Here is a 59,805-nt window from a genome sequence, read left to right on the forward strand (position 1 = left end):
GCTAACTTCAATTTAAACTTTCATCATAAAATAGACCCCCTCTTTTCTCCATTTACTGTAGAAGATGCCTGATGTGTCTTCTACTTAGATAGTCCTAGTCGTCAATTGGTATCCAAGTCAATCTCTTCCCAAAACCAAAGCTTAATGCAGAATGCTACCCCAAGGTTGTCATTAATGCAAGAAACTGAACTGGGTGTTCTAGTGTTGTGCAGTTTGAAAACTGTTGCAGTCTTCACTTTCCAGAAACATCAGCTGAATCATGGGCAATGAGGATTAAACAGCTGAAGAGCTGTGTATTAAACAAACAAATGATCTGCGTACTAAACAGCTCAAGAGCCACCATATGCAGTACCTAGAGATAAATGTTCTTTTCAGGCCAGAAAGCTGACAGGAGGTTAGGCAAAGATTGAGAGCAGCTAATAATGAAAAATGGTTCTTTCTATCTGTTGGTGCAAGGGGTGAGATAATTGGGTTCATGGCTGAGGGCTGAAAAAGGAATAATCATCTGCCAGCACCAAAAGAAATTCTTCTGTTTGGAAAGCTGCCTGTCCACACTCACTCCTTATCTCACCCAAGGTAATGCAAGGAAAATGAACGTTTCTTACAATCAACTTTTTTTCTTTCACAGTAACTGTAAAATATAAGAACCTCATGCCTCAATGGGACTGAACATCCAACAGTGCCCTCTTCCAGGATGGACAAACAATTCCAGGTATGTAGGCATGCTTTGATGGGGGTTAAGTTGCATTCTTACAGATAGCAAAATCTCGGATCTTTCTATCAGGCGCACAATTGTACTAGCAACAAATTTATTTATTATAAATAAAAACCAATAAATATTTCATAACTTACTAATACAGCTTTCTAAAAATATACATCTAATTTTAATATTCTTAGAAGTTAATCCTTAGTTATAAAATTATAGACAAAATGGACAAAATTTTTTTGATAACTTACATTCTGCCCTTTAGAGTCTACATTAATTCGGAGACAGAATAATGCTCAATTAACAGTATCCTGCTAGAGAGATTTTAGCAGTATTTAAACAGAAATAAACTAAAAATAAACATAATAATTTACTACTATTTACCAAATGGCAGTTCTCCACAGAATTAGCTCTGTCCCTATTTAACAGCTAAGTTTTGGCTACTATTACATATAGTCTCGTGAGATCTGAAGGGCCTTTGCAAAGCTTTCCTCAAGATCATCAATTTCCTCATTGGCTTCCAAACCACTGTCACAGGTAATCAAGTTTAAAGTTGGCTCACGTGAGGATAAACCACCTCCATCTTCTTCAGATTTCACACAAGAACCAGACACTGCCCCAGCATCCATCATTTCAGTGAGATCTTCTGAAAAGTCATCTTTGCTTTCTGTCTCCTTTGAACTTTCCCTGAATGTTGGTGATTCACATTTTTCTGGTTCCTTTAATAAGTCCATGGTCCCAAAGAATTCGTCACTTTTTGTAGCTTTTCCTTGTCTCTGCCTTTTACTGATAATTTCAAGCTCTTCCACTGTATCAAACTCTTGCAGATCCAGCAAGTCCAAGGCTTCCCAGCCTGTGTGGATGTGTTCTGCTTCACTGCCTGGGCTGCAGCCAAGGTCTGCTTTCAGTACATCCAACAAATGGCGCATTTTGCTCTAAGGGGTGAAGAAACAAAGGAGTGACACTCCTCCAGCCCCAAGGTGCCTGTCTTCACAGAACTTGGGGTTTAACTCTGACAGAAAGAAAGGGAGGCTGCGGGCAATAACTGACTGAATTATACAGCAAGTGTCTCCAAACTGATTTGATTATTGTCCCTTTTTGTGACTCTGCCTGTGACTCTTGATCTACTGTGATCTGTGAATCTGCAAGTCCCATTTATGGAGAGATGCTTGCCACTGAGGATTCTGGTTGTCTTTACTGGTGAATACACCAGTGCATGGTCGAAGCCACTGTACTTTGGAAACAGGACTCAAGTTTTTACAAGGGCATGTAGTGATAGGACAAGGTAGATTTAGATTAGATATAAGCAGGAAATTTTTCACTGTGAGGGTGGCGAGGCACTGAAATAGGTTGCCCAGAGAAGTTATGGCTGCCCTATTTCTGGAAGTATTCCTATTTCAAGGCCAGGTTTGACAAGACTTTGAGCAGCTCGGTTTAATAGAAGATGTCCTTGCCCATGGTAGGGGGTTGGAAGTAGATGATCTTTAAGATCACTTCCAACCCAAACCATTCTATGATTCTATAAAGACATATGCAAAGAGGGAAAGTATTAAAGGGGCAGCACCTACCTCATCCAACCGGTTCTTATTTTCTTCTATAAGACACTCAAACAGTTTTTCCAGAATTCTACAAACGAACAATGAAATTATTCCACAGGAAGAAAAACAACTCTTATCTACATAAATTAATGACCTTAGTTTTTAATTTTAATTTCTTAGCTGAACAGGAACACTAAGATTGTTTCAATTATGCCTGTGTCCTGGGTTCAGCAGTAGCAGTCATTTTTTTCTCATTCTTAGTAGCTGGTACAGCACTGTGGTTTTGACTTTCAGCCTAGGAACAGCGCTGATAACACTGATGTTTTTAGTTGTTGCCAAGTCATGTTTACTCTGACCAAGGACTTTCTGAGTCTCATGCTCTGCCAGGGAGGAGGAGAAGCTGGGAGGAAGCAGAGATGGGACAGCTGACCCAACTAGCCAAAGAGGTATTCCATACCACAGCATGTCATGCCCAGTATATAAACTGGGGGCAGTTACCCGGAAGGACTGGATCACTGCTCAGGTTGGGCTGGGTATCGGTCAGCGGGTGGTGAGCGGTTGTATCTCATGGTACATGGCAGCAGATCAAAGTAGATGACCCACAGGTCTTTCCTAGTTCCTCTTTCATACATAAAGCAAAGGAGAAAAGGAAACAAAACAAAAGCCAGGGCTGTGTATCTAGATATTCTTAAACACACCTAAATGATTACTAAATGCTGCTTCCTTTTCTTACTGAGTCCGTGTGTTTCTGACCAGCACTACAAGTTTGAAAGCAACTGTAACATACCTGTTAGAAAATAGCCCAAGGCTAAGAACTTCATTTGTTACTTCTTCAATGAAAGCTAAATATAAAAACTCTTCTCTGCAGGGAGAATAGAAAACCCAGTGTTACATGTTTTAAAAATGCTTTAAAATAGAGACACATATTACACGATGTAGTAGGTCCAATCACCTTTATGGGAAATATGATTTATAAGATTGTATTACTTCTTGGCACCAGCTTCTATTTTTCTAAAAGGTAACTGTATCAGGACAAACTTTCATTCAGTTTGAATAATAATAAGAACCCTGTGTAAAATATCAGACTATGAGAAAGGTCACTGTGGTGCTTTGTGTTTACGCTCTTTCTGTTGTGGTATAAATTAGCAGAGATCCTGAGTGAGGAAATCAGCAGATTTTGGAAAATGTTCAGAACTTGCTTTGCACTCACAAAGAAAAGGGTGCTGATCGGGAAGAAAGTGTAAAATTGCAGTCTGATGCTCTAAGTAAAGGCTTCCAAAGAAGGTGCTAGAGAATCTCACTGCACCTGAAAATTACTAGTCCTCCAGTAAGCTCAGGAAAGTACTTATCTGACAGCTGTGTTTCCTTTCAAACAACTCTTTGAGACACAAAATCCTTGTTAGTGAGAGATGTGACTTTTACCTCTTTGAACAAATTTCTATTTTAATGCTTTTTAAAGCCTTGTTGCTGCCAACTGCTCCAAACGCAATACTCCAAAAGTTCAGAATTCAATTAGGAAAGCAACAAAGAAGAAACCCCAGAAGCAAAAATTTCAGTGCTGTTTCTCTTTCACAGTTTCTTTCTAAATATCCCAAAGTATCCACTCAAGCTCTAGCGAATCATCTTCCAGTCTTAATAAGCAGAAAAAAAAAATAGGATGTATCTTACATGACTTTAGTTAGGTAAAATTTGTTATCTAGCCTGAAGACTGTCATTTTGGTTCCCCCTACAGCAAAGGAAGCTACCTATAGGTGATCTTTGATACCTATATTACATCCTTAGAGTTAGGCAAGAACAAAGCCATCCTAAAGCCCAAAGAATAATAATAATAATAACTTAAACCTCTTCTAATTCTCACCAAATTTCAGAGCAGAAATGTAGTAAGAATGCTGTTCAACTTGGTATTTTATTTTGTCAGTATTTGCTTCAGAGATTACAGACCAAAAAAGAACTGGAAACATTTGTAATCCCTGGGCAAGAAGTCTGTCTTTCTTCCAAAGTTACAATTAATTTTCTTCATTTTAGATTCATGTGGAAATTTTAAGGTATTATGTAACAACTCGATCATGTTAATTCCACTGCTGTGAACAACAGTTTATCTGAGTCTTCATTTACTGCATCAGTTTTGAGGAAGAGTTTCCAATTTAGTGCTGCAAACTAGCAGAACAGTTTAAGCATACTTACTCAGCCTCGATGGTCCTCCTTGCAGAAGACTGCTGAGAATACAACGGTGTCTCTCTAATCAGAAAACAGAGGGTGAGAGAGAGACATTCTAAATACCTTTTATATTACCTTCCATCTCATTTTCTTCTGAAGTTATGCTGTGCCATTATCCCGCTTCCTCTTGGGAAAAAAATCCACCAGAATACCCTAAACCCTGCTCCAGTAGCAAAATCCCCTGCTTACATTTATTCCTGAATTACACAGTAGCCTGAAGGATAGTGACTCCAGAGTATTTTAACACCTCGCTAGATGCAGTGCTTTAGTATCTCAAAGCCCTCAGTGTTACATCAGATGCTATAAAGACTTCCATTACCCTAAGAGTGTTTTTTTTTTTTTTTTTTAACTCAGAGTACAGATTTTCCTCAGCTGAAAATGCCTTTGCCTGAAAGGACCAGAGAGCAAACCAGCAAGATGTGCACCATAATTAGGGCAGCAATGAGGAGAATCAGGTGGGAGCCCTTGGGCTCTGGCCTGATTTCCAACACTGTTCTTGTACTCTAGACAGTATTCTGTTACAAAGCTTTACATTATCAGAAAAAGATATGGGAAATGGCTCTTATCTGCAGTTCTTGCAGATCATAAGATTCAAAAGGCCGGATGTCTGGAGACCCTTTTTCCTGAAAGGAAATACCAATTGGAATACAAATCTAATATAGTTAGTAGTACTAGTAGTACCACTGTAAGTAGTGCTGTGTAGTACTAGTAAGTAGTACTGTGTAAGAAATGTACAATCTATAAGCTCAGATGTACAGAACTAACAGCTGTATTAATGTGCCATCGCTCCCGCTCCTGATGAAAATACTCATACATTTCAGAGGTCTCTTTCTTAACTGGCTTCCCGGTGGAACTTTATCATAAGAAAATAATGAATTCTGAAGTTGGGAAAGGCCATTGATACAAAAAATACAAAGCAAAGTCCTGTGAGAAGAGATTTCTAGAGAGAATCCATAGTGAAGGCTTATGGCCTAAGAAGCAGCAGTATAGAAAGCAAATATTAATTCCTGTTCTAAATCAATTACCTGAGAAAGGAGTATGGAAAAGCAGCTATTCTCTCAGGCTCATGCACAGTATATCTTCTATCTTCAGCCTACAACACAGAGATAAAATCTTTACTTAAGTGCAAGCACACAGCAAATTTTACCATTAAAATGAACCTAATAACGCTCTATGATTAAACAGCCCTACAGATTTTATGTGTGTCTTTTTTTTTTAACTTTGTGTAAACTAAGACCTGTGGCAGCTGTAAATGGTCATCAGTTTTGACATCCAAAATTTTAGTGAGGGGCAACAGGACTCATGACACATTTTTCCCTTGACAAGTATGTCAAAGATGAATTCTGTAGAAGCCAGAAGGGGTCGATGGCACCAACACAAGTAAGATTTGGTATGCACAACCAGGATCCAGCAGTCTAAATCACATCGCTGAAGCTGCTTGCACAAAACTGATGGAAAGTAAAATTGCTGACCACTTGACCTACATTCTACATGACAGTACTCTGAGAGGGCTACTGTGAAGCTATGTGACTTACTGTTGTCACTTTTATGATAGCTGTGACAGTTTTGAAATTAAACCAGAAGTTCTTCACAAAACTGAAGTGAAGCCTTCCAACCATTTAACCTTTTCATAATGAGGTCAGAGGCAGACCAATTCAGGTGGTCTCTCTCCTATTTTCAGTAAAGCTATAAATACATATTCTCTGCCACCCCTCCCCTCCAATGAGCAAAGCATAATTATTTTGCCTTATTAAGCTAGAGATACGAAGAGTCTGACCCTGTAGCCTTTATTCAGAAATGAAGTCCACAGTTATTCAAGTATTTCTCTTATATTTGACAGGGCTGTTTTTTCAAGAACTTGTTTGTATAGTGGCTACAAGATAAACCACAAAGTAGAAACCTAACTTCTGATAAAACTCATTCATCCAAATATTAGTACAAATTAAGACAAAGTAACTTCAGATTTGAAGTCTTGAGAAATACTTCAGCTCTTCTGCCCGCTTCCCTTTGCCTCCAAAAGATGCTGCTATTCCATCTCATCTTTAAAATTTAGTAATCTTAAACCACATGCTGAGACAATTTTTGAAAGACCAAAAAACTTAGTTCAAGTGTCACAAACACTGAGCAATTCAAAGCAAAATGATGGATCCAAACATTTCTGTGACTACGACAAACGAATACTAGGAGCTGGTAGAATCTGAAGTGGTGAGATTTTTCATTAAGTCATTCCAAATATATTGACCAAGACACAAGTATCATGGATAACTTGACTGTCTGCTGATTTGGGTGCTTCTTTAAAGGAAGGGACTCCTTGGTTCCAGTTCTTCTGTCAACAATATTTTGGAATATGTTATCCAATGTTAAAATGAAGAAAAATAGTGCAAAAGAGGTACCTCCTTCCAATGAAAAATTATGTACCAATTATCTATGTCCTTAATAGATATTTAAGTGATACTGTAAAAACTGTTTCATTTTTAAATTTCATATACAGTAAGATATTATCTCTTCACATCTGCAGTATTTTTTGTTATCGCTTCCACTTGTTCTTCTGAAACTCTCTCCTTTACAGAACTCATGACACTGAAGAAAAGGAAACTTAAAGCAGTTGTATATTGCTGTTGTAGAGATGAAGTAAACACTCCAAAATGATGGTGAAGGGTGTGTGGTAAGAGTACCCAGATTACTGACAGATGTATTACCTTTGACATGCCCTTCTTCTGCTCAGCCACAACTTCTCTCTTGAACGCTTTGTCTGCAGATGGAAAGCTATAAAATTTAGAGATGTATTAGATTTCCAAGAAGGCTGCTTTCAAAATATGCAGGATGAGAATACCAGTGCCACTGTGGAAATTTCCCATCAATCAGAATGGGACCTAATACCAAAATGCCTGACAGTTTGGAAAATTTCTGTCAGACTTCCACTCATGTAATAAAACCAAGTCACATTTCACTTCGAAGGATGACAACAGTCATAAATAGGTGATCGAAATCCATTATCTGGCTCTATATTTACAGGGGATAGCTGAACTACCCAAAATAATTGTTCAGAATTAAGAATGGAGGTGATCCTATACACTAGAAATGCACCAGGAAAATATATGACCCAGCCAGAAAATCAATAGTTGCAATATGTAACTATTCCATATCACTATTCCAGTCTTACAACATTCCCACTTTGATTTAGGAAAAAGACAGAGTTAGATACGCAGGCACTGATGACACAAAGGGGAGATTTCCCTTTATGAGATAGTACTAACTAAAATAAAACTGTTTAACTTGCTAAGGAGTTCAATGCAAGAGCAGGACATTGATTCAGTATAGAGTATTTCACATAGGACATCTGAAGGCATTTGAATTAAAATATTAAAACGATAATGAAAAGCCACATTTAGGAGTTTAAAAAAAATGTTTGCATGATGTATTAATTAGTGATTTGGAAAGTATGAGACTAGAGGGGCAACAGTGCGGAACTACCCACATGCTTATAAGTGGTTACTTCTTTAGAAGACAGAAAGCACAACTATAGACCAGAGAAAGCAAAGAAAAGAGAGAGTGTAAAGATTAAAGCTAGCAAGTGTGAGATCCTACAGTTAGCATTCAGTGGCACTTTGTATCCAATTCATATAGATGAAACCAGTTGCTCCAGAGAGAGGACAACAAAATATGCCAGTGAAAAAACAGAAACATCAAATTCCATTCTAGCTTTTGCTAAGGCACATCTAGAATAATTTCAGAATAATTATTCTGGGTTTATACAAATGTGAGAGCAAAATGTGTTACTTTTATGAAGATACAATCTTACAATAACAACTAAATTGCAGTTTCAAAATACAGTTTTAATCTCTCTACCTGATCACATCAGTCTGTGTCTGAGCTTCCACATGTTGCTTGCAGTGATTTTCAGTTTTCCTTTTCCTTTGAGCAGAATTATAATACCTGTACCCTGACAGGAAAGATTTAGCATCTGATATTAAGATGTGTGGAGTAAAAGGTTTTCGGCTATGAGTAAAGAATTTAGAGTGGCTGTCTAGAAGATCCCCACTGCGTGCTTTGGGGTTGCTTCCTTGACGCCTCTGGGAACAACTAATGCTCGCAGAACTATCAGAGGAACAACTGCATGAAAGTCCAGAGCGTTTTCTTGGTGTACTTGATGTACTGACACTTGAGTTAGATGTATTCCGAGAACCTTTTCTGGCGTATGTTACTGGACTGGAGCGAGCCAAGCCATGCTCACTGTAAGGAGACAGCGCTTTTGACAGGTATTGTGCCTGCCAAGCACAGGGGAAGAGACCATCTTTGTCTTCTGCTTCCAAGAAACTCTAGAAAAAATGAAAACAAGATTTGATTGCTTTTCAAGTTATCAGCTTTGCTCAAGTTGTTACTCCCAGTTACTACTGTTACCAACATGGTTGTATTTTTCTATGTAAAAACCTGCCACTTTTGTAAAATTACACTGGTTTCAGAGCAGCAATGTGCTCAGTTTGTGAATAGATATACTTGATTTCAGGTGATGGTACACAAATGGTATTACTGCTCTTGCTTCTTATTTGTTTAACACATTAGTTTAAAAATGTACCTCAACTCTCAGAAGCAATTTCATACTTAATGCTTGTGTATGTGGTGGTATGGCTAAGGTAAGATGTAGGCAGTGTGTGGTTCAGACTAAAAGCTACATATATCTGTCCTATGGAAGGTGATGGGGAATTTTCCAAGGCATTCCATTTCAGAAGGGCTGAGCCTTACTAAAAACAGTGTTTTAATGCCAGGGATGAAGAAACAGTTGATAACCTAAAAATCAAACTTGAAAATTAAGTCTCAGAAAGGCTAAAAAATTAATTATTTGAAAAGACCATGCAATTTTTATTGTTTTCTGGGGAAAAAAAAACCACAAAAAAAAAACCCCAAACCCAAACGAAAAAAAAACCAACCAACCACCCAACAAAATTCAAACTTAATGCTTAAAAAGTCAGCATTATCCCTGAAATGTATCATGAGATCATGGCAAAGACAAGACAGACAAGAATACAAATAAATCTAAGTGACATCTTAAGGGTTTGTTGTTTTCCCCTGTCGTGGTTTAAAACCAAACTCCGCACAGCTCATTCACTCACTCCCCCGCCTCGCTCCCCCAACTCCCAGAGAGTTAGGAAGGAGAATCCAAAGAATGTAGCCCCCACGGGTTGAGATAAGCACAGTTTAATGGCTAAGGTATAACATAAATCACTACTGCTACTACTACTACAAATAATAATGATAAAGCCAATAACAAGTGAAGAGAATACAACATCTCACCAGCCACCGACCCATATCTCACCCCATCCTGCCCGACTGAGCACCGACCGATACCTCCTCCATCCCCCCAGAGCTCCAGCCCTTCCAGGTCTCTCCCGGTTACATCCAGGGTATGACGTGCTATGGTATGGAATACCTCTTTGGCTAGCCTGGGTCAGGTGTCCTGTCTCTCCTTCCTCCCGGCCTCCCCTCTTCCCTGGCAGAGCATGAGCTCAGAAAAGGCCTTGGACAAACCAAACATTTGAGCAGTAACTCAAAACATACTTGCTATCAGCAACTGTTCTCAGTCCAAAAGTCAAAACACAGCACTGCACCAGCTACCAAGAAGGAGAAAAAATGATTGCTACTGCTGAACCCACGACATCCCCCTTCCCCCAAATGAGAAAGAACAATTCAACAGAAATTTCATTTCTGTCAAAGACAGAACCTTGAAAAGTTTGCAACTTCAAAGCATAAACACCTGGGCAGGGTATGTGCTCCAGTAAACATGCTGTACATTGTGAGCCGAAATGTTAGGAAGCATCTTAGCAGGACACCTGTTGTATATTCTTTTCCTGCCTAGGACGCAGCCATCCACTGAATATTCTGTCAGTCAGTGACATGTACGTGTGACATTTACAATCTCTGAAGAGAGTCATATATGTAGAATATGTAGAACCAGAAACCCTACAGCAAATGAATTTTTTAATAAACTGACTAATTTCATTAACATGTATAACTATTTACGCAATTCAAGTTCCGCTACACACAACCGTACGATGGAGAAGAGAGAACTTGCATTGTGTGTACTCAAACTACCTAGAAGAACAGCTCCCAGAGACAGTGCTTACACCTAGGTCCTGCAACAGTGAGGGTGACAACCTGATGATTGTGTTATTCCAGAAAAACTCATGTTGTTCTGTGCAATCACTATAAAACAAAGCAAAATAACAGCTAAAATAAAATGACATCTGAGAAAACCCAATTCAAACCCAACAGGTAAAAGATCCAAAATAATTCAGTTGTAACTAGCTAGACTTTTAAAAATAATTATTTTACTTTCCTTACACTCAGGCAGCTTATGTAGCTTCACATCAACATTACCTACATGCTGCAAGTTTTAAGAGAATGTATACAAGTGTTTCCTCAGAAGAAAATTCAATTTCTAAGGGCAGTAGAGGACCAGATTTGTAAGAAATCTGAAGTTTAGGTTCAAAGATAAAACATAGATTAACCTGTTGATGTCTCTCCCTCATCTGAACAAAGAACAGGAAGATAGGAGAGACCTGTACAGGCCATAAAGCTCTGCAGTGAAAACTGGGGGAAAGGGAAAATGATTTCTGTGTTTCACTCATCTCTATTATGCTTCTATCAAACCTTTAAAGACTATTAAGTAGAGGCATTACATTACTGATGCCACTGAAGGAATAGCTCCCCTATAGAAAGCCTGAGAAAGAGTGGATCCAGTATGATATGACTTAAACATATGCAATTATTTATGGCATACAACCCTAACTGCCAGTTGAGAAGATTCACCCAGAAACCCATCCTCATTTTACAATTAATCCATGTTGAAATTATTTTGAGACACTAACACCAAAGCATGGATTTGGTGGATTTCTAGTGGTGCTTCACTGTCTGAGCCCAATATAAACCTCAAGAATGCTTCACTTTTTGAAAACAATCAGATGTCTTAAGATGTGGACTGAAGTTGGATGTGTGATTTTCCCCACCAATGGCATTTCCCACCAGTAGCAATGGACGGAATGTCAATAAATGCAGCAGAATCAACTGTAGAAGAAAGTACCTGGGAGAACTCTGCAAGATTATCACTACTTGTGATACTTCTACAGTCTTCTACTGGGAGAGTTAGGGAGGTGGAAAAACCCCAGACAACCACTGTAACCTACTAATATATAGTACAGGATAGTAATATATAGTATAGTGCATTAACCTATATAATTCATAGTATATCAGGTAAGTACATGCAGATTTTCTATGCTCTTACTGTATAAATGCTGCATTTTCTCATAACACTGCTACTTTTATTGCTTGCAATCTACACTATTCCCTTTTTCCCCATTCAAAACCACTGAATATTTTAAATTAAAATCCAAGATTATGAAAATACATTTTATGGCACATAGTAAATGCAATTTATGGGAATATAAAAAAAAGGCAGATAGTTTACTGTCAAACTTAAGTCACAGATCACACTGCTGTCATACTATATTATTTCCTTCACAATTCCATGCAATATTATCTCCTGCATCAGTAACACCTATCTCTGATAGTCCAGTATCCCAAAATGTCCATAGCTGCTGATACCTAATGCAAAAAAGGTATTTGCTTTTTAGTTTGGGTTTTGTTGGGTTTTTTTTTTTTAGATTTCTTTATTTAGCTGTGCCAAAATAAGCCCTTCTTGATGGGTGTCTCATGTGAGCCAACTTCATGTTACTACTACAGCATAATTAAATGCTGAACTGATAACATGCATAACAATGCCAAACAAATGCCTGTGTTAGCAAAAAGTATAATAAGGCTTGCCAGTGCTAGTCTGCATATGAAGTACTTGCAGCTCAGCACTATAGAAAACAGGTGAGACTGGAAACTTTCTGAATTCACCTATATAGATGTTCTGAAAAGTTAATTCATAGAATCATAGAATCATAGAATAGTTAGGGTTGGAAAGGACCTTAAGATCATCTTGTTCCAACCCCCCTGCCATAGGCAGGGGACACCTCACACTAAACCATGGCACCCAAGGCTCTGTCCAACCTGGCCTTGAACACCGCCAAGGATGGAGCATTCACAACTTCCCTGGGCAACCCATTCCGGTGCCTCACCACCCTTACAGTAAAGAATTTCTTCCTTATATCCAATCTAAACTTCCCCTGTTTAAGGTTTAACCTGTTACCCCTTGTCCTGTCACTACAGTCCCTAATGAATAGTCCCTCCCCAGCATCTTTATAGGCCCCTTCAGCTACTGGAAGGCTGCTATGAGGTCTCCATGCAGCCTTCTCTTCTCCAGGCTGAACAGCCCCAACTTTCTCAGCCTGTCTTCATACGGGAGGTGCTCCAGTCCCCTGATCATCCTTGTGGCCCTCCTCTGGACTTGTTCCAACAGTTCCATGTCCTTTTTATGTGGAGGACACCAGAACTGCACACAATACTCCAAGTGAGGTTTCATGAGAGCAGAGTAGAGGGGCAGGATCACCTCCTTGGACCTGGTGGTCATGCTCCTTTACACAATTTGCTAATTAGTTAAGAATTGAGAAGGGTAAAAGAGAAAATTCACACATACACATGAACAAATAAGATCTGTAATCAGTTTGCATATTGGCATCAACGTATCTATTTTTCCATTCAAAACTATGTTCCTGTCTTTCATGTGTGTGTGGTATACAACTGTATAATGAGGTATTTTCCTACTTCCACCAAATACTGGGATGTTACTAGTAAAGGATGTTGCTGAATGTGCATATGAAGCCTGAAACGAAATCTGTACTAAGTATTCCTGATGAAAAAATCTTTCTTTGGTGCTAAGAAGGTTCTTCTGCTTTCTTTAGTCAGTTACATCTCTCATTCTGACAGGACTAATTCAAGCACAATACATCTTAAGAATTAATATCATAACAGTGTAATAAGTCTTGAAATATAAAGTATGTGAGTAGGCAATTCACATAGCCACACAGGTGTGCTGCATACAAAAGCAGTGAGATTAGAAACAGTTAATGATGTTTCTTAGTCTGTATTTCATACGCACAAGCAGATGGTCATAACTGTCATTCTTAAGAAATCAAAAAAGTCTCAAAGAACAGGCTGACAGGGATCTTGACAGGTCAAGGCAATAGCAACTGTATTTCAAATATGGTTAAAATATGGGTATGGATAATTAAATATGGATATGGATATTCCAGTATGGATAAAAGTTACCTGCTGTGGAGCAGCCTTCTTCCAAATGACTTTTAACATGGGTTACTTTCATTAAAAAATTTCATTAGCAGCCACTGATGCCCATTAATAGGATTATCTGAATATGGGATATGAAATACCAAGTCTTGCTCAAATCAGAGATTGCACTCAGGGCCAGCCCAATCCAGCTTTTCTTGCTTCAGAGAGAAGTCATATGGAGCTTCATACAGTTTGACCTGCTGACTCAGATGAATGTTTAGAAACCCAACTCATCTTTTTTACAGAAAAATAAAAAAATAAAAAACTAGAGATTTCACTAGGATACAGCTTTCAATCCCTGGCAGCAGTCGGAAGGACTACTTAACAGTGGCATTCTATGCATATTTGGTATTTTCCAGACTCTGTCAAGCAGCCTTTTCTGTTGTGGGAAAACTTAACAGTAATTCATTAAGGAAGGAGCATATATAAGTAATTTGATGACAGATAAACTAGTAGATACCCAAAAATGTCCTTATCAATCCTCAAGTCATTCAGCCTAAATAAGCTTAAAAATTACATATTCACAAAGACACACGAAGTTAGCAGCCCTTTCAGAATCTGTATCTATAGTTTATCTTCTTATTTTTATTAGCTTTCACATTTGGTGTCAACCTTCATTATTACACTTCATTGAAAGAAAGGAGCAGAAGAGAAGTACAGCTGTCCTCACCACATCTTATGCTTTCCCTACTTTGCTGTGAGAGACAAATCAGTCCCTTAAGTAATTTATTGCTAGTGATGCCATACAAAGACTGCTCCATTGTGCCATTTGAAAATTAGCCTGCTCCTTAGCTTCTCACTTAAGTCTTCTGCTAAAAGTACAGAAATGCATGACCCAACCTGTGGCTCTAGATGGAATATTTTAATCACTGAGATCAAAATACTCTCATTGATTAAAATCTATGGCTATTTCAAAGAGTCAGTAATGAAATCTAGGTAACCACAACAGAAGCAAGTTTCTCAGTTCATTACATATCATAGCAGATTATCATGTTACAGTAGTTTTACATTTATAACTAGATATAACAGATAAAGAAATCACTCTTCTGATGCATTTAAATCCTTGTACAAAAAAGTCAAATAGCAGGCAAGTCAGCTTCAAGACACATTATAGCTGTTCAGTTTCATACTTGCCTTAGCGTATAATAAAATACACTGACTGTATCACAAATGTTTTAAGAAATGTGTAACATGTATTTATAACTTAGAGGAATTATTTTTACTTCTTTTTTGTTTTACCATGCACAAAGCACAGTCTCACTTGAAAACAGTTTCTGTGCTCGATTGCAGTATTAAAAAATAGGAGATGCAGCTGTGTAAAAAATTAAAAAGATGGAATAAAGGCACCAGACCTATCAGAATGCATTAAGTCAGGTACATCCATCAAAGGAGTTAGCATGTATTAGGCTATAATCTAGACATTGACCTTGTCAGAGTTGCACGGGTTATTATATTTTTACATATATATATGCTTATGTAAGTCATTCAAATTGATATACACTTTAAAAGAGCCACATTTTACTAGACAAGAAATTATGCATTATGAAAGTAATTTAACTTTTGTATTCTTACAGTTAAATGTAACAGTGCAAAGCCAGGAGAACTCTACTTTTTTTCCTTTGTTTACCTTTTTTATACTCCTGAATGTTGTAAGATGCTTACTAAGCACAGGACCACATTCTACTCTGCCATTAACTCCTTGGAAACCAGGCTCACTGCTTCAAGTTTGTGCTGAATCTCATTCCAACCCACAAATATCCTGATTCAACAAGACAATTTTTGGAGCAGTTCCACAGACAGAAGATGTATAATCAGCTTTTTCCTAATGGCAACAGTGACAGCAATCATATGATTACTGTGTGGTGAAACTCCTCTATCATATGCTTTAATAGGCATCCTTAGAATTTGTTTTCCAGCTGTCACCTATATATATATCCTGACGGCTAGAGAAATAACCAAGCTAGTCACACAAAGAAATTAAGGGTGAGTTTTCTGTGCTACCTGGAAATGTTCTCCAGGTCCATGAATATTTAAACAACATATGAAACACCTGCTATTAAAAATCAACAGAGTAAACATCATTCTGCTTTAAGCTGCAATTGCTCCTTTATAGCGATGAACAAGAGAATGTAGGTTATTAGGCTATTTATTTATTATTTGGAAATATATACCACATAACTGGATGAAGTGTCAGCCATAAGAAGTGAACCTATGTAAATAGACAGAAAAGCACTTATTTATTGCTTAAGTACTATTTTTGCTTTCAATAACTGCAATCTGAGCATGCAGTATACTGTTAGATATGAAATGTACTTCCAAAGTAGGACTTAGGATACAGAAAAAAAAATAGAAGGTTCCCAATTCTTCTACTAGAATAGTTAGTGCTAATTGGAGCTCTGCTTTAGGAAATGGTAGAAAGCTCTGGAGTGAGAAAGGACATAAAATTTCAGCTGAGATGAAAGCAAGTGAATTCAAGGCTAACTAAAGCTTGAATTTACCATAAGCACTTCTCCAGACACCTGACATCTTTGTCAGAAGGCTGAGACACGCATTTGGTGTTGGCACATGCATTGTCTATTTTCTGCTGCTTGAAATATGCCAGCCCTCCCACTGGAGCTGCTGCACAGCTGTTACTATGGTAGGCAAGCAGACTATGGTATCTACCAAACAATGTATCTACCTTTCCAAAAGGGGATACCAGCAGCCTTCCACTCTCTCTTGAGCTGGTTCGGGAGGCAGTTTTACCCACACTCATTTCCTCTTCACACCTGGCTATCTTCTTTTTCAGTTTCTCTCTTCTTTGCTGGTCAGCAACTTAGGAAAGAGACAAAGTTTGTCAGAACCAAACTCAAAATATTTTTCTTTTTTTGTCCTAAGTGACTTGAAAATATCATAGGTTTCCAATTGCTCAGCAAAGTCAGACTATTGAGATGTAGTCCACCTCCAACACACAGCAATTAAAAACTACCTCTATTCTTAGAATACCAGAGTATGCTGGTAGTTGAAGCTGTACCTTAGCTTCCTTGAAGTATTCTCATCTCAGAACTAATTCACCAGTACACAGGAATTCCAAGATCAGTATTGTAACAGAGTGCTCTGCTCAAAAGTTTGCTCTTTATTTTTTTTAGACAGCACCCCTTTGACTGGTCTCTCACCCAGTTTCTCAACAAAAAAAAAACATGTTTGTTAGTATATTTGACATGCAAGAAATCCTTGCTCACACCATAGAAAAACAGCAAGTAGCCTCCCCAGTACAGAAATCTGTGGCAAAACAAGCAAGTTTATGTCAAGAACATAAAAAAAGAAGGTGAACAGTGTGAATGGACCACTGTCAGATCAAGGGGGAAAGTGTTATTAGTCTACACTACTCTGCAGTCCAAGGCCTTGTTCACAGTGCCCATGCAGCACAGAAGATAAGCTGGTATCTATGCCACCAGGTAAAGAGAGGAGCACAGAATCATAGAAAACTTAGGATTGGAAAAGATGAGTAAATTTTCTGTGTTTGAGTTTGCTATTGAGTTTGATATCTTGCATAATACAGTGCAAAGTTTTTGTATATTGTGAGCACCCAGGTGCCATAGATGAAGTTCACAAAGTTGAAAAATCCAAATAAGGCTGATGAAAACCATTAATAATTTCCTTTCCAAATGGGAAAGAAGAGGGTTTATATAAGCAAGCACACTTCTGAAGTCTGCATACACAATGAAACCTGTTTTAACTGTTGGCTACATTTTTCATTAACTTAACACAGACCCATGTATATGAATGGGCTGATACAGACACAGAGACATAAAGGCCTTTGTGGATTTTTTCTTTGGTTTCGTAACGTATTTATATCATACTCTAGTAGAACCCAATCTGCAAGTGCACTACTAAACGTATGAAAATGTAAGTAACTTTGTGGATTGGTGTGGTACATTCTTCTAGACAGCTGAGAACTACAGCAATCTGAGGACATTTATTCAACCTTTAAAATACATTCATCTCTGTACATTAACCCCACAGACATGTTAATCTCTAGGAATTATTTAAGTATGTGTATTCATTTTATTAAACATTTTCATCCCTTTTTAAACTAGAAATGAATGTTCCAGATGAAAAGTTCTTGCTCTCATTCCTCAGGGAATTGATACGTAAAATACCAAGTAATTTCTTTTACGGCTGCTGGTTTATACAGCATATTCCACTAGAGTACTGACAATATGAAGTTGCCATTATTACTGGAAAAACATTAGCTGAATTAAAATATGCCTTGCAAAAGAAGAAAAAATTATACTGTATCATTAAGTAATTAAAACTCAATATTTTTCTCCCTATGCTAAATTATTATTATATGGCTATTTTAAATTACTATTATTTCTAATTGCATTTGTCTAAAAAGTTACAGACAAGCACTCAAAAATTAGCTACAGGTTAGAAGTTTTATATGTTTGAGATAAATAATTATACACAGTCGGCCAACAGAGCCTGCCTGTGTTTGCACGTGCATGGAAGCTGCAATAACTCAAGTCTTGCCTACTGTTCAGGTAAAATGGTAGGTTGAAACACACCTTGAGTGTTGATTAAATATTTAAGGAACCAATGAATGAGAGCTCTACGAAGCAAAAAAGCAAATCATAAATAAGTATGGGTGACTCATCTTGCAAGCACATGTAGATGCCTGAAACAAAAATTTTCTTTCATTCAATTGTTTAGGTGGAAAGTGGATTTGTGTAAGTCAAGACAAGGTTCATCACTTCACTGCATGTTCTACCAGCATATCACGGCTTAACAGGAGTTTCTGGGTAAAATGCAAAGCAGTGTGAATATTATTGCAAAACTGAGTTCTTGTATTTTGCCCTCTACAGGATAAAGCCTGAGATTTAACACACATGGACTGACTCTGCATTTATCACTGGTGTTCAAAACTATCAAAGCCAACTAGTACAAACTACTAAGTAAACCTCCTCCAGGACTGTATGCTAGCTATGACTCTTCTCAGGTAAAGCATGGCTTGTGCTCATGAGTAAAGGAAGAACAGTAAGTATGCTAGTTAAGGCTATCTTTGGATATCAGAATGACCCATTGGGATTACTGTCACCTCTTGGGGAAATACAGTTTTTGCCTTGCACCAGTCATATAGAGAGCTTAGAACAGCTAATCCATTAAGTGCATTCCAAGAGCTAGAGTCACTCATGCATATTGAAAGGCAAAGCAGGCATATGAAAAACATAAGAGCAGAAAAATCCCAGTGGTGTACCAATCTTGTTGCCAAAATTAGCGAATTTTCAGACTAGATCAGCTGTAAAAGCAAGGAACTGTGAAACCAGCCAAGCAAGAGATAAAGAAATCCTCCTTGAAAAGAGTTAATGCACATGTAAACAGCTGAGTGGAAGTCAGTAAGTTACTTCAGCAAGTAACACAGACAAGGATATAGGTACAGACACAAAAACATGCATGCTGCCTACCTCCCCTTACTTACCACATCCTTTGCTCAATCAGGGACTGAAAAATCAGTCCATTTGACTTTAGCCAGACAGAAAAAGGTATCAAACAAATGGCCTGAACCTTTGAGGCACTAATTACAATACAACTGATAGGAGCTACGGCCACCATATGTAACCACATGTTCTGCAGATGTGAATATATTATATGCAGAAAGAATGAGAGTAGCATTCAGGAAGAAACACACAGTTTTAAAAGGGACATTTTCTGTTAATTGCTTGTTCGCTGCTGAAGATATTTTCTGCTTCAAATCAATCACCTATACAGCTTCTTTAGTTTTCAATGAGGCTAATAAACTAAATTTGACAAGAGTACCCTTGGAGTACTGCCACAGATTAGTGGCAGGTAAACATCAACTACTTTTGTTAACAGATACTTAATGTCTCTGCAACTAGCTTTTTTATACATTGATTCCAAAATGTATCACACTTGTAGAGTTAAATATGGGGAAGGTAAATTCAAGAAAGTTCTTGTGGCAAATAAGGGAAAAACCGCTTGGTTTTTTCCATCTTTCTAAAAAGGAAAAACTAAATGTTTAGGAATAAAAAAATACGGTCTATAGATCCAAATAACGTGGGTCCTTTTTAAAGCCTTATCAGAGACTTTAAGATTAATTATATCTCATTAATTGCTGTGCTCAAAATTACTACAAAGATTTACAGTAAAGAAAAAATATATTAGAATATAAACAAAGCAATGATTTTTATATATCAGATAAATTCAGACTCTGTGAAACTAAATTCCATAAATTACTGCACCCACCCCATGAATCTGTTCTCTTAATTCTGCTGTGAGTGGAAGCACAAAGACTACAAATTTTAGAAATTAAACTGTAGCATTCTCCATAAAGAGCTAGCTATAAAACATGGCTCAATCTGTCACAGCAGTAACACTTTTGCCTAGGCAAACACCCCTTCCGCAAAGAGCACACCACACTTTCAAAGCAGATACAACATTATTATATTTTGCAGTTAGGATACACCCTCTATGGGCTTGATGCTTTTTTCCCTAAGCCTAGGCAGCAGCAGCATTTCTAGACACATATTCAGAGTTATGAAACAAGGTCACAAACCTGGAAGAAATGAAATAATCATACATAGAATCATAAAATCATAGAATACTTAGGGTTGGGAAGGACCTTAAGATCATCTAGTTCCAACCCCCCTGGCATGGGCAGGGACACCTCACACTAAACCATATCACCCAAGGCTTCATCCAACCTGGCCTTGAACACTGCCAGGGATGGAGCATTCACAACCTCCCTGGGCAACCCATTCCAGTACCTCACCACCCTAACAGGAAAGAATTTCTTCCTTACATCCAGTCTAAACCTCTGCTGTTTAAGTTTCAACCCATTACCCCTTCTCCTATCACTACAGTCCCTAATGAAGAGTCCCTCCCCAGCATCCCTGTAGGCCCCCTTCAGATACTGGAAGGCTGCTATGAGGTCTCCACGCAGCCTTCTCCAGGCTGAACAGCCCCAACTTTCTCAGCCTGTCTTCATACCACACTCCTAAGCAGCTTGAAAGCTCTGAGCTTATTTATAAGGACAGTGCAATTCAGAATGCTAGTGGTTGTCCTTTGCTCTGAATTTCCAATCTCTAAATTTATCTTATGTGACATCACAGTACAATTGGCAGATAACATTCAAGTTCTTTAATTTCTGATGTAAGTAATCAATATCAGACAACAAAATACAATAGACTTAGACTGAGTTCAGCTCGCAGAACAATGTATCTCAGAAGAATTGTCCAACACTAAGCATTTCTCCATTGTGTTATTATATCAGCTATTTTTGCAGAAACACACTTCTGGTTATTATTTCCCTTATGAATTCTCTTAAGATAAACAATGCAAACATTAACCTCATTTCTGCTGAGCTTGAAGTGCCTGCATACACAATTAAAAGTGTTCAGTGTACCGGTGATACTACTTCTGTAAGCAAGCTCTTCCTTTTGTAAAAATTTTTACTATCAGCTTCCTAGCGCTATATAAATCTCCCATCATTTAGGCATCTGGGGTGAAATCTCATCAAATGCAAATTGAATTTGCTATTGGGTGTGAAATCTGGGTTCCTTGTAAGTCTAAATCCAAATTTCTTAACAACAGAAACCTTAATTTGCATAACTCTAAGAGACAATTTTGCAGTTCTTCACATGAATTATCAGCAGCACTGCTTCATCAAATCAGTGAGGAATCACCATTATAAAAGCTGACAAAGGATTTATTAAGGGTTTGATTCTACAGCCTTGCTTATATCAAGTAGGAAATGCCTGTATCATGGTATGTACTTCAGGAACGTGATCCTGCTTGGCAAAGCTACTAATGACAAAATCTGGCTATTGTTAAAGCTTGGAAATAAAGCCTAACAGTGAGACATAAATCCTTCAGAGGAATTTCAGGAGAGGCTGGAAGCACAGAATTATCCCAAATCCATCTAATCTGATCCATATATGGGGTCCTCATCCAACAGGTATCTTGTAGATACTTTTGTCAGCCATATATAGCTATTTTATGAGCCTCAGTTATAGAGGAAAATGGTATAAAACCAACACTCCCCAATCCCAGCAGACAGATGGTAAAAGCAGGTAAATCCAATTAAAAATCAGACACACATTTTCAGTAATAATGATTAACTTCTAAAACAACTGCAGAAGGAAATCATGTTTTCTCTCTTTCTTGATCTTTACAGCTCAAGACTGCAGGCCTTTCTTGTCTATGTGATTTACCTATCATATTCAGTATGGTAATTGAGTTCCATATTAGCACAACTGGACTAAATTTTTGGTCTGCTTAATTCATGATGTCAGACTAGTTGATCTACTATCCATTCGCAACTACAGACTATGAAAAATGTGGTTCTGATGTACTGAATACATCTCTAAAATGAATTACCTCCCATAAATAAGAAAGAAAACATTTCTGCAGCAAAACTTTCAAGTACATAACTTCTACAAAAAGAAAGGAAAACTAAGCCAAAAGTACAGGCTCATAAAAATTTTTATACAGTGATTTCCTTGCTCTCAAAAAAAAATCATACTTGATAAATATACTAAAACATCTTCCCAAAGACATACTTGAACTCTGAAAACATACATGTTAGAACAATCTGAGTGTTTGACTTTTAGAACTTTCATCAGTTGCTTATAACTTTAATTTTCAGAAATGCATATGGAAGGACAAGACTCAACAGAAAAATTAAGAATCAAAGATGGGAAAATTTTGTGAAAGGTTCCTGTCAAACAGCAGCTACAACAAAATATGTAAGGCAGCTTTTCATAGATCTTTGCTTTTCATAGCGTAAAGGGTAGACAAATATAATGTAAACTATGTGATCAGATGAAAAAATAAAATTTAAATATATAATCATATAAGAATATATATTTATTTATATTTCTACTTGAGCCTAACCCCCCCAAAAGTAGGAAAACAGCATTACTAATCAGTATGAGTTGTTGGATCTCCCATCCCTCAACCCCTCCTTTCCCTTTCCCCTCTTCCCCCAAGTATTCAAGATCCATAATGCTAAAATAGATTTCTGGTGGGTAACTTCTCAGAATAATTTTTTTGTTTCTTCTCCACCACCTCACCCCCTTCCTCAGTATCAAAGAGACCTGCATTCCCAACCACACTAATCACTGGGTTCAGGTTGTACTATCAATATGCCCTGTGGAAAAACCTCTTAACATATGGGTTGAAAAGTTAGTACTGTTAGAAACCAGGCATGTGTAGCAGCAGCTGTCTTACTTGGCACAGCTTTTGTCAAGTTTTCTGGCACAAATTCCACAACCACAGACTTCTAATGGCTACTGGTATCAATCAACATGCTTGGACTAATTCTGAACATAGAAGTTTCACATTTCCAGAGGTTTCACATTTTAACAACTATTTTAAGTCAGCAAGGCTGATCTAATATACAAGAACATGCTCACTGCTAGTCCAGTGGCATGGCAGCTTGCCTACTTTGCTGCCAGCTAAGATACCAGGAAAAGAACAGTGGAAACTAAATCCACTTTAAGGACAGAATACATTCAGTTGGCCAGGGACACTGCCAACTACAGTATCATGTTTAATTCTTAAACACTAATGACTGATTCATGGCAACAACCCCAAAGGGAAATACCTGCTACTTTAGCAGTGCATGAAGCACATTTTCAGGGGATGTTTAACACTATCTGCAGGAATTCTGATTTGTAACTCTATGCTATTAATAAACCATAGAATTTGAAACTGAAAATTTACCCCCCTTCCCAAATCTCTTTTGAAATAGAGGAGGAACAGAAACCTTATTTGGGATGAAATAAGTAACAAGACAAAGAATACAAAGAGAAAAAAAGTAATAATATGCTTCAGCTGAGCCAATGACAGGTACTGAACTGCTGGGAGAATAAAGCTGTAAACATGTCAGCCCCAGTGACATTAGAGATTCTGCCAATATTCAGCCATACTGATGCTGACACTGTGCCTGTGTAAATCGTGTGTCCCATCTCCAGCCAGAAAACAAAAATCGTTTTGAAAATATTCTAAAAATCCTTTTCCTTTACTTTATTCCTCAATACATTTTCAATATCCTCATTGCCTGAATCATTGGCTGACATTTCCACATAATCCTTTTCCTAAAAGACACAGGAAGAAAAACTATTCTCCAGTGGATCGCCAGAGATGCTACAAATGATACCTTGCACTGAGCTTAACACCTGAACATGTAACACTTGGTTGGCTATTATTACAGTACAGAAATCTGTATTTCTTGATGAGCAATGCATAGAACAGCAGGAAAAAAATCCAACCACTCATTTTAAGTATGAAATAAATTGAGACAATTATCAATTTCATTCTAAACATCTAGATTCTGCAAGAATAGTGCAGATACTAGACAAGGGATGCCTGTGTAGTCTTAAACCTTAAATACCTTGAGACTAATAATAAAGAGTTTGAAAGTAGATGTGCCCCATGGAATTATTCCTTTCCTAACTCTGCACAAATTTCAGCCTGTGTGGCATTCTTATCTGTTTATAAAACTATCTCAGGTCACAAAACATATGAAGAAAGCAGGTCAGAAAAAAGTAAGTTACATGCACATATTTGAGTTTCAATATTAATTGTTAAAGATTCTTATTAAGAAATACATACATACATGAAAATCCTGGACCTGCTGCAGTTGAGACACTTTTGCCATTGATCATCACGAAATAACGATTTCAACTATGGCATCTAAACCCCTTATATTCCACCATCCAAAATTTGCCTTTTAAAACTGGAATTACCATGATAAAAGCTTTCAAGTTCTAATCCTGACAGCTTTTGAATTGGATATCTGGAAAAAATCTTTCAGCTATGCAGATATTGTGACACTGGAACAGGTTATTCAGGCTGCAGAATCTCCATCCCTGGAGGTTTCCAAGACTTGGCTGACTGACCAAGTGCTGGCAGAAGTCTTATCTTGATCAGGAAGCTCAGGGAGGTCTAAATGACCCCTGAAGGCCCTTTACAACCAAAATTTCTGTGATTCCATGAAAGCAGGTATGTGACAGACACCCTATTTCAGTCCCTGAAACATCAGGAGAATTGACAATGCATAGAGACAGAGCTGTTGAAGAGAAATCACTAAACAGGAAATCTATGAACCAGTGTTTCTCATCTCTGTCAGGTACACCCTCTTCTGAAATGGTAAACAGAACCAGTAAGCAACCTGTATAACTTCTAGCTTTGTTTCTGGGGCAAGTGCTAAACTCCAGTGAAATCAGATGTTGAGACATTTCTCTCACTCCTGCAGATAAAAAAAAATGGAAATTTTCTACTGTGAGAAAAAAAAATGGTTTGCAGCACTTTATGTAAATAATTTAAGGTGGAATGTAGTTGGGAACATTTGTCAGTGCTGCAAAGTAAAAACACCACATTGAGAAATATTCTAATAAAAACATATTGTTTATATAAGTTTGCTTTATTACTTTGCTTTCTGTCTTTCACTTGCACTCTCTCTTTTATTAGAGAACATGAAGCACTTTACAAAATAAACCTGAAAACCAGGGCAAATACATAATGATGTCTTGAGAAGCCACTTTTGGGTGGAAAAAATACAACATTATTCACTGCTCTGTTGAACAGATTTTTAAAGATGGCAAATTCAATGTCACTGTATAATTGCACAGTTCTTCTCAGTGCAGAACATCAAGCAAAAATTGTAAGTTAGAACCAAGCTAAATCTACAGATAAAAAGCTCTAACCACACTGGATACTCAGCTCTGGAGACTAAGAGATAAGTTCAATGTTTCCTTCAAATGAATCCTGTGCTTAGACTAAGTTTTTTTCCTTTGTGAACATGAAACATTAAGGGCTGTGACGATTGCATGCATGTTCTAATAAGATAAAACACAGCAGCCTTTTCCAGCCCTGCATGAAAAGACATGAAAGAACAATTTAGTGAGGATTTAGTGTACCAATTTTATCAAACAGATGGTTAAAACAAAAGCAGCAACAAAGGTGAAATATTTCCGTCACACCCTGTATAGGAGATTAATATTCTGTCTGTGACCAGGACAGAGTTACATAGTCAGATATTGGTCTCACTAAAATCAACTGAAAGAGAAGCATTGCGCAAAGCCTTGCTACCTGAAATGGAAATTTCCTCACTTCAGAGTGCACCTGCTAGTGTCATGATAATTATCTGTTAAGGTTAAGGCACTGCTGCTGCCTCCCAAAATGAACTCATTATGCAGGGAAACTCATTCACGTGTGAAACACCCAAGCTATCAGCTCAGAAGCATTTTATCTGTAAAGACAGCAGACTCAAAAATAAATGGGCATTTGTTAGCATTCAGAAAGACCCAATACCTCAAAAGGTACAGAAGAATACTTCATTAGGGAAATGAAGAAAGATTCTAGCGGATGCAGAAAGAAAAGCTACATGAGGTTTTTATTACACAAAACCACAGATGTAAATATTTTTCTTACACCAACCCTGTATTTTTATGTGGGTTTCAAAGCAAATCTTGGTAGAGCTGGGGCATGAGAAAGAAGGCTTCTTCCAGATGACTCTGAAGAACAGGTGACCTGAATTCCTACTGCAATCTGTAGACTCTAGACATCCCTGCAACACTGTTGCTACTTGTACTGCACCTTTTGAAAGCAGAAGGCAAGCCCACACACTGTATTTTTAATCCTGGTGCAGCTTGTTTCCTAAATCAGACTGAAACATAATGTGGAAGTACTGCAAAAGAATTCTGATGAAATTTAGTCTTTTGCTAAAAGGATGACTGATTTCCTGCATAAACTCTAGTTACCCTGATAATTTTACAAAGCAGTATAACTCTGGCTTGCCTGGATTTGAGACTAACAACAAAGAATTCCATCCTCAGAAGGTTTATCTTTCTATCCTAAGATAATAGCTGATTTTTCTCCAGTAATTCAGCAGTTGTAACTAAATACTGCATTAGAGAAAAAGACTGATAGATCACAGAAATATATCTTTGTTATGTTAACAAACAGCTGCTATTTTACCCTTTTGACTAATACACTTCATTTAGTATTCCATAAACCAGTGATTTGAAAGTACTGGTCTATGAAGTAAGGCTACGGCACTGATATTTTCTTAACAATCTTAAGAAATGAGACAACTTGCAGAAAAAGTAACTGCAGTTTAACTCAGGCTCTGGAGCTTGTAACTGCAAAATGGAGCAAGAAGTTTCAGTCCTAGCTCCCAGGAGCCCACATTCCCAAAATTCCTCTTGATCTTGCACTTGTAAGCTCTTTTCTTCAAAGTTCAATCTTACATCACAAGAAAAGAGAAAATGATGACACTCTCCTTCTATGCTCCATTAGCTGCACATGGATCCTGAGCAAAATTTACCATGATCCTAAGCACATGACTGACAGACCAGGTTCATCTCATCAGCATTACATTCACTGCAGTTCTTACAAATACCTGGAGCAGGATGCAAAAAGCTGAAGAAACAAGCAGATATATGGATGCTGTATATTTATATATTTCCAAATTAATATATACTATATACTATATATAAATACATATTTATTAAGGGTTAAATTCTATCGTTACACTTCTATTCCTCTCTTTTGTTCTATTAAGTTAGTTTTACAGAAGCTTTTGCAGAATTAATGTAACACAAATACTTACATTTGATGCTGGACAACCTACTTTTGGGCACTGAACAGTCTACAGCAGCTGAAAATAAGAAAAAACCCAAATGGGAGTGAGTCAAATTTACTTAGTATTTGAGATGGCTAGAAAAAAGTAGCCATTAATCAACACAGAAGAAAGACTAATTTAGTTAGAATGCAGCAATTCTTCTCTATTTTAAAACATGCTATTTACTGTATATTTAAAGTATTAGGTTGATATTAATACAGTCAGAGAATTTTTGAGGTAAGGGTGTTAAAGTAAATTAATATTTGAAGTAAGAATCATCACTTAAAGGAAGATTCCTTACAAATTTTGTGCTGATGGCATTTAATTGCACATTTTCAGTTCAGCATATTATTTCATAATTCAGTATTTCATCAAAAGCAGAATGAAGCAAATACAGCACAAAATGCCCTAAAATTAAGTAGTATCTTTCATAACAAACTTCCAAACTACAAAACTTCAATTTCAATTCTAATTACTAAATTACTAAGTAGCTGCCATATCTCCTTGCTGACATCACTTTGAGTAAGCAACAGAAAGAAAATTACACTTCCTACAGATCAATTCAGTTCCTCTTGATTATGATCTCATTCTGGGAGAATAAGCTAAATCTGTGAGTAGAAGGTTCATTCGTACATGCACATTTTTACCTTTGGCTGAAAGGATTTTGTTATAATGAAACACCATGTGGTCTCTGATCAGGTATTGATTAGTTAGACTTTGAGAGGAGTCGATGCAGAAAGCTGTAAGATTAAATATATTTAAACATTATAAAAGCAGGCACAAGAGTACTAAAATCTTAAACAGTTATTAACTGCAATTCAAAGTCACAAAGTTAAATTACTGTGTGCTTAAATTCTTTGCTCAACTGTAGTAATTTTTTTTTTTTACCAGTTGTCATCATATGAAATAACCCTGTCTGCTTCCCCTCCCCACCCCCAGTCAGACATTAACTCAATAAATAGCTACAGAAGTGGCTGAAATTGGACTATGAAAATATCAGCATGGAAATTTCCTGTTTCTCCATTCTATGCTCTTTCGAAAGAGGTGCCTAAGGTGGCAGTATGGCACAGAAACTAGTCCACGTAAACTACTCACTGTAAAAGAAAATGTTTAACCTCAAAGGTTATTTAATGCAGCAACCATACACATACTCCAGCTAATACAGATGTGACGTTGTTATATATTTGCTTATCTTTCTATTTGTAGCTAGCAATATAGTCAAAGCCAAAATTATTACTCCTCAAACGTATTTTCAGTAATGCTTACTCAATATAAGTACTATTTGACATCACCAATTAAGCTAAATGCAAAAGTTTTAATTATAAAAACATTTTAATCATAAAAATCAAGGAATTCACATAAAAGTAACAAAACCTTCTGATGAAAGCACAAGTTACTTACCATTACTTTTAGTACTTAGTTGTCCTTTAAACGGACTTGCTGGACCACATCTAGGAATGGTAAGAGCTGGGTATTCACTGGCTTTAACAAAGTGTCAAACAAAAAACAAAAGTCAGAAAAAGAACGAACATGTATTTTTACAGACAAAAAAAGTAGAGTCTTTCTCCAAAGAACTCATGAACAGCTGTATTGGTTCTTTTTCATAAAGGAAAAAGAGCTTATCTAAATGTTAAGATATTACTGAAATACAACAGTGTAGTTAAGTAATTTAATCTAACCACCAAGGTACAACAGTAGGGCTTTCACTGGTTCAGGGAGTTAAACATCACTTCAGTCTGAACTTTACATCGGTTGTTCAACTGCACAGAGACATGGCCACAGTTTTTTACCTATGCTATCCTTCAACTTGTTTTAAAGTTCTATTGATCAAGTTTTATCATTATGTCAAATGATTAATGTGAAAAAATATTCTGTATGTAGACAATGAGTGTGGTAAGCATTATACTAAAATGTAAGTTTAATAGATTGAAGTGAATTATGTTCATGTAAAAATTCATCCTATCAATGAGAATATATGACTTAAAAAATCTGATTTGCCATTCAATCTTGGGGCAGTTTGATAGAATGGGAACTCTACAGGCAAGTGCGGATGCTGACAAAACTTAACAAGTTGTTATGAAAAATGACAGAAAGTGAATTAAAAGCTTTGCAACTCCTCAGAAACAACACTGTACTGCCAACTCACACTCACTGTCTGTTATGCAACCTGTGATTTAAAGATCTGCACCTGAACTAATTAAGTAGCTGCAACACATTTAGAACAAATCTGAACAGGAGATATACTATTACTACAAATATTAATGTATATAAAACATTCATTTAAGGAACCCAACACACCCAACATGCAAAGCAAAACAAACAAGGTTTCTTTAACAAATAAACACATACCACATTTACTTAACAACAATTCTAAAACCACAAAACCAATTCCTACAGATTTGTTAATATTATCGAGGCCCACATGGTCTTCCCATTGCCACCCCACTTCTCATCTGTCAGTTCAAATGCCTGCAACTGCCAGCCGTTTCCTAGCACTTGGAGGCATTTACAGCTCTGGGGCAAAAACTCCACTGATGTATGCTTACTGGTCACCTCTAGTTTTCCACTATTCACCAGATGAAGCAGCATACAGGACTACCCAAGATGAGTAGGCATCTCTTCTATGTGGTCTTCAGTTGGGTTGACAAAAGCAGACATAATTACAAACTCACTGGGCATGCTGAAAGCCACGCCACACGTTAAAAGCCCCTCAATCCCACCTGTCATGGCTTCTTATGTCCTCCATGCCCAGCACCTAGGTTTCCAGGGGCTTTTTCCATTTCCAACTGTTTTATAAAGACTGCTGGAGTACTATTGCTCTATTTTAAGTGCATCAGTATGTCACACAAGATAGTTAACATGGTGTCTGACTATTAATTAGTAGATTGTTTTAATATAATTTCCCCAAAAGGCCTTAGTTATATAAAAAGATATACTGTACTAAATTTCAAGTAACTAGAAATAGTTTGGGAAGCAACAAAAAGCATTTAACAAAGTAAGTAAAATGAAAGTCATTAGCATATGCAGAAATTTGCAGAGTATTTTCTTGGGACCCTGTTGTGAAATGACGCTAAATCTGGATCAATAAACTCAATCCTTGTTCTTACAAAGCACAACAAATACCAGGGCAATTTTTAATTAGTATGTGGCCTTTATACAGGCTTCTGTGGCTTTACAGTACTAGAAGCAGTGACTGCAAAAATAGTGCTCCCTCTATTCTTTGCTGTGATGTTGCCTGATCAGCAGTAGGAAAGGGGCATGAAAACATGTAAAAAAAAAGGAAATGCTATTGCGTATTATTTCAACCCTATCCTGCAACTGTTTTATCTTTATACTGTTTTCTTTAAAGCCAAATGATAACATTTCTGCTCATGTGTATCAATTTCAAATGGCTCATTTTGAATTCTCCTTGTGATTCAATTTTTCCTAATTTCTATTTGTGTTTTAAACAGATATGTGTTTATTTTAAATTATTTTAAAAAATATTGAATTTCCAAACATACAGCAAAAATTTATTAGATTTGGAATGACTGTCTCCATAACGACTACAAACCTTTGCCAATAAAGGCTTTCTTTATTGTTTAGGTATTATCTTTCTGTACCATACACTATTACATACAAGTGGTATTCACCATCTAACTGGATATCCACCCTGAAACTCATGAGTTTCTGAAGTTACAATGTGTTTAAAAAATGCAAATCTCTGGGAGGACTTGAATGTTAGATTATAAAATTTCAGCTGACAGATGTTTGTCCCAATGATAAAAAAACCCTCACATATATGCCAGAAATCTAGATTATAGCAGACACCTGAGATAGGAGGGGTTTCAATCACAGTTAAGTATTCCAGTGTTTTCTATATGTCAGAGCTAGGTTGTAATTCCAGAAGGAGACACATATGACACTTAGCTAAATGCTTACAACACCCCCTCTATCTCCTTTTTATGTGAAAGAAGCATAGAAAGGTAAGTGTGGGCATCTTGAAAAAGCAGAGAGATTGTTATAACTACAGCTGATTCTCTTCAGGTAATCTAAATGACTCTGCCCTGAGTTAAAGGTGATCAGAGATGCTGAGAAACCTGTTGCTTTTCCTGTCTCCAGCTGGAGATGCATCTGTTCAGCACTAAAGGAGAAACAGATTTCGCAATGGTCACTCACTTTGCATCACCAGCAGATGGCACACGGATAAACTCCGTCAAACACTAGTCTACTAGTTTTGTCCTTTACAATTAATCTTTATCAGGCTGCTGGTGGGGGGGAGTGATGCAGTGATGGAAGCTGTATTAATTTAGGACTTTGAGCACAGTGAAAGCAGTGTGCATTTTGGTTACTTTGCCTCTTTTTTTCAAAACCATAACTGTGAGAATTTTTTTCAGTGAAAAATTTTCTACCGATTTTGATGGTTCTTAAGTAATAAATTATTTGGGAATAGGAGCACTTGTCCCAACTGGACTCAGCAGAACAGATCGAAGTACACACAGTGCTACAGCAGCTTTTGCAATAATCAGGTTTCCTGATTAAAATGCACACTTTCTATGTCCTAGAATAAAACTTTCAGTCACAAATTGTACGTTTATGCAAATATATTATCAGAACTGGACTGGAAACTCTTCAAGATAATTTAATTTCTTTAAAGAAAACATTCTTTGAGATTTAAGCCTCAGAAACTCAGATGTATAATGGACTCCTATCTTTGATATACTATCCATATAACTATGTGATGTAAGCACAGATTTCCTCAGAGATGTAAGTGGACTGTCCACAATGAATATAAAATCAATATAAAATCATGATTCTCACACTGTGTGAGAGATCTAAAGTACAGAGGGCAAGCAAATTAAGTATTTCTAAAAGTTAATTAGATCTTTTAGTTCCTTATTAATACTGCTGTTTGCTTGTTGTAAGCTTCCCCTGCAAGTCTGTGACACTGCACAACCAAACCCATTCTCTATAATTCTTTCCATCTGTTATCTAAGTTAATAATTATATTATTCCAAAGAGATTTTTAAAGTATTTTGTTTAAATTATTTTTTCATTTAAAATGCATCCTATCTTTATTTCTTACTTCACAGCTGTAAAAATGTGGAAATTGGTGGTTTCTATCGTTACTTTGTTTCCTGGTTGTTAATGGCTATGCAGGATTTATTATTTATTATTTTTCTACAAAACTATTTCCGATTTGAGACATAAGTATGTACTGGAAAGAAGCCCACTCTTTCATTAAAACCTTCTCATAGGAAGGATTTTAAACACAAGTATTAGACTTACTATTTTTGTAACAAACCTGTACTTCAGACATAGCAAATAAAAAATACTGAAAATAAAACAATCAGCCTATCCTTACCCACAAAGATTTGTTACTTAAAAGATAATCCACAAAAAACCACAGAGACCTTAATTAGGATATTAGATATAAGCATGTAAATCCAGCACTGCAAGCCACAAACATCCACTTAATTGTGTAGAGAAGCATGAACACTGCATTTTCCAAAGAGCAGCTCCTAAACCTTAGCTTGGGTTCAAACTCTCAGCCAGACCTCAGGTCTCCCCAGCTGTTCGAGAGGAATACGTTCATCACTGCACCAGGGCATCAACCCTTTTGTGCAAAGGTTTTTTGGTGGCTTCAGGACTCTTGCATTCCTGGTTGCACAGTGACCTCCTCTCAGCTGGAAATACAGGAAGCTCCTGTCTCTAATGGCCAAGAATGGACAGAGATGTGGGGATTTGATCTTCCTGAGGCCGATAAGGACACTCAGCCCACAAGTTCACTCTTCTGACTCTGTACACACTAATAGTACTCTACAGCATTAAAGCTGTACACATGCTGAGGAACAAACTGAAGTGGTTTAAATAATCTCTGTGAAATCCTAAATGACTCAGTAGTGATGGAACTTCTTTCAAACATCTAATTTTACATACCTGAAAAGGTCATAATTAAAAGAATGAAATTAGGACCTTAAATATAAGTTCTTCTCTCTTTGATACTACAGTAAGTTTTAAATCAAAGTAACCATTAACTCTTTATGCTCAGAAATGGTTGTGCATATGAGCTCAACACAAATACACATAGTAAATACTGCTATCTCAGAGTACTTTAAGAGATTAACCTGATCACAAAAATCTATACTGGATTTAAAGTTAATTTGTTTAAATAAGAAACTATTTTATCTATTTTCAACTATTTTTCTATTAACAGGATTATATACTTAAAAAAAAGGGAAAAAAGGAGTAAGACGATGCTCCATTAGTAGTAGTCCTACTACTAAGGCCTTGTCATGGTTTAAACCCTGTCGGCAAGTCAGCCATGCAGTCCACGCTCAGTCCCCCCTCCTTTCATCCCCCTGCTCCCAGAGGGATGGAGAGGAGAATCGAAGAATGCAACTCCCATGGGTTAAGATAAGAACAGTCCAGTAACTAAGGTATACCACAAATCACTACTGCTACCACCAATATAATAATGATAAGGGAAATAACAATGGAAGAGAATACAATAACACCCACTGACTGATACCCAGCCCGACCCAGCAGTGAACTAGTCCTTCTGGGTAACTGCCTCCAGCTTATATACTGAGCATGACATGCTGTGGTATGGAATACCTCTTTGGCTAGTTTGGGTCAGGTGTCCTGTCTCTGCTTCCTCCCGGCTTCCCCTCCTCCCTGGCAGAGCATGAGATTCAGAGTCCTTGGTCAGACTAAACATTTGAGCAGTAACTAAAAACATCAGTGTTATCAGCACTGCTCCTAGGCTGAACGTCAAACCCACAGCGCTGCACCAGCTACTAAGAAGCAGAAAAAATGACTGCTACTGCTGAACCCAGGACAGGCCTGCCTTCCCATCATTGTGGTTTACATCATCCTATCATACCCCCTGAACTCCTTTCAATTTCCCCAGTTTGCTGCCTTTTCCTTACCTGCAGTCATCCTCAACGTCCCCTACTTGCTCAGAAGTGGCTGAAGAGGTGGTATAGGTGTTATAATTGGTCATCTAATTTAAGCTTCTCTGTGATTGCTTATCCTTGGCTGACTAGTTCTTATCCTCTAGTTGCATTATCTGGGAAAGAACACAGAACAGAATGACTCTCTCTCAAAAAATGTGTATAAATTCCTTGAGTTTTCTCCTACACAGCCACTGACATTTGTACCATTAAGAGTCCTACTTCTTAGTCACAAATAGGTGAAGTTGGCTAATAGATGCCAACTATCCAATAATGGAAAGAGGAGAAAGCCAACAGAGAACAGTGACTCACGCACAGAATCCTTCTTTAGGAAAACATGTTGAAACGTGGCATGTTTCCACTGCTTTTCTGCATCACAATCACAAGAGACCTTCAGACTTGCTTTAGATTGAGCTGGTTACTGAATGCTGATAGTATTCCATTTTATTTGAGAATTACAGTGGGGCAAAACTGAGCACTTTGTAGTCACACCTGTATTTTTTTCCAGTTCATGCAAGCAAAACAGAAGCCACTTGGACTCATATCGGTTTCCAGTGATACTAGAACTCCTATCAATTCTGAGAGTATAAAGTCTTAGATGTGAAGCCATCTTTAACAGAATCGCATACAAGATTTGTTAAGTAATGGCTAGATCCATCAGATGAAAAATACAGCCATTATTTTCTAGATTTTCTGAAACAAAACTTGATGAACAAAGCCCCAAAAAACTACGATACCCTAATTTTGAAATAACATCCCTAATATACCATCTGAATTTTGCATGGGTTCATTTGTGTCAGAGGCAAAATATGATGAAAATGATAGAATAAATTGTTCTTTTACATATGAACCATCCATAATCTTCTAAGCCATTAATTAGATGTGTACTATTTATACTTACTATGCTGGATTACACCAAAGCTCTTCTTTACACCCATCCCTAATGCCTAAGAGTCAGGTCTCCCACTGCTTTACAACTAACATTCTAATAGTATTCTGCATAAGTTAAAACCGTGCAACCAATATTATAGTTCAAGAGTCAAAGCCTCCTCTGATAAATTTAAGGACTCTAATGAAATAGTAGTGTACAGTAACCTTAAGAATATTTGTTACAATTTTCCTAGCTACAGGTTTCACATGACCAATTAGGGAAGTTTTGGATGCAGGTTATTGCTCTATTCATACTTCAAAAGCAGAAAGAAGCAGCTGTGTGTGTCAGCAGCACACTCTGTGATCCAAATTGCAGGCAGAAGCAAATGAACTTTAGTAAGACCCATCATCATTTGCTTGGCCAGCACCTCTAGATTTAGCAGTGGCACCAGCAGTTTCCTGTTTTCTAGAAGGGCGTGTGAGTGATAGTGTTCCAGAAGTGACCATATGTTACTTTTAAATCACATGTGTACAACTATCAATATTCATATCACAGTTTAGAAATGTCTTTCCTAAAAGTTTACTAACCTGAATTAATTGAACAGTTGTGCCCTTGCAAGATGGCAAAAGGATACTCTGCCATGTACTGTAACAATTCCTGTGGGAACGGTGCTACTACTCAATGGCACTAGAACACTTTATCACAAGCATGTCCTATAAGATAAATGTGTTTTGACTTCTACTGCTACATGAAACTCAACAGTATGTCATCCCATGAACATCCATATTGAAGGTATTTCAATACCTAATGTCAAACCAACCAACAGATAAAATATATGTACATGTCTAAATGACACACTGTATTTAGATTCTTCTATATATATTAAAAAAAACCCACAAAAACTCCTTTGTTAGTATAATCTGTGCCTACAAGGAAGCTCCACAAACACCCCATTTGCATTATTAACTTCCACCCTCTTGTATCTCTACCTGAAAATACATTAGCAAAACTCTAATGCACAGATGGCCTCACGCAGAGTGGAGAGCAGAGAAACCTCAATCCACTGTGCTTCAGGGAAAATTGCAAGGTATAATCTGGAGCAAAATAGTCACCAGGGTTAATGATTTGAATCCTGTTTCCTTTAGCACATATTTCACTTGAAGCACGCAAGAAATCTTCAATGAAATGGGACTGAAATCAGATTACAGATTTAAATTATTTGCTAAACAGAAATGGGATTAGTTAAGTGACTAAAACTCACTTAATAGACTAATGGTCAAATTAAGGATAGGTTTAAGGATTCATTGAACCAAGGTTTTAATTTGGTAAGAACTTAAGGTCGGTGATTAACATTTCCCAATTTAAGTTAAAATGTGCTATTATATTTCAAATGCAACTTCAAAATACCCATCCTTCTTTGAGAAGACAAACAGATTCTTTTTCAGCTTCTTTGCTGGTCAAAGCCAACTTCAGCTTCTGAAAAATCGAATTAGTATTATCAAACCAGTGCTTGAGTTTAAAAACTGTTTGTTCAAGTGTCAAATGGAGGAATACGAAGGAAAAAAGAAAAAACAAAACAACTCAGAAGTCACAGATGTGTGCTAACACCCTCCCAGCTACAGTCAGATTAGTGCACAGACTTTGTGCAATGCCAGAAGAGTCTAAAGATGGTGCTGTCTTTAAATCTGGCAATATTGAAATTTTGGGTTAAGAGTCTCTGAAGCCTGTGCAAACTGTCTAAACTTAACAGCAGCCTCTATGCACCAATAATGGCGACTTCCCCATCATTCTAAGATAAAAGCAACACAGATGTGTGTCATCGATTACCAGTAAGTATATGATTTCACTGCTGTTCAGGTATATGGCAATCATTGGCTGTGGGAATTAAATAGCCCAATGCAGAAGACCAGACTGAAACAACAAACTGGTTTAGAATATCAGTATTCAGATTATTTGAGGTTGCACTATAAATCTGTGACTATATGAACAAATTCCTGAAATTGCTGCAGTAAATAACTTGAAGGTTTATAGCTGGAATTAGGGAAAAAAATAAAGGTCTAATTCTTTAATATTTTTATTGAGGAAAAAAGTCTCAGCCTTTTTTGAACTGCAAGAAGACCTACATGCAAATGCTGTACTGTCAGCATTGTTCCTAGACTAAAACCAAAACATAGCACTGCACCAGCTACTACGAAAAGAAAATAACTGTTACACCTGAAACCAGTGCAGCTATGTATGTATATATACAGGTGCAATATATATGTATGTATGCAAAAAATATTTTTTTCGTTACATATTCTTTAGACTAGACGAAAGAGAAACCCTGATACAAAACCAGTATAAAATCTTGCTTCTTTCTTTACAATGATGAGGCCAGGTCTGAAGAAGAAACTTTGAAGAGTACACCAGTACATCAAATCCCACCTCTTTTGTATTAACATTCTGGATACTCGGTGCATAGATACAACTATCCTATAGAGAAACCACAAATATTATATGTTTTGCCTATTTCATAAACTGTCTGCAAGCAATCCAATGGCTGTTCTACCAAGTTTGCTCAGGTACCCAGATTTCTAGGTTAGCTCATTGTAAGGAATTACTATCTCTGCCTGGGCTAATCCCTGTTGTCTGTAAGGGTTATTTCTGTATGTCTGTGAAACTAGATACTGGGCTGTCCATTCACCTACTTCTGACTCTGTAATAACCTCCTGTGAAGACAAGCAATTGCTTCCCAAGTAGAGACACACACATTTATTATTTCCTACTTTTGAATTATTTTTTACTTTTTTGTTAACAGTAGTCATTCACACAAAGCTTTCTGCAACCTGGATGAAATTTAAATCTTGCAGCCTACATATTCTCATTTTATGGTCAATAGACAGCATGTTTTCTGACTGTCTATAAAAATATATTGAGAATCAAAGGAAGAATAATCAGAAAAAGGATAAATTTGTAATGAAATTGCCTTCACACTTTACAGGACATAAAAACTGGATGCATGAGATACCAATTTCTGCTCTGAATTTCATACTTTTGTATAGTATTAGAATTCATGTTCAAACTCCGCTCTGATATCAGTATCTACTATAGTGACATCCATCACTATCAACAAAGACTGGAACTAACACCAAGATGCAACATGAAAGCGTAATGTTATCTCAAAGGATCTGACCTTAGGCAGCTACCTATGATTTTGACATTACAGCGCAGCACTGAATAATTCCCACCATTGTTTTACATTATGTTATCCTGTTCAGATCTAAAAATATTTGAGGCATTTTCCAAGAGCTAGAATTGGCTCATGTAAACATTTCTGTGTGCTTCTGCCTGTTTTTATCATGAATGACAAGAACTCCTAAGATTATTCACAGGAACAGAAAATAACAGCAGCCCACAGATGGTTAAATCTGGGTAACGAACCATCTTATGAGAGCTTCAAAGTTTTTGAGTCTTTATGTACACTTGCCTTAAAATCCCACCAGGTCAGAACACGTGGATCTACATATAAATGCCATGTAAGTGATGCTCTACACAGTGTAAAATCTACTATAATTCACGAACAGCAGTTCTGGAGAAGAAATAAATTGACTCCAAGAAGCACAGAAGGCCTCGAAAAGGAACCGCTGACAGCGGCAGCCTGAAACGTTGACCGTAGCACCGATAATGTTAGATTTGTTCAGATAACATGAAAACTTGTCATAGTGGCTGTAACCTGTAGAGTTGAAGGCCGCATTTCTCGGAGGATTATAACCTTTCAGGGGGTTTTATATGGGACCTTTCACAACTCCAGCTGCCAAACTTCGCTCACTGAGGCCAACCGCCTGCACACGGCCGTTTCTACCACGGCAGCCGCGCTGCCTCGCAACCCGGCCCGGGCACAGCTCCCCACGCGTGACGAACAGGGCGGCAAAGCTGAGGGCAGCCGAGTGCGGGCGGAGCGAGCTCCGAGCCCCCTCAGCGCCGGCTGCAAAAACCCCGGCGCCTCGACCGGTCCCCGCAGCCCCAGGGCGGCGCTGTGCCCACCCCTCGCGCAGCGGCTGAGCCGCCGCCATGCCCGCTGCCGCACGCCAGCGCGGAAGGGGGAGGCACCGCCTGCCCTCCACGCCGGGCTGGAGACGGACGCGCCCGGCACCCCAGCGCCCGGTAGCTACGGGGTATGCAAAGCAGCAGCCTAGGCCTGCCGGCTCCCGCTCTCCCCACCGAGCCGCCACCAAGACCCCGCACCTTGGCTCCGCCCGCTGCCGCTCTCCATCCTCAGCCCCATGCTCCCGACCGAGCCCGAAGGGGCTACGCAAGCCCGCGCTCGCTCCGCCGGCAACAAGCGGCTCGGCCCCCGCTGCGGGCGGGAGGGGCGGGGCGAGGCGCTGCGCCTGGCCCTCCGCGGCCTGCCTCGGCCGCCGGCCGTTGCCATGGCCACGGCGGCGGGCGGTGGCGGGTGGGGAGGCCTGCGCCCAGCGGCCCTGCCGTGAGGGGTGCCCGCGCTTGCAGCCTCAGCCTCAGGTTTGGCAGCGTGGAGAAGGTGCAGGAGCTGTGGGTACACCCTCACCCCTTGGGGTGGGCCCCACCACGTCTCTTCAAGCGGTGCGTTGCAGCCAAGCAAACGCTTTGCCCGCCAGTGAAAGGTGCCCTAATTATTTAAGCCTTTTTCTTCTAACTTGACAGGGAGTCAAAGAATAATGGATGCCAAGGAGTGATGTAAGGCAAATTGCTCATATTTCAGAGGAGTGAATGACAAATAGAGCCTAGAGCATTCCCAGTGCCTTACACTGAAAAAACATTAATTCTCTGTACCTTTCAAAATAAACAGTGGCTTAGAAATGAACCACAAAACTAAACTTTTGAGAAGCAGCCTTTGATCCCATCACTGATAAATGCTGATGTGTTGGGCTTTAACTTTTTGAAGAAGCAATAGGCTCATATTTAAGTTTTGTCAGGCACATGTTACACATCCCTTTGTGTGTGTACCTTTTATGTGAAACTTTATCTCACTGCTTGGCCAGGGGTACAGCTTTCACCACCATAGGCAGACACCTCAAAAAAGGACACGTATCATCTCAAGTGGAGGGATATTTCTCTCACCATCTAGAAATTACTATTAATCATCAGCTGAATGCAGTTTTTCAAGTTATTTGCTACTCTTCATTACACGCCAGGAAAATAGTCTGAATGTAGTTCAAAATCATAGCAAACTAAAGGGAGATGTATTTTAAAACAGGTTTTTTTTTCCATATTCCTGCCTCATGCGGAGCTCCCAGTAAGTCACACAAACATTCATGCTGGATGGAACCTGTGATTTATCTACCCCAGGACTTTGTGTAGACTCTACCAAATACTTCAGAAAACTTTTCAGTAGTTGACTATTTCATGTTAGCTCAAATGTCTAGCTGTTGATGGTCAGCTTCTACTTTCCCTTGCAATTGTAGGTATTCCCATTAGCTATACAAAGTCCAGTTTGCATATGGCCTTAGTTCTTGTGCTTCACGTGTTAGTGATCATTTCTGTAAAATCATCTATACATGTATGTAGTGTTAAATTTGTCTGGGAGAGGTAAGAAGGAACATATGCCTTGGAAACCCATCGGTACTCCATCCTCTGGTAGTTGTCTGTCTTTCTGACTGCTTTTTTTATCAAGTGTACATTCCCATGGCATTTCAACTACCATCAATTATGATACCACAAACACTTTTTTGTCAAAACAAAGTAATCTGATAGCATTTTGTCATTTTCTGTTATGCCTCTTGATGTGAGGGAAATGTCACAGAGAATATTTGTTCTCCTCACTCCACACAAAACCAAGAAATCCAGAAAGCCCTAAATTCAACAGTTTTGGGTTGGGTTTTTTTGTTTGTATTTTTTTGTTGGTGGTTTGGTTTTGGTTTGTTGTTATTTTTTTTCCCTCTGAATTAGATTTTTGATTGCATGTGAAATTAGCAATTTAGGGAAAGGCTTTAGGAAATTGGTTACAAAAGGTCATGTGTTTCAGGGTCTCTGGTTTAAGCTTTGGTATAATCCAAACAATTAAAACTATAGAATGTAGAGGTAGAGGCTGTCTTAGAAAGTTTCCATTTCAGATACCTGAAGATACTAGAGAGAATATAAGTGCATGAGTGTGATAAACACATAAATGTATTGGCTTGCGCAAATCATAGGTGTGGTTATGTGGATATAACTATACAAGTTTATAGTAACAAAACCAAAGCTCAATAAAGACATAAGATGAGCAAACCGGAGTCATATAGTAGAAGAATCTGTAAAGTTAAAAAGAAGAAAAAGGGGGGGGGGGTTTGCATTCTTGATAGAAGAAAAGCTAATGCCTATAAAATATAAAGTACTTTTTAGCTTAACTTAGGTTGTAGAAAGAGAACAATGTTTATGTTGTTAGCCTGTGGAATTTAGTGGCCCCACTAAATGTGAGTTAACTGTTTCACACTGGTCCTCTAAAGTATCTTTTGTTTTAAAGAACAATGTTTGTGTTGTAAGTCTGTGGTGAGATAACAAGATTTAGTGACTCCACTAGGCATGAAGGAGTTACTTCACACCATCTTTGTACTTATCAGTTAGTTCAAAGACAGAGCCTCCCAAACATCTGCTAGCTTGGGATACTCCTGTCCTGCTATAAATTTTGCAGGAAGGTCACACTGTTTCAAATCTTTGTTAGTTATTAGAATAACTACAGATATGTCTGGTTTTAGCGAGTTATGTAATTACTGAGGCATCCAACTGGGCCAAAGGTGAAAAGCACACTTTTTGCTTTTGCTTTATTGACTTTGTCCCTTAATAAAACCTTGTTATCTTGTTTATAGAAGTGGATTCGTATTTCACAATTAGATTCTCATCTCTAGTGGTATCCTTAAACACTCTATTGACTGCAGAGACCATGCTACAGACATCACTACTGTTTTCTTTTTTCTTTTTTTTTATTCTTTATTTTTAACAAACTTCTCATAATAAGTTTTTTATACTTTTAAAATATTTCTTCTATTTCATTGCCTAAATTCTGAATTTCGGGTTCTCAAATTCTCAGTGTGCTGTACCCAACATGCAGTAAGTAGGCTGTTCTGTCAAACCCAAGTGGTGGATTTCTCATACTCTCCTCCCTATTGTTCTTATACTTTTTATCCACCATGTAGATAATTAAAACACCCAAATGTAAGTGACCATTTTTAGAAACATATCACAGCTATTCCCCTGGTTTCTAGGCAACGCTGAGGGAATGTTGTGATTTCTACTAGTTCCCTCTCAATCAACAGCCACAGAATCCTGGTGATGTCCTGGCTCTGATTTTTTTTTTACCTCCAGTGGCAGCATGGAACAAAACTTCATGTATTTCTAATTGGCCTGACTTACGGTTCTTTGGCCTTAGGCTCCCTTTGGTCTGTGAGAGTATACATCTTGAAAGTGTAACTAAAAAGTAACCCAGATGTATAGCAATATGCTAACACATTAAGTCCTGTAATATGTACTAAATAAAAATAAGCCTTAACAAAAATTGAATCAGTCTTGCACTTTGATCCATCCAAAAATGTACAGAAATAACTAACAGATTGCTGCAGAGAGCCTACCATTTTTGGAGAAGCAATAAATTACAAAACATGTAGGATTTGCCTTTACCCAATTTGAAAAGGGAAAACACAGCACTGAATCTTGTTGGCTGGCTTTTTTAGCACGGCATTTTCTAATTTTGTTTAGAGTATTACACAGAACAAGGTTTTAAAACGTACTTACACTGGGAGAGAATGAAAGCAGCAGGAATGTGTTAGAATCATCAGGTTGGAAGGAAGCCATGGGCAGGCACACCTTCCGCTAAAACAGGTTGCTCAAAAGCCCCATCCAGCTGGCTTTGAACACTTAAAGGGATGGGGCCACAATGTCTCTGGACAACCTGTTCAGCGTCTCACCATACTCACAGTGCAAAACTTGTATCTAACCTAAATCTGTCCTCTTACAGTTTAAAGCCATTCCCCCTTGTCCTATCACTACATACCCTTGTAAAAAGTTCCCCATCAGCTTTCTTGTAGCTCCCTTTAGGTACTATAGGGTTTCTCTGGATTCTTTCCTCCTGAACAAGCCCAGCTCTCAGACTGTTTTCATAGGAGAGGTACTCCAGTCCTCCAACAGCAGCAGGTAACAGTCTGTGGATTGTCTGAGGCTTGGTAGTCTTGGTGACATCCCTGTTATGAGCCCCAGTAAACAGCACACCTCTCTAAAGAGCACATCAGGTCAGTAAGTGGGTGCCTCTGTACCTCTCAGAAGAGGGTCGCCTACTACTATCACCCGTTGATTTCTCTTAGTGTGCTGATTGTTGCAGTGAGCAAGCAGATCAGGCTGCTCTACTAGGCTCCAGCATCTCCTGATGCAATGGAGTGTGCAGATCCATGGAGCAGTTCTGCAAGGGCACCTCAGGCTTCAGGGAAGTCTCCTCCTCCTGCAGGTCCTTGCCGTTGCAGGTTTCTATTCTGCATTACTGGCTGCCCTTCCCTTCTGTGTGTGCTGGTGAGGGAGATTTTGGCTGTTGGGCTGTGGGTCTGCTGCAGACTGTGCTTGTAACCAGCTATTTCACTCCTCAGCTTTCCTGACGTTACACAACTTCCACACCGCCTCCTGCAGCTGGGCCATCCCCTGCAGGTCCTCTACCTGGGCACACTTTTGCAGGCAGCTGTGCTGCCTGTCGGACCTCAGAAAAAAGGCCTAGACACCTCCTGCAGCCCAAGATCTTCACTGCACCCTCTCCCTTCAGCAGCTCCGTCTGGGCGAAGGCACCGGCCTCCTACCACTCCTATGGTTGGGGTAGGTGGTGCAGCACCCAGCCTCAGCTGCAGTCTTTGCTCTCAGAGGAGTATTCACTATTTTGCCTTGCGAATCAGGTAGGATTAGTGCCCTTGAACTGTGCCCGGTTGCTGAGTTATATGGTCTTTCCCCACTTGATCAGTGAAATGTCCCTCCTTCCAATATATTCTGAGAAACACATTTGCAAGTGTAGATGAGCATCTGTCCCTACCCTGACACAGGCATACAGGACTATCACCTTCTTGTCTGCTTCGAAACAGCATTTATAAGCCCAGCTTGGTGTTTGTTTTTGTGGAGGAAATAAAGGAAACAAAGTCTTTAGATAAAAAAGTTCATTTATGTATGTATTTATTTGTAGCCAACTTTCTTTTATATGTTTAGCCCAGAGACAGGGTGAGTTTCCTCTGAAAAAGACTGCATGTCTGGCAGGACCTCAGTTATCTGCTCAATTGGGACAGAGACCTTTTCATGTCAAAACTCTGCTTTTTGGGGCTTTGGCTTTCTTGGAAGAAATAGTTTGTATGTACTTTGGAAAATTAAAATCTGCACTTTTTTTGGAGAATCTTTGCTTATTTCAAGCCATTGATTTTCTTGCATGCTGTGTATGCAAGTAAGTTGTATAAAAAAGTAAGCCTATGAATGCAGACAGAAAACAGCCCAAAACCAGATCTGCACACCGTATTCACAAAGGATTCTAGAAAAACCCTAAATTCATCACACTGTATACTTTATGATTTAAATAAATCTTCAGAGTTTAATTGAGGTTTTTATTTGGCATCAGTGCCCTTTCTCAATGTGGATTTGTTACCTGCCTGTGGCTTGCAGTGTCAGCGTTACAAGCACCTTGCTGCCACTCACAGCAGGCTGACACTGACTTGGAGCAATCCCTAACTGCTTCATTTAGACCATTAACTTTGCAGTCCATTCCTCTGTGACTGTCTGGAAAGAAAACCATTTCTCTAAAAGATTGAAGGAGGCAGTGCTTTCAAAAGGCACTTAAACAGGTGTCTGAGCAGTTTTTTTTACTTAGGAAATTCTTGTGTCAAAAAATTGGTGTGAAGGGAAAAAAAGAACAGACTTAATAATGACTGGATTTTTGTTTGTTTGTCTGTTTGTTTTCCTTAAAAAACCCCAACAAAAAACCCCATACTTTTCCAGGAGGAACAGTAGGTTCTTTTCTGCCTCATATTTACTGCATGCTGTTTGGTCATATGGTTCTTCAAGCTATTTAAAATCATGTACAGTCTTGAAATATCATTGCAACTTACTAAAGGATCAAAAGTTATGGATTTTGGCAGGGCTGGAGACTCTTTCCCTTTCTTCATGGCAATGCATTTAGTTGTTTTGTTATTGTCTGTATGGTAGCAGTAATCAAAGATTTTTCTAAAGCTCCAGTGAGAAAGCTGGTGCGGAAACAATTCAGAGGAGGTGGTTCATACCTTTAAACCTGCAGATTTTAATACCTTGTAATTTAGAATGCCATAAGGGAGCTAACTTCAAGTAAGAGGGAATGTGATAAGGAAGATGAGGGAATTAGATATAGGAATACCGAATGATGTGAGGTTTCTATGAACACAGTGTTAGACTGCCATACTATTTATCAGCTTAAAAGAAAAACTCTCCCCTGCAGTATGAGTAACTACTACCAAAACCCCTTCAGGAAGCTGCTGTACAACTATTCTTTCTCTTCAGATCTCTGCAGAGTCTTATAATGTATCTACCCCTGTGAGACAAGAATATTTTTTAAAATGGCAAGGAAGAAATCTCCATAAATTGTATGAGATGTTGTTCTTGGCTGCAATGTAAAACCTAGTAGATGTGGTGACTCAAGATCTGCTTATATTTATTCTTACACTGTGTCATTTTACGTCTATCTACTGTTCCCATGAAAGTTTGTGGACAGGAGGCTTGTGCATGAAAAACTGTTCTTTATTATGGCTGACTGCTGAGGGCTGTTCTTTTCTCACATTTTACTTGAACTGTTAGGTATTAAAAAATGCAGACTGCAATAACTAGTGTAGTTATTGGAATTTTAAAGGAGAAAAGCAATGTAAATGTCATAACTCAGTTGTCTAGAACATAAGAAATGCTTTATTTTCTAATAGTTTTACCTCTGTGCCACAAGGAAATGCTTACTTATAGTAATTAATGAGAAACAGGATGAAACCATATGTTTAATATTTCAGTCATTATCAGAAATTTAGGACTTTGAGTAGACATGTATAAATGATAGAATTCCATTAAATCCAGTGAAGCAATTCCTGTTACTCCAGCTTTGCCAAGGTCAGGAAGAGAAATTTTTGAGGACAGCTTCAGAATTGCTTGCAATAATCAATTACAGGTATCCTATGATGTTCTACAGCACTTTGATACATATTCAATATCCTCATGAATGTGAAATACAGTTTTATTAGAAATAGGCTGAAATTCCCAACTGGAAGAATTTTGGGGGGTTATTTTGCTTTAGAAAGATACTGTAATGACAATACCTGTGTGATAAAGATGCGAAAATCTTCCCCATGCTGTGATTATATAAGTAATAGCAATTTCACAGAATCACAGAATCACAGAATCCCGAGGGTTGGAAGGGACCTCAAAAGATCATCTAGTCCAACCCCCCTGCAAGAGCAGGGGAACCTAGATTACATCACACAGGAACTTGTCCAGGCGGGCCTTGAATATCTCCAACGTAGGAGACTCCACAACCTCCCTGGGCAACCTGTTCCAGTGCTCTGTCACTCTTACAGTAAAGAAGTTCTTCCTGATGTTAACGTGGAACCTCCTATGCTCCAGTTTACACCCATTGCCCCTTGTCCTACCACTGGATATCACTGAAAAAAGCCTAGCTCCATCATCCTGACACCCACCCTTTACATATTTGTAAACACAAATTCATTCAGGTTAAGCACTTCTAACTATTTGTGAAAGAATTCAATGGGCAAGAAAATGTCAGGAATCCAACACAAGTGTGTGAAGTTTAGCTGTGACAGTGAAAACTTCTAAGAGTAATTTTTATGTGAAATCATTTAATTAATACTAAAAAAAAAAATCTTGAGAAGAAGTGCCAGAACTACTTTCTGTTACATTGTCTAAGGCTTTGCTTCACCTAAAAGTTATATTCCAAGGAAAAAGTTTGCTATTTACTATATATGTGTGTTGTTACTGACATCATAAGATTTTAGGAATATCAATGTTCAGATTTAGACAGAACCCAAATGCTACTGTTTTAAAATCTGGTATAAACCCTTCTTTCTTATTATTCCTTCTCCTCCCCCACCTATTTTCCCCTTCCCATTTACACATTATACATATGAGAAAAGAAAGGGACTTCAGTTTGATGGATGTTTCAGAAGCCCAAGTGTCAGGATGCTCAGAGTCTGTTTATAGCCTTGTCAATGACTTTTGTGGCCTTGCATATGCCAATTCAGGTGTCTGAGTAGGTTGCAATCTAAATCACCTTAATGTGATTAGTAGTTGATAGTAAAAATGGAGACACTTAGTGTTAATGCAGTTGTCTTCATTTTTGGAATTAGTCTTTTTGCACTATGCTTATCATCAGTAGAAACAGAAATTACATCTATCGTTTGAATAATAAATGTAAAAATTGGAGATCACATAGTATGGATGAGATCTAAACACAGGGTAATATTTATCCCTAATCTAATTTCACAAGACCAGTGATTTTTAGTATTAAACATGAATATCTGTAATGGAGTATAACAATTCTACACAAGATTAGAAGGGGTTGAATTTGCTTTAAGTAAATCAGTTATACAATGTAGAAGTAAAGGAAGATAAGACTAGGATAGGGAGAAATCTTATGTACTATAATGTTTTGGGTTTTTTTTAAGGACAGATATCATAACATAGATCTCTTCCACAAGCTGTTGAATCTCTGAAAAGTTGTGTGCTGTTATTCTTGCCACACTCTCCAAAAAGCTTTCTCAAAAATTCAACTCCTTAGACGGCTAAAAACCTTTGAATTCATTATCAGTATATACTTAGCGTTGTACCATTGTTAGTCTCATGCTCTTCTATTCACTTTTTAGAAGTTAGGTTTCCCATTCCACCAGTTCAAGTTTTCCTTCATATATTCTAGCAAGATCTGTGCTAGAACCTTTACCTGATTCATCCAAATTTTATTTTCCAAGACTTCCCATATGAAGTTAGTATTTCCATGTCTCTTTCCTCTTGTCATCTGCTGTTCATAGTAACAGTTCTTTGTCCTCTAATGCATGACTTTGCAATTGGTGCTACTAATACTGTGTTCTAATCAGGACCACATAGATTTGAAGTATTACTAAATGCTTTCCAAATTATAATCTGTTTCTTCTCAGTATTAGCAATACCTTCCAATTTTATTCATTCCCACATCCTATACATTATAAATATGCACAATTAGCTCTTTTACAAATGTGCTATGAAAGTATAGAAAGTCTTCCACTATTGGTCTTCCAGATCTTCAGCAGTAACCTCTCCCAAACCTTGTAGTTTATCTATCAAGAAAACCTGGTTTGTATCCCTTTTAGCTAAGCACATCTCAAGAACCACTCAGGTTCTATTAGATTAATAAAACCTTAGGTTTTATTGCATATACTAATTACTTTCACATGCCCTTGTTTTCTTTAAAATATATCTTTCAAGAGTGCTAAGATCAAACTAGCATGCCTGTTACTACCTGATCAATTTTCCTTGTTTCTTGAACACAGATACTATATTCACAATATTCTCGTTATTTTATATCACCTTGAGCTTGGTAGCTTGGTTATGGTTAGTCATGTTCCTCTCCCCCATACAATACTCTTTTCTTTTGTTTTAGTTTTCTCAGTGCTATGGAAAGATTACTGGAGAAACTTCATTGTGCTGTGAAACTTTATAAGCTTCCTCTGTCTGATAGATAAAGACCAGTTCCTCACCTTCATCTGTGAAGGGCTAAGACACCTGACAGCCGTAAGGTAAGATGCTCTTCAGTAAGTGTCCAGTAAACTATACATTAATACCACAAGTTAAAAAATACTAGTAGATTCTTTCCACCTCAGCAGAAGTTATGGGGAAGGAATTTCTATTCACTTTACTGGAGGTGTAGTTATTTGACTCTTAATGGTGTTTGTTAATCTTATCTCTAAATCTAGGGATTGAGGAGATAACAATTTAAGACAAAAGTTACTTGATTTACTAAAACTTAATGTGAGTTATAAATGGCCTCAGCCATTCTAAGTCTTAACAACATAAGAAAATTTTAGGTGGAATAAAACATCTGGGCAGGAAGATGACAAATATAAAACAGAACATTCATGATCAAACCAAAACAGAGGTGAATGTAAAGCTTGCTCTAAGACTGATGTCTTTAGATATGCAGATAAAATACATATTATGATATATATGCAGATAGTAAATTCGAGACTGTAGGAAAAAAACTTTGATTTACAAAGTACAAATGGGCATGGGGGTAGTTCAACCATGTCAATTCTGCTGCTTTTTCTTTATGTATAAGAAAAAATGATTGGTATTTGATTTGATGAAAGTAGAGCTACACTGCTTTTCTATTTTTTTTTTCCTGGCTACTGATAATTTTCATTTGAAGATTTTATTGGCCATTTTTTTTGAATCTCAGTAGGCTTTAAGGATTACATGACTGGTAACTAGCTCATGTTTGCTGTGTTGTGGCTGCTGCACTGTTACAGATCTGAAAACTTGTTTCTCCAAAATAAGGCAATATATAGCTATATTGGTTTACTTCTGTTGATTCCCATGGCAGCCTCTCTAGCTCTAAAGGTGCTGTGGGCTGTCAGACTGTTGTGTATTCAATGTTTGCAACAGCTGCATTTTCTCCTGCTGCTATGTTTGAATCAGAAGCAACTACTAACAAAAGAAAGATTACTGCATTCTAAATTACTAACCCCTGATGAGTGAATAATCAATGCCATGGTAGAGGATAAAATAGGCCAAAAATAGATATTTGTTTTAATGACATCATTCCTAAAGCCAAAACTGAAATATTCATTTTGGGAAATCCCATGAGAAACAGCCAAAATCTTAGAGAATTTTCATGCACAAGCAACCTATTCACCGTATCTCAAAACTTGTTGCTTTGTGTTCATTGCATAAACAAAGAAAAAACACACTTGTTTAGAAGTTCATCCCAAATCAGAGTGGAACAGAACCAAACCAACTCCTATCTGCCTTGACAATGCCACACCTCTGAAGCAGAAAAAAACCTGTTGAAAGGTCAAATACCACCTTATTTGTTTTAGAGTTTGTCACATCTTAAGTGGATATTGATTTAAGTGTTTCAGTGAATTTCCTGCAAGAAATGGGGAAGCAGTAGGATCACAGCTTTTCTGTAGTTTGCCTTGAGAGTATGTCTTCACCCAGTTAGGAGAAATGAAGTGCGTTATGATGTTGAAAAGCATGGAAGATAATACAAAAAAAAATTCCTTTATAATTAATGTTGTGATAGATCTTTAATGAGCATATCTGTATTTCATTCAGTTTTGGCCACTGCTTCTCAAGGCAGTGGAATGAAGATCAAAAAGACAAAGAGAATTATGGGAGGCAAAAGCTGTCATACAAGGACAAATCAAAAGGTTTAGATTTCTGTGATTTCACAAAATAAAAAATTTAAGTGCCTTTGTGATTTATTCTTTTTGGACTATTAGAAAAATCAAGAATGAGATATCGCACATATATATCCTATATACATATACATTTATATATATGTATTTATATAGGATGATACTATATTGCCAGAAAGTAATATGAAGTGCTGATTTATAACCCAGATAGCCAGCATGTATAGTTTATAAAAGATTGTTGTTATTGAGAGAGAGGGTGATTTTATGTAAAGATTTTGTATGGAATAAACTGATGGAATAAGAGGTATATTTTCACCAAGAAAAAATGTTAGTAACAGATCTATATGTCTTGATTCTTATATTATTTCTTTAATAACAATATTTTTAATATAGCAGTCTAGGTTCTTATGTCATAAAATTACCCTATTTTTCTTATTAAGTGCTTGGGTTTTGTAAAATCTCTTCATTTCTCACTGTATTCAGGATTTTCATGAAATTAGATGAGATACTAGACCATTCTATATACCAATTACCTCATCTGTAAATGGCCATAATAATATTTATTATAAAAGGTTTCCATGATTCATTTTTGCTAGTAGAGTGTTTTCAGATAATCAGCTGGAAGATGCTAAAGAAAATAGAATTAGCTATATTACGTTTCTCCTTGAAATATCAAGTAAAAGGATTGGCAAATACAATTTATAGATCTAGCAAGAACGTGGAACAGCAAACCTCTATGCCTGTTTATATATTTAGCATCATCTAATGTTAGTAGAGTCAAATTTCTGTCAACATTTTTAAACCATTGTTGCTCTGAGTTCCAACCTGGCAAGAAAACTTGCACCATAAATGTACATTTTGGTACTACTTCTGAACTCTAAAATGGAGTCCATTCCTACCACTGTCTATGCAAATAGCCAGTTATGATAGTGACATAGCCTTCGTTCGTTGTATCACTTCCTTTACTGAAAATGCTTGCCAGTGTAGTTCTGTGCTAAATTCTTTTCTTCTTTAATTCCATTAGCATGGTTACAGTACTGATTGATTTGGTGATGTGTGCTTAAAATGAGATCCACAAGATATTTGGGTGCCTAACTGCCATTGACTCAATCAGAATCACTTTTCTAAATATCTTTGAGATCTGGTCCTATAAGCATTTGTAACTATGGATCAAGACTAATTGGTTTGGATTCCTGAATTATTGAATGGTCAACTGGAACTGTTTTAAAGGGGCCTATTTTTCTTAGAGTGGATAATCAGCACTGTCTGAAAGCTACTGGGTGTTTTTTGAGGTGTCTTCAGCTGGGGATGGAAATCACTTGTCACTTTTGAAAACTTCAGTTGACAGCTGCTGTAATAAAACAGTTACTAATCCCCAGTACTCTTTAGTATTTCAAATAAGTGTTCTAAATGAGGGTGAGGGTCTTTCCCTTAGTAGATGTCCTTGAAAAACTATTTCTTTGTGACAATAAAACAAGAAGAAAAAGAAATTCCCATCAACCCCTCCCCCCCCCCCCCAAAAATACCCCAAACCACCAAACAGTCCTTATCTGAGTTGTACCTGCATTGTGTAATACAAGTAATTTTGATTTGACAGTTCAACAACTGTGTCAGGTCTCTGGAAATTTGAGATTACATAAAATAATTGCATTATTTTGTATAGTAAGAAAGGAGATTAGAACTACCAAATGGGATCTTTATAGACAAATACAATATAAAGATGTAAAAAATATATAGTGGTTTATTGTTGAGCCACTTGATCTCAGTTGATCTCAAGGCCTTTCTATGTATTGCATACAGAAGTAACTGCAGCTGTTTTAGAGCTGTAGGGATGCATTCCTGAATTACTTCATAAAAGGCTTAAAGGATATGTGCATTCAAAATGGAATTCGTGAAGGAGGCTGCCTGTAGACAGCCTGCAACTGTTAGCTTAGGAGGTTAATGCACATTAAATGTTTCTATTCTTCAGCATAAAGAACATATAGTTCCCAACTCACATAACTTTTTTATTGCCTTTATATTCTCAGAGTACATATAGTCCTGAATTATACCATAATTATATGCAGTGATATATTTCTTTTAATGGGTAGCAGAATGAAATGCATGTCACCTGTGGGTCTGTAGGCTGTAGCAGATCCACTATGAGAAGCCACTGCCTATGGGCTGATTCACAGTGAACTTCTCACTTCGCTGAGAGTATGCCATGTGTGAATAACACTGTAGTCTCTTGCCATGTTGCAGCTAAATGTTGTAATTCCGCTATATCTTCTCCCACAAAATACTATGAAACATGTAATGAGATGGAAAATAGTAGCTGTTGTAGAAGGTGATGTTATATACTAGGACAAACCTAGTCTTTTCATTGCTTTCTTTCTTACCAAGCCCACTAAATTCCACTTAGGGGGTTGTATTTGTATTTCTTTTTCATGATTTTTAATGCATGTACATGTACAGTTTGTGTAGAAACTCAAATTGGGGGATGTACCTACTGCTAGGCTACTCATCTTCAGAAATGCAGGAATTGCTTTTTCCTTTCGAGTATATTAAGACATTCAGTCATGAGCCATTTTCCTACTTGTTATTATAGTGCCTGGCACACTGTTCTTGTAATTCATATTAATGATTTCTAATTTACACTCAGAACATAGCCCCATTCTTCCTGCCACAGAATAATAATTTATTTATTTTATTTTGCTTGAAATATTGTCCTATTTGAAAGTAATTTTCCCCTGAGAGACCCAGCACTAAGGTGCCAGTGGTGTGCATATACAGAGACCCACCAATTCTGAGTGTAAGCCTTTCAGATAGTGGCTACACTACTGGTTGCAAAAGTTCTACATCTGTGTGGCTGAAAAGATCCATGTCCTGGGCTACGAAGGGAAGGTGCAGGAGAGTGCTGGAAGTGAAATTGCATAGTAAGCCTTATCTCTTTCCATGTTCCACAGCTCCATACTGAATGTCATTGCTTGCACATTTTGGGAACAGCTTCTTACTATACAAGCCGTGTGAGAAATATGTTACCCAATTTAGAAAGTAGTAAAGCTAAGTACTGTAAAAGTGATGATGATTAATGCAAGAGTTGTAGTCAGCCCTTTAAATGCTTAGTATAGCTACTTTTTTCACTGCTGTTCAGAGTAGAAAAGAAATAGGCACAACTGAAAGCTACAGGAGAATGGGTCACAGTGAATAGTGTCTGTGCAGACTGTTCCTGCCTACTTTAACTGTTCTATAGCTGCATTAATTCTCACATTTAATAGGCTGCTGAGACGATAGACTGCACTGGAAAACACTGAAAGGAACAGCTGCAGTTAGTGTCATGCTTGATTTTAAGAAATTATTAAAGTTTTCAGTAAAATGGATGCCAAGACAATGCTTCTGAGACCAGCATGAATGCCTTTGGTGTGTGTGGCCCTTGTCCCTGCCCTACTGGCTGATAAGGCTGCTGTCATGTCTGCAGGAAATCAGGTCAGAGTACAGCATTCTTCCATGAAGCTGAATTAGTTATACTAGTCCTGCAGATTAAGAAGGAAATAGCTGGGCTATGCAGCAATACAGAAAATAATCTGAAGCCTTGCCCAAGATTCCTGTGTGTTCTAAGTACAAAGCTTAGTAAGTGAATTTCTTGTATCTGGAGGCATTAAACAAAAAGCATTAGAGCAACAAGCATATACCTAATACTGCTACTTGGCTCTAATTTCCATTATCTATTCCAGTATTCCAACTTTATACTACTCCTTGAACAATCTCCATATGTGCAGTTGTGATTTAATGTGTTTCTGTCATTCATTAAACACTTTTACTCTTCTTTCCTTTAGTGTGAGGGTGGTGATGCAATGGCACAGGTTGCCCAGAGAAGTTGTGGATGCCCTATCCCTGGCAGTGTTCAAAGCCAGGTTGGATGGGGCTTTGAGCAACCTGGTGTAGTGAAGGTGTCCCTGACCATGGCAGGGAGATTGCAGCTAGTTGAGCTTTAAGGCCCCTTCCAACCCAAACGATTTTATGATTGTGTGTTCAAGCTGAAGTGTCTGTGTCCCACCCACTTATCCTTACCCTTCTCATGTCGAGGCCATTTATTCTCTGCTCCTTCATTTGTATCACAGGCTTTGGGGGTTTCCTGTTCCTCTTTCACCTCATTACTAGCACAGTTGCCGTACTTCTGTTAGTACGTTCCTGATACTGACTGTCCTTCATCCATTGCCCCTCATTTTCTCTCTCCAGATGTTTTGTGTGCTATCTTCCCCTGTGCCTGCTGCTATGTTCTTTTACAGTCTGCATTACCACTGCACTGACACTGAATTGCCCCGGCAGGCCAGACTCTCCCATGGGGCAGGAGGCTCATGCACCGGGGAGGTCCATACCCCTGTTCTCTGGCACCGGGTGTTTCCGCCCGGCCCCCGGGGCGGCGGGAGCAGCGGGAAGCGGGCAGCCGGGCTGTCCAGGGTGCTGAACGCCGCCGACGGACTGGGCTGACGTCTGCGTGTACTCTCCCTTTGATGGCTCTGGTGCAGGTGTGAATGGCAAAGAAACACAGGTATCTCCGAAAGCTAACCCCCAAATTTCCTGTTTAATATAGAGGAAAGTTATCAGCCTGCTAAGGTAAAGCATCATGTATCTATCTAGTAAGTAATCTTAAAAAATGACATGAGGGAAGAGAATAGTACTGCTATAAAATGGATTTGGTGGCTTGTTTTTATTAATCAGGCTTGCTATTTTTGTCAGATATCAGCCTTTGATCTTATGAGGATTCTTCAGGGACATAATGGAAAAAAACTGAGAACCAGATTGTAATTCTCCCATGACTGTGATTCAGGAGTAATTGTACTGAAGTCAAATTAAACTAATGTGAAACAGATGTAAGTGCATTCAGACAGAGACTAAATACTATGCAGGTTGAGGTAATACTTTTTTACATGGCAGATCTTTTATTGGAAAAAACACAGCTACAATATACTATTAGACTAATAATGTGCATGTACTTTTTCAGACACTGTAGTGCTCCTGGCTGTACAAAGGGATTGATATAACAGGTGTCTGAAAGCGGCAGTGTGGATAATGAGGAATAGTTACCAGAAAAAAAATTATGATGAAGATGATTACAAGATGTGAACTAGGTACCCCCTCTTCTGTTTTGGCATTTAGAGGGTAGATGCTCAAAGTGGGTCTGAGGATATAAACTATGTGTTAAGATATGAGAGGCAGGTTCCATAGCATATTGTGTTTAGTGTCCCTAGCTAAAGGAACCTGCAAACAGGCTGTGGTAACTCAAACAGGTGAGATCTGAGAAGACACCATCCTGGCAAAGGTTATTACTGGGGTGTAATTGTCTCAGGTATATTCACTGATTTCACTGAAACCATTTCTGCCAATAAATTCTGCTCTGTGGATCAATCTCTGAATTAATGAAGACTCAGCACTGCATGCTATGACTTAAAAAGTGGTAAGAAACTGAATGCAGTAGAAGGCAATAAAACTAGTAAGTTGCTTTTCATGGCACAGTACATAGTAGTCCTGATGCTTAATTAACTTTCTGATTCCTAGACTCATTTCTAAAGCTTTTGAGAACCATCTGAAAAAAAAAGTCTTTAGGTTATCCTAGAGAGAAGGCTTTGCAAGTCTTCCTAGACAGAAGACTTCCTAGAGAATAAAGAAGTTATAAAAGGATTCTGCACTGGATCCTGTCCAAGTTCATACTACTAGAAAATGGGTCAATAGAATACAAAGAACAGGATGCACTTCACTTGGGTTATTCTCTGGCTCCCTTGGTCTGAGTGTAAATAACAGCACTCCTGTGGCAATAAACTGAATAAAAAATGATCTTCACAAGTAGAAATACCAGATTTCAAACAACAATATAGTTAAGCATGAATAGTTATATACACAAATGAGCATGCTGCAATGTGATGACACAACAGCTGTCTAGACTTGTCATCCATTCAGTGCATCCAAGAAATTGAACATACAAGTTACAGATGATTTCTGTCTACTGTCAATTCATTTTTCCATTCCTGCTCACTGGATTTAAGTAGCTATAAGAACTATTTATTTGTCTATTCTGCTATGGATTCCTTTGAGCTCCATCAGAACAACTTCTAAATCACTAATGCCATATTACTAATGAACAGTAAAAGGGCACTTAGCATTTTATTTTTTTTTTTTCAGTAAGCTCACTTATAATAGAGAGCCTTTTATCTATTGTGTTGTAACTGTTACAGGCCAAGTGCTGTAAGGCACTGATTCTCCAATAAAACCAACTATAAGGACAGTAAGTCTGAACAATGAGCCCTAAATGAAAAATTTAGTCAGACCGGTTGATAAACTGTTGATATAAAGTTGAGTCCTGAAAATTCTCATGCAGGTACTATCTTAGATTGATCATATTATAGTTATTTTTTTTTTCTTGGTGGTCTTTCATTTAAATATTGAACATTACTGAATCTACTTAGGTTATGAAAGTTGACAGAGTAACAGCTTGAAACACTGTAGCTTCAAGACACCAGCTCTCCCTATCATGAGAATTCACCACCACTGAGGGGTAAAAGGCCTTTTATTTACATAAGATAATAGTTACGTTTCTATGCAACAGCTGTGCTTCAGTGAAAGATGCACTCATTGAGCCAAATCCATCTCTGGAGTAACCCCATTGATTTTAAATGAGTTACTTTGAGATTAAACTGGCCCACTAGATAAAACTGCAGGTCTGAGGCATTGAAATAATTGAGCAAGATTTCCATGATCTTTAACATGGCAAAAAAATTGCAAATCAATCACATGATGTCATGCATTTATTGACCTAACAGATCATAACTGATTTGCCACAAGGTTTTCAAACTTATAGCTAGAGCAAACTTTTCTGTAGAGCTGACAGATGCTTTTGAGGAATATGGGAACATTAAGAGGGTACAATAAACAGGAATATGGTATTGTGTCATTATTATCTACTTACTGCTACTGTAAGTCAAACAAATATGAGATGTCTCTATAAGGTCAGTTTAATAATACAGGATTCATATGGCCACATGAAAATTCCTCTTCTTTAGACAGTGACAACCAGGATTTTTTTTTCAGCTAATGAACTACCTGAAGATTTCCCCTCTAGACTATAAACTTCTTGTGTATGTTCACAGTGATTTAATGGTGGAACTCAGTGGCCTGAGTTTCAGTGGTCTTATGAGAGTTCTCAGCCATCAGATGTCTGTGGCACAATATCCATTCTCATCAGTTAACTGCTGATAGTTATGGCACAAAGACAAAGTAGTGCTTTGGTTAGAGTGTCAAAATTGAGTATTATATGTCTATATGTTAGTGTTTCCCAGTAATGTACAAGGAAGATGCCAGTAAACTGGAAACTGTTTTGAATGCTGAGGAAAAGTTATATACATGCTTATATAAGTTATATATGTATGCGTGTATAAATACATAAATAGTTCTTTATTGATACATATCTGATAAGTGATCTTCTTGTGGGTTCAGAAGCCTTCTTTGAAGACACTTTGATTATTGGAATCATTAAAAGATTTCCCAAGCGTCATTCAAGTGATCACACAGCACAATTAGCAATGCCAACTGTCACCTTTGCTTTCATTCAGTTTGCAGAAATAATATCAACAGAAATTCCAAAGCCTGTTCAGAATGCATCATGGTTTGCTTGCAAAGGAAATACCTTATGCTCCTGATGTCATCATTGCAATTATCTCAAATTCAAGTCTTACTGAGCAGGCTCATTATCATTCTTACCATGTCCTCCCTCAGAGCAGCCTCTCCCGCCTCCTTCTCTACAGCACAAAACAAGTGCCACAGGGGAGCTCGGATTAGGGAGAGACACCCAGCACCTCCCCCTAAGAAAACTTGCTGCATTATTTCCATCTAGTTTTATCAAACTACATACTGCTTTACAGGACCTTGCACACCACCACCAATGAAGAACTGGATTCACAAATACTGATTTCTCTTTCCTGTTTAGGGTTGAACAAAGACTGGGGACAAACATAGATGTGTGTATTTAGCCTAGGAATGTGGATATGAAGAGAATATGCCAGTCTCCACCACAAGATTTTCCTAAGGAGACTCACACATTTCAGACTGCTTTGTTTTCCTCACCAAGGCAAATTTCTTCTCTTGTATTACAAGGTTACCTAACATCTGAGCAACAGATAGGAAAGCAAGACAGAGTAGTTGATCAAAAAGAAGTACAGAGCAAAATGCAGGGGACAAACTGTCTCAGGCACCAGGTTTAAATCACAACCACGTTTCCTGAAAATGCAGAAGGTCCTGGCTATGGACCTCAGTACTGATTCTGACGTCTCTGACCCATGACCCACATGAATTTGTGGATCTCATCCCTAAACCATTCCCACTGAACAGTCCCCTTCACACAAGGAGCAGATTTCTACTGTGGAAGAGAGAAGGCAGGACAGGGTTAACCTCACACCGTCCTTCCTCAGGCCCCCAGAGGGGCTGGGGTTTTGTTTTCCTGGGTAAGGGAGGGGGAACTGGGGCTTGTATTATAACTAGAAATTGAGATCTCTCTGGTGTTACCAGCCTGTTTTGGGTTTGAGGGAAAGCCTGGCAAGAGGGAGAAGAGGAAGAACGCAGCCTTGGAAAGCAGCGAGCGCCTGGTAATTGCACAAGGCAAAACCAAGCGTCCTCCATTTCCCCTAATCCTCCTGAGAGCTAAGGGGGGCTTCGAGATAGTGTTCTCCAGCCTTCATCCCTGCCCCCTCCCCGCAGCCTAGCCACATCTTCCAGCCCTGTCGCGCCAGCCTTTGCCTTGACAGGAGGTGTTTGTCCCTGCTAGCAGCACGGAGGGGAACGGGGCCAGAAACGGGAGCACGGGTCCCCTGGCTTTCGGGTTGCCCGGTCCTGGTCCCCCAGAACCTGCGGGGGATCGGATGATGCCCTGCCCTTCCCCTCCCCCTGCGCTGCAGAGCCTTCGGATGCTGCCGTACTCCTGCCATGTGCTGCCGCGGTCGCTACTGAGGCTCGTAGCTTAGCCTAGAGTGTCTCCGGCTGCAAACTCCTCCAAACAAACCTGCATCTTCCTCCAGGGAAGGATACCCAGTAGGTACCAGCCGGAACCTGCCCCCTCCCTAGGGTATCCCGCTACCGCCTCTTTCCAAGAGACTCGCAGCCTCTCCCCACCCCCTTTTTAAGCCAGCGCAGAGAGGGGCTCCGTGAATTCCCTCCAAAGCTATAGGGTGGCTCCCTCCTTCTCCTCCTCATCCACCTTCTCCTTCTCTTCGTGCTCCGTCTCTCCTCGGCGAGTCGGACTGCTGCGGCAGCCAGCGGGGTCCTCTCAGCCTCGCCCAGCCATGCCGCTGCGGC

The 59,805-nt window shown here is 38.3% G+C and overlaps 1 protein-coding gene across 2 annotated transcripts; it reads right to left on the reverse strand.

Annotated features, from left to right (window-relative positions):
- Positions 1 to 912: 912 nt before the first annotated feature.
- Positions 913 to 39,456, reverse strand: SPATA7 (spermatogenesis associated 7). 2 transcript variants are annotated; one of them, XM_034062604.1, is made up of 13 exons: positions 39,347 to 39,456; positions 34,228 to 34,367; positions 28,718 to 28,798; positions 27,964 to 28,056; positions 27,305 to 27,352; positions 16,367 to 16,500; positions 8,311 to 8,780; positions 7,161 to 7,227; positions 5,487 to 5,554; positions 4,429 to 4,482; positions 3,032 to 3,106; positions 2,275 to 2,332; positions 913 to 1,641 (listed from the first exon to the last, which is right to left on the reverse strand). In XM_034062604.1, exons 2-13 carry the CDS (start codon positions 34,235 to 34,237, stop codon positions 1,153 to 1,155), a joined length of 1,647 nt encoding a protein of 548 aa, XP_033918495.1. In that variant the 5' UTR covers positions 34,238 to 34,367; positions 39,347 to 39,456; the 3' UTR covers positions 913 to 1,152. The 2 variants fall into 2 exon arrangements, with proteins under 2 accessions (XP_033918495.1, XP_033918494.1); XM_034062603.1 differs by lacking the exon at positions 34,228 to 34,367 and having other exon boundaries at positions 39,347 to 39,442.
- Between the last annotated feature and the right edge of the window lie 20,349 nt (positions 39,457 to 59,805).

Source organism: Melopsittacus undulatus, chromosome 4, assembly GCF_012275295.1.
Source record: "Melopsittacus undulatus isolate bMelUnd1 chromosome 4, bMelUnd1.mat.Z, whole genome shotgun sequence".
Taxonomy (NCBI): Eukaryota; Metazoa; Chordata; class Aves; order Psittaciformes; family Psittaculidae; genus Melopsittacus; species Melopsittacus undulatus.

What these genes read in the sequence shown, in the direction of transcription:
- SPATA7 (XM_034062603.1), bottom strand. Translation starts at nt 39,386, where the DNA reads ATGGGGCTGAGGATGGAGAGCGGCAGCGGGCGGAGCCAAG. An exon ending in CGGCAGCGGGCGGAGCCAAG is followed by an intron (nt 28,799 to 39,346) that starts GTGCGGGGTCTT and finishes ACTTTGTTAAAG; the next exon opens with CCAGTGAATACCCAGCTCTT. An exon ending in AGAAGAAGGGCATGTCAAAG is followed by an intron (nt 5,555 to 7,160) that starts GTAATACATCTG and finishes TCTGTGTTGTAG; the next exon opens with GCTGAAGATAGAAGATATAC.